Source organism: Arachis ipaensis, chromosome B8, assembly GCF_059453495.1.
Source record: "Arachis ipaensis isolate K30076 ecotype BB chromosome B8, ASM5945349v1, whole genome shotgun sequence".
NCBI classification, from domain to species: Eukaryota; Viridiplantae; Streptophyta; class Magnoliopsida; order Fabales; family Fabaceae; genus Arachis; species Arachis ipaensis.
In genome coordinates this window covers 18,183,843-18,255,931 of record NC_142443.1, presented here as the reverse complement: position 1 = coordinate 18,255,931, position 72,089 = coordinate 18,183,843, and the positions used below count along the sequence as shown (strand labels likewise).

The 72,089-nt window shown below is 37.2% G+C and overlaps 3 protein-coding genes and 1 pseudogene across 3 annotated transcripts; 2 read left to right on the top strand and 2 right to left on the bottom strand.

The window, feature by feature from the left end:
- Positions 1-1,622: 1,622 nt before the first annotated feature.
- LOC148547344 (uncharacterized) lies at positions 1,623-2,716 on the bottom strand. Its single transcript, XM_088495399.1, has 2 exons — positions 1,742-2,716; positions 1,623-1,649 (listed from the first exon to the last, which is right to left on the bottom strand). Exons 1-2 carry the CDS (start codon positions 2,714-2,716, stop codon positions 1,623-1,625), a joined length of 1,002 nt encoding a protein of 333 aa, XP_088351525.1.
- A 1,867-nt stretch (positions 2,717-4,583) lies between these two features.
- LOC110265247 ((-)-germacrene D synthase-like) lies at positions 4,584-9,585 on the bottom strand. Its single transcript, XM_088497350.1, has 7 exons — positions 9,478-9,585; positions 7,451-7,730; positions 6,962-7,337; positions 6,643-6,861; positions 6,333-6,474; positions 5,989-6,237; positions 4,584-4,880 (listed from the first exon to the last, which is right to left on the bottom strand). Exons 1-7 carry the CDS (start codon positions 9,583-9,585, stop codon positions 4,584-4,586), a joined length of 1,671 nt encoding a protein of 556 aa, XP_088353476.1.
- A 25,780-nt stretch (positions 9,586-35,365) lies between these two features.
- On the top strand, positions 35,366-36,637 carry LOC148547343 (uncharacterized; annotated as a pseudogene).
- A 4,889-nt stretch (positions 36,638-41,526) lies between these two features.
- LOC148547342 (uncharacterized) lies at positions 41,527-43,342 on the top strand. The gene is made up of 4 exons (XM_088495398.1): positions 41,527-41,548; positions 42,350-42,400; positions 42,484-42,527; positions 42,617-43,342. The coding sequence occupies exons 1-4, from the start codon at positions 41,527-41,529 to the stop codon at positions 43,340-43,342; spliced, it is 843 nt and encodes a 280-aa protein (XP_088351524.1).
- The last annotated feature ends 28,747 nt before the right edge of the window (positions 43,343-72,089 follow it).

The following is a 72,089-nucleotide window of genomic DNA, read 5'->3' as shown; positions in this document are numbered from 1 at the left end:
ACATAAATTTTAAATAATCAACAATGACATAACAAGTCTCAACAATATCTTAAAAAGCCAACAATAACATAACAATAGAAATAAAATTATAGGTTAATTAAAATAAATAAATAAATAACATTTTGAACATAAAATATTTATTAAATAATAATCATATATGAATAATATAAAAATATATAAAAAATTGAACATGTTATAAGTATAATTGTAAATATAATAATAAAATAATAATATTATAGCACATTGTGCGGTTTGGATTGGATTGAATCGGTTATAAAAATTAGATTCGAAATCCGATCCGATCCAGCGATTTTCAAAAAATATAATCCAATCAAATCTGAATTAGTGCGATTTTAATTAGTTTTCGATTTGTATTGGATTGGATGAACAGTTTAATTTAGATCGGTTTAAATTTGAACACCCTAGTTATGATGTAGATAGAAATTCTTCATGTGAGGATGCTAAGATATAGAACACGATGAGGACTACTCCTGCTGCTCTGTTAACCCAAGAAGAAAAGTTCGAAATGTTGTTTCTGACTTTGGTGGTATGATTGTCAACGTGGCTTAAGTATGAAAGGCTTAGATCGTGTGGATTGGGTCAAAGTAATCGGGCTCTTCTTTAATATTGGAGTATAATTTTTTTTTGTGGCCTAAAAAATTAGTTAAAATTATCTTATATCATCCAAAAATATAAAAAGAATTGAGAATAATACAAAAAAGGGTTAAATTTATTATAATTGATGTAGGTTTATTCAATTAATTTATTCTAATGAGTTGTCTTAGGAATATTTTAATTGAGATTACTGTTACAATAGATTTTTGAAGGATAGGATTTATGGAAGATTAAACGTAGGTTACTGATAAGATAATTAAATTTTTTTTTTAAAATATATATATTTAGTATTTATATATAACGAGAAAGTGATATGGTTATTTTAATTTTACTTATTAGAGCTTTTTTAATTTAATTTTTGAAAGTGAATAATTAAGTTGATAACTCTTTATTAGATGTATATATAATCTAAATATTAATTATCAAACTTAAATAGAATTTGTGTTTATTTTTTAAAATTGTTTAAAACTAGAAATGATATGTTTATTTATTGATATTTCTATTTTTGAAGTTAACTTTTATTTTGACAATCATATATAGTTGAAAAAACTCTTTACTTTGATTTTATAAATTATATGAAAGATAAATTTTATTTTAATGATTATTTATCAGTATATATAGAAAGAGAAAGATTATGCATCTTTAAAAAAAAGAGATTGATAAAATGAAAAAATGGTGCTCTAATCAAATTTAAATTAAAATAGCAAAATTCACATGTTATAAAAATTATAAATATAATAGTGACTGAAATATTATTTTTTCACATTAAAAATTTTTATTTTTTAAAATGAAGAAATTTAATTATATTGACAATAAAAAATTGTTTTATATTTTTTAAATATAAAATAAAAAAGATTTTCAAATAATATTTTATCATTTTAGATTATGTTCTTTAAAATTAATGTATTAGTCAAATAATTTGAAATTTGATTATATTTTATAATAGTAAAAATTTCTATTATAATATGCATATGGTATTTGTCTGTAGTTAAAAATTTTTAAATCTCTCACTGCGTGGTGTGTAAGCCAATATCCTAAACAATTGGGGAAAAATTGGTTAGATGGAGATATTAAGGGGAAAAAAAGGGCAAAAAACTAGGATACGCCAATGCCAGGTCGAAGTTACGCAAATAAGCCAAACAGTTTTCATTTGGGTCTCAGCCTCTCTTCCCTTGCGAACAAACAGTTCCGCAAGTCTTCCATATGTTGCCTTCACCAAGGAGGATATAGGTAGGTTTCGGACATCCTTGAGGATTGAGTTGACACACTCGGAGATATTCGTCGTCATGTGTCCGAATCTCCGCCCCTCATCACGATGCTGAGTCCACAAGGAATAATCAATCCGGTTCGCCCAGTCACACATTGCCGGGTCTTCAGATCGGAGAATATCAAACCAGTAATCAAACTCAACCTCGGTCTTGGCATACGCCGCATTCACAAGAAGCCTCCGTGCGTCTTTGCCCTTGAAGGTAAGTGCGAAATTAGCAGCTACGTGTCGAATGCAGAATGCACGGTATGCAGATGGGGGTAACCAACCTCCGGCAGGAGCCTCAAGGGCAGCCTTGATGCCGTTATGCCTGTCTGATATAACCAACAAACCCGGCTGCGGTGTCACGTGCTGACGAAGGTGGGAGAGAAAGAATGTCCAAGACTCAGTATTCTCACCCTCTACTAGTGCGAATGCAACAGGTAGGATGTTAGAGTTACCGTCCTGTGCAATTGCAATGAGCAAGGTTCCCCCGTACTTGCCATACAGATGGGTGCCATCAATGCTGACTAGCGGCTTGCAATGACGGAATGCCTCGATGCACGGTGGAAACGTCCAGAAAAGTCTATGAAAATAAGCTTGAGACTCGTCTACCTGTCCTCCTACTCGAACGGGGCTCGTCCTTAGGACAGCAACTGTACCAGGCATCGTCAACTGGACTCCCAACACCCACCTGGGCAGCTTGTTGTATGACTCATCCCAGTCACCGTATATGAGTCCAATAGCCTTCTGCTTCGCCAACCAGACCCTCCTGTACGTCGGCCTAAACCCAAAGTGTGCTGCCGTGGCATTCAGGAGCACCTTGATGCTAACGGATGCATCAGCCCTAACCATTGGCATAATGAACGCCGAAATCACATGATAATCCAAACTCCTGTGGTCACTCGAGATAGATGTGGCCAGGCAAGTGTGAGGTCCAGCAGTCCCTTCCGCATCTCTAGCTCCGAATCCAACAGAGTGCCCTAAATCCCCCTCCTGCCTCATGGCATCCAGGTCCAAAGAGAAAAAATGTGGTGGATACTGCTGTGTGCCAGAACTAGAACCACCGACCGCCAATGCAAGCTCAGTCGCTCCAACCTCGTCGCCGCTGTCATCCTCAATCATATCCAGCTCGACGTCGTCCTCCTCTGCATCACCCAACATTCCGTCTCCGACGCCAACCGGTGGAACGCCCTGTAAAGCGTTCGGCAGAATATCAAATGATCCTACCTCGTCGCCTACGCCCTCATTTAGATCAACAGCAAATGACGGGGAGGCGACAGGTTGGACCGCCAGCTCGTACACAGGGACGGAGGAAGAAGCGACGGCAGCCCTAGAACTGGAACCAGCTGCCGTGGTTACAGTGGTGGTATTCCGGTTCGAACCCCCTGAGCTAGATACCACATCAACCAGCTTTGCCAGCAATTCCGGTGTCCTCACCTCCGGAAACTGCCTCCGACAAAGAAACATGACTTGCAGGTCCTCATCACTACCAATCGTGAAACAATCGTACTTCACGGTATCCTGCAGGACCGTGACTGGAATGCGATAGAAAAACTTCTTAACCCGCTTCGCACTTTCCAGACCAAGTTTCATCAGCACAGATCTAACAAGGTCATCATAGCTTGTCGTTGGATTCATGACAATACAGAGAGGATCCTTATCTGTGAACTTCAAACCGGAACGAGTTTTCCTCTTAATGGATCCTCTGTAGTGAACCAAAACAACAAAACTCTCCTCACTAGCCATCTTGCACCCTCTAATGAGAGCAACTCACGTTTACAACCCTATATATAGAGCTCTGTATACCACTAAATCGAATCACACTGGTTCGAATTAGGAGTTGTGTAATTCGAACCAGCTTGGTTCGAATTACTTCATGCAGCATCTCTCCTTATAATTCGAACCAGCTTGGTTCGAATTATATGATGCAGCTTCTCTCTCTGTAATTCGAACCAGCTTGGTTCGATTTACTTGAACCAACTGCTCTCCTTGTAACTCGAACTGGATCGGTTCGAATTACTATAGAATGGAGTTCGAACCATATTGGTTCGAATTATATAAAAATATGGTTTGGCTCATTGCTGAAACGATTTTGGTTTCGACTTATTTGCGTAATTTCGGCCTGGCATTGGCTTATTCTAGTTTTTTGCCCTAAATTTATCACATTATTATATAAGTTTAATTTTTATGCACTGATTATATATATAAAATATTTTATACGGTTGTATAATTACAATTATTTTTTTAGATGACCATTCAAGCAATTCAAGTAAAAGATAGTTATTTTTATTAATATGACATTATGTAATTGTTGATGCACGTATAAAATAATTTTATATTGATAATACATTAAAATTAAATTCTTATTATATATGACCAAATTATAATATGACATATATCACTAAAGATCTATGTCATCAAATTACACCAATAAGCTATTAACAAAAAAACGAATCTGAAACTAAAGTAATACACATTTTTAACAATCTCAAACACATAATTATTGATGTAATTGGGATTTCGAAAATCATTTAGTGTGCACAACAAAAATCATTTTGGAATTTAACTTCATAGAAAAACTAACCGTTGACAAAGAACTTGGTATCCTTACAAGACAATACAAACAAACAATAACAACAGGACGAGAACACCATACATGCATATAATTAAAGATTAATTAAGGCCAAACACTCAAAAGCTTATTAGGACCATAAAACTGCTACACGACCACGGGATCCAAAAGCAGTGGCGCAATGTGGTCTTTACAGAGTGCACAATCTGTAATTTTATCTCCAAAATTTGCATATAGAAACTCACATATGCGTGCCATGTTAACAATGCAATCAAGGACTGGCCTTGGGATATATTCAATTAACTTGAGGTACTCTTCATTCATATCCTTCCAGTAATTATTGATATCCTTTTTGATGAATTCATGGGCCTCCTCTTCTGAAAAGCCATATTGCTTCATGCAACATTCTACGGCCGAAGCAGCATGTTCTCTTTGCTGCTCAAACTACAAATAATTGGTTCAAAATAGGCCTATGATTTAGAAACAGAGATCTAATGATACGTGTACATGCATTTTTTCTAACCAAATTCAGTGAAATTGCTTAATTATTTATTGGTCTAACAAAAATCACTTATAAGACTAGCGTACAAATTAAATAATTGATCAAATCCAAATTAAAAGTTTAATTATACATACATATCATTGTCAAAAAGTCTTAAAATAATCCACTGAAAACTTGTGTGTGTAAATTAATCATGACTTTGTTAAAGTAATATTGATTCAATTATTCAGGGAAAGAAGATAGTATAAGCCCCTGAATTAGAAAATGACACTTAAAACATAAAATAGTAATATCTTAGTAGCAAATGGATTTAATTTATATCTATCAACTTAGATAAAAAATCACATGCAGAATTATCTTTATATAAAGTTGTTAGTTGAAAACTATTAAATAATAATTTAATCAAATATGTCAAATTACATAATAGTTCTCAACTAAAAATTTTATATAAAAACAACTGCATATAAATATTCACTATCAACTTAATTATATTATCATACTATTATGTGAAAGTTAGTAAATAAAAAAAATCAAAATTATTAATTTTTTTTTTACTAAGAGTTGCTTCATGACACCCTTATAAAATTATCAATACTTCAAATAAATTACTGATTATTTACAACCATTAAAATTAAACTCTATTAGCAATATAATTATTTATGAAAGTTATTTTATGATATGATAAAAGACGGTCTTACGTTAAAAAATATTTTAAATATATAATAATTTATATTATTTTACCTAATAGGTTTGAAAATAAATAATTTTATGAGAAGCTTTCTCCTTTGATATGTATGTATGTCAACATTATATATTAATATTTATATATGTCTTGAAATTACTTTTCTAACACGTATTCTTAAATAATAATTTATTTTTGGATTTTACTAGAATTTTTTTATATAACTCTTTTTATTTGTCTTATATTATTAGGATCGAATTCTAGGTTTTTGTCATAAAAATTTTGATATTATATCAATAAATCATTTCTTTTTACAATTTTAATTAAAAAAAGAAGATATATAAATAGTTATATCTCTAACAATATACCTTGTGTGAATCCAAATCATTTGTGAGTCTAGTAACAAGTGATGAAGCTAGTACGATGAGTGGAATATTATTAGAAATCCAATAAAGAGTTTCTTTAGTTGCAAATTCTCCCAAAGCAATAAACATTATTGTAAGCGCTTGATATGTTGTAGTAGCAGATGCAACAACCTTATACTCATCATATGGCGGAATATATCCCTCATGGCACCATCTTGCTTCATCAATGTAACCTTGTGCATAATGAGACAACTGAAGATAAATTAATTGATGAATACTTCATTACAATGATGATTAATGAATATAATAATTAATTTAAAATTAAAAAAGTAAGGAATAAAGCCTACGGCCTGTTTGAGACATTGCAACAAGAAGTCTGATTCTCCACTCCCAGCACTTAATTCTATTATTTCATCAACAAGTTCTACAATTGCATTAAAAATCGCCTTAAAGCACTCTGGAAGAGATGCAATGTAACTAATATCCCATCTGAAACACAAAAGGGTTAAAAATTAATTAAGAAAGAGACATGATCATGGAATTAAATTATTAAGATAATATAATAACCAAAATAAATATAAACTCATTGATCAATATGTATAGATCCTTCTTAATTGAGATATGTAGCATAATAATATAAAATTGGTCAATTCTTACCTTTGGATTGCCTGTGTGAGGAGCTCAAGTTCTTCTATTCTTCCATAGACATCATAAGTGTCATCAACTATAGTCATCCATTGAGTCACTTTGGCCACCACCCTTCTAAAAGTAGTATATTTAGGCTTAGAGTTCATAGCAAATGGCCAGAAGTATAACTCAGCTATCCTCTCTCTTGCATAAGGCACCTTTTTCGAAAATTCTAACTTTTCCCACCACCTGTAATCGTACAAAAAGTTATGTCTAGTTAATTATAGGATCTTTTCTTTTGAAAAAAAATATCTAATAAGAAGTGCTTAGCTAGATTTAAAATACATACTTGGTGACACTACCAACTTCTTTCTGGTACCATTTTTGTAGCATATTGAAATCTAGTTTTGCAAACTTTAGAAGAACTTTATCATGCGTATAACTTTCTTCGTAAAAAGACATATATGACCTTGCCTTCATTCTTGGAATTGCCTTGTGAAAAGATTGTACTAAACTTTGATTGACTTGATCAGCAAGAGATGGACTCAATTGATTGGTGATAGACTTAAGTTTATTGTATGTGAATTCATGTGCTTCCTCTAATATATCTTCTCCATGAAATCTTAACTGTGCAGCCTCATACAAGCTCCACATTCCTTCAACATCTTGAACAACAATTATTTCATCGAATTCTCCTTCTTTATTCTTGAATTTGTTGAAAACATCTGTATGATTCATATTTATACTAACTAGTGTGAGTCCATAATTAATAATTGGTATCTTTTTATATTGTAATTGTATATATAAAAGATAACAAAAATTAGTTTTACGTATATACCTGATGAAATGATATATCCTTTTTGTCGGAACAAACGAAAAAGTAATGCGACAAAATGAAGGTCACGTTCCTCTATAGTAAGATCTTTGTTGGTAAAATCATTGTGAATTTGTACTAATATGCTGTCAATTTCATCTTCAAAATGATAAGATATACTCAAACGTTGAATTGAATCAATTAAACTTAGTCTTTGTAAGATATTATTGTCATTAGAAGACAAATTCATCTTCACTTTTTCTTTATGCATTTGAACTTCTTCTTTCATGATTTCGTTCACTTCCTGCAAATGTTTTCAATTCAATATTTAATTCAAAGGAATGAAAAATTAACAAATAATGAGAGTATGTCATTTTTCTCTACTACATATGATCAATTATTCAATTTGGTCTAAATTTATTATGATATTTTTTTTAGAGATAACAAGAATCGAATTTTAAAATTTTCGATCATAGATATTTTGATATAATATAATGATACTACGATATTTTATCCAAAAATTTAAGTGATAAAAAATATATATTAAATAATTATATTTCTAACAAAATTATTATATAATAATTTGTTGAAGAAATTATACGTTCGATGTAATTCTTAAATAAAATCAGATGCAAATTAAACTGGTATGTACTAGTAATGTTTTATGTTTCAGTTATTATGCATATCATTTCTCAATTTAATTTGGTTGTTAAATAAATTTTTTAAGTTTTTAATTAGTATTAAAAATAGAAATAAAGCGAATATTTACTAAAGTTGCTTTTCAGTTTTCAGTATGAGTTAACTTCAACAAAGTTATATTATATATTTTTGTTGTTATGAAAAAATATAACGTAAAAGATTGAAAATTGTGCCATTTTAATAATAAGTAAAGAAGAGTTTTTATTTGTTTGATAAGAAAAAAAAAAGCAAGTTAAAAAATATAAAAGTCAATATTAAAATGAATCTGATTTATTAATTAACTATATAATTATAGAAATATTTACAAAATGCAGACTAGGCTATTTTAAAACTATGACTACTCTTTAAAAACTAAAAAACAAAAGAAAATTAATGAGATTATATTTTTTTTCTCTTTTCAACTTAATTAGGTTATCTTCATTATATTAATAAAAAAAATAAAAAAAGAAAGAAAGAAAGAAAGTATATTATTAAAAAGACAGTCCAATGCATAAACATGTTAATGCAAGATTTGAAAAAGGACTTCATCTAAAGAGTATATTATACACAATCTAATATAATAATTACTTTTGTAGTTATTTTCACAGTTTGAACTCGATCGTGACCTTGAAATCACATGGAAATAATTCAATCATTACTTTAAAACTCTCTTTTAAAACATATGTATATATAAACTAAGAGTTTAATTTAGATGTATTGGCTGTGTAAAGTATTTTGTACTATTGTATAATCATACTTATTTTTTTAGATAACCATTCACGCGATTAATGTGAAATATGATGTGACATCGCATAACTAAATACACGTAAAAAACTATTTTACACTTACATCAAAATTAAAACATTTTTATACATATATCTAATTACATAACATAATATAATAAAAAAATAATTATTATTTTTATTAACTGTGTAAATAATTATTTAAAAAAATAAATATAATTACACAATTCTACAAAATATTTTACACTTTTGATGCATCAAAATTAAACTTGACAAAATATATGTCCAAAAATATTCAAAAAGTCAAAAAGTTATGGAAATTTTTGGGGTTGCATTTGCATATTAGAAACACAATAATATAGATAACTTCTTTTATACAACTAGGAATCCCATCCATATATATTACCATCATTCTTGTTAAAGCAACTATACTTAAAACTACTTATAATTTATCCAATTTACACACTACAACACTTACCCAAGCATTATTTTGAGTTTCTGGTGTAGAAATGATGAGATATATACTATCCCTATTTTAAATATATGTAATAATTCAAAAATTATCACGATAATATATGTATAAGTTTAACAATATACTGATATTTCATCATACAAAATTAAATAAGATACCAAGAATTTAGAATCAGCATATTTTTGGAAAGTATCGTGCCAAATATTAGGAGCAAAATTTGCAGATCGTCGCTTTGAGTTAGAAGGGACAGGTTGACTCGAAGTCATCACTGGAACTGAAGCTGAAAGAGACTAGTATTGGGTAATGAACTATATTAAGACGTTTTTGTTTTTGTTCATAGATTAAGACGTTAAGAAGCAATAACTATATAGAATATGGTTCACTCATGCAAAGGGAGATGAGTTCATGTCCCTAGCTGGAGCCCATTCTCGAATGTGAAAAATGTATGGCCCAAGTGGACAGCTAAGCTATGTACCAACAAGATTCCTTTTTACTTTGTCTTGTTAAAAAGCGAGTGAACTGTAGCCATTCCTCAATTATTAGAGAATTGCAGATCCTTTATGAGTTGTTCAATTTTGATTGGAGGAATTCGATGCATTATCTTGAATAGTGTTGACTATTTTTAACCTTATAAATTAGTTAATTAAATCAAACCACTAAACTATGATAAATTCTTTTTGCAAATTAAAAAATATTTAAATAAATTTCAATTTGTAATTTTAAACTTTTTTTTCAAACCACTCGATTCATCAATCAAAAGCTGAAATAGAAAAAGTTATTTAATTAGAAAACTGCAAGTATATATATAATAAGAAGTTATTTAATTAATTAAAGTGATTATTAATAAACTAATAATAAGTGTAATTAATAAAAACTTACGGCTTGTGTAACATGTTGCAATACTGAGTTTGAGTTTCCACCGACATCATTCCTGAAAACCTCTATTTCCATTGAACATTCTACAATCGCATTGAAAACAATTTTAAAGCACTCCGGAAAAAATTCAATGTAACGAATATCCTGTCTGAAAAATAAAAATAAAATTTTAAAATGTCTAAAAAATCTCGTGAATATACGTTGTCCAACTCACATAGGAATATGTACAGTACAGCAAGTAACTGCTAGTAACATGTGGGTAGTGAAAGGCTTAAAAGTATTGGCAATCGCACATCCGATCTTTCAATAAGATTTTGTAAGTAGAAATAGTCTCGACCACGTTAAATCCTGAATTATTCCTATCATGTAGTGTCATTATGAAACATTTCGATACCTTTAGATATGTTTTTATTGCTTTCACAAGTGACGGACTAAATTGTTGATCTGTCTCTAATTGTGTCTCAATTTTTTTTCTCTTGCAAATAAAGAGCTCTGCTAATTTTTTATAAGTGAATTTTATCAAGGAACAAATTAAAAGGTTCTTGACACCTTTGAGTACTGAATTAACACACTCAAAAATATTTGTAGTCATAGATTGAATTTATAATTTTTATTTTGGTGCTGAATCCACTTTTCATATTCCATTCCGTTGGTCTGGTTAGTTACACGTTGTCAGGTCTTCAATCCAATAAATGTTAAACCATAATTAAATTCGACTTCATTCTTCGTATACAAAAATTAACATTGACTAAAAATTTAGTATATGAATAACATTTTTATGATATATTTAATATATGCATGTAGCCACCGACTATTGGCGCAAGATAATATAAACGAATGTAGAGTAGATTCTATCATAATATTATTATTTTTTTATTATGTATTTTTTTAAATTATCATAAGAAATAAAATAATAAAATAAATAATAATTTAAAATATATATAAAAAAGAAATGGTATTATCAAATTCAAAAGTGCCGACAATACCGTTCTCCAAATAAATGCTATATAGTCACAAAAACAAAAAAATGCCATATCTATATCTTAAAAATAAGATTTGTTCATTTTTTATTCAATCAAAATCTCAATAATTAAAAAAAGGTGAAGTATTGTTTTTTATTTTATTTCTCACTCAATAATGTTTCTATATTTGTGTTCAGATATACTTACAAAATACTACAGCTTTAATTTGGTGTAATACTTTGTACTTGTGTTAGTCATTAATGAAATGATGGAGAATACCAAACTTTTGTTATCCCCTCTTTAATATATTGAATGCATGAATTTGTTTGTATTCTAATAGATAAAGAATTTGTTTTAACAATTGATGTTCGGACAGAACACATACAATTAGTAAACTAAAGATAAAAGCAAACGGGATTTAAATATCACAAGTATATACTACAGTCCTAAATATTATAAGTATTTAATTGAAATGCAGACTAACTAAAATGTTACAAGTGGGAAAGCTGAACGTAATATATTTTTATCATGAATCCATTCTTTTTAAAATTTTATGTTGATAAAAAAAAAATATACAAATGATTATATCTTTAGTTAGTATATTTTTTTAAGTAAGTATTTTTTTAAAATTGTGTAAATATTTTGTAATTTTTTATTAGTCTTATACTATTTTTTTTTGAAATTAACATATAAAAATTAAATTCTAAACTTTTAAATCATAGAAAATCTGATATTACATTATGAAACTATTTTTTTATAAAAATTTAAAATTAATATAATAGAACACATAAATAATTATATTTCTCATAATTTAAGAAAAAACTATAAAAAATTCCTCTAATTGATCAGCAGAGATGAACCCAATTTGTCGGCGGTGCAACCAAGTTAAGGAATTAACCTTTCATTGCTTCTAGGAGTGCACAGAATCGAAGGATGTTTGGCAAGCAATAAATTTGTCCACACCAGACTAGCAAGAAGAAACCTAGAAATGGTGGATGAGACTGAAAAATGAGTTGAGAAGAAATAAAGCAACTAAAGAAAGAAGAGAAATCGCACAAACATTACTTGGCATATTTGGAAAGTCCGAAATGTTTTCATCTTTGAAGGCCGTCAAATCCCCCATCTGAGGTCTTGGTAGTAGCTCGAAGGGCTATGGAAGAACGTCGAAGAAGATGAAAGCCTCACTTTTCCTTTTCTTTTCTTACATTAAGATATGTATTAGAATATTGGTGGATCTATCCATCTTCTATTCTTGTCTGTAGTCCATTTTAGACCATCCATTTTTATTAATGAAAATCAAATCCTACTATTGAAAAAAAAAAAAAAAAGAGATGGACTCAATTGATTAGTGATGGACTTAAGTTTATTGTATGTGAATTTATGTGCTTCCTCTAATATATTTTTCCATGAACTCTTAACTGTGCAGCCTGTTGAGTTAAGAAATTAACTAAATTAATTTGATCATGACAAACATTATTTTTTTAATGGAATAAATACCCAATCAGTTTTGATTGAATTTGATTAAGTGTTGCAGGGCAAAGAAAGAATGTTGCAGCAGCCCAATAGGAAGGAAATCAAACCAGAATCGAAGTGGACTAACAAAGCACTAAAAGCCCAAAGTTGTTAAGCAAAAGAATCACGTGGGCTGAACTAGAAAAGAGCTAACCCAAGCCCGAATTGATCTCACTCAAAGCTGATCTCTCCAAAGTGCTTCCACCAAAGCCAATGTTCCTTTTTTTTATTTTTGGTCAGAACTCAGAGAAGAGAGAGAAAGTTTCATTCCTAAGCCATTCACCAAAGAAGAAAGAAAGCGAAGGGTTAAGCAAAAAGGTTGAAGTCTAATCATCCAAATCCAACCATATCAAGCTAAGTTAGAAGTTAAAGGTGATTCATTTTCTTTTGCATGCATCTTACTTTCTTCCCTCCTTCTCCAACTCTCTACTACTTCATTTTGAGACATATGGAGAAAGTGATTTCTGAAACACACTGTTGTGAATCAAAGGCAAAGATTGTTTCTTGGAGACAAAGTAGTATCTCAAGAGTTCAGATATGGATTGCCATTGAAAATTTTTCTTCTTTGCTGTTCTGAGGCACTCGGTCAAGAGAAAGAGATCTATTTCAAAATTTTAAATTGGGGATTAATGGAAGAAAGTGAAAGGCTAAGTTGGTAGCACACAACTCAAGGAGTTGATTTGGTAGAGAGCAACTCAGCAACATGCAAGGAGATAAAAATGAAAATTTTTCATCATTTTGAAGCTAAGGAGAGAGAACCAGGGTTTGAAGTTCATGTTCTGAGAAGTTTTCTCTGAGAGAGTTCATCAACTTGGACAGTGCTTTCTATCAAAAGAGCATTCTGCCAGAATGAGGAACGAAATCAAAGTTAAGCAAATCTGGTTCATCGCATAGCAATAGAGGTTGTTGAAGCATTAATTTCCTTCATGTTTTACAATTGTAATTTATTTTTCAATGTATATCTTTCTGTAATTTCTTGAGGGGTAAAAGGCTGAAAGAGAGAGCTTATGAAAAAGTCAAAGAGTGAAAAAGACTGAATGATACACTTGAGTGAAAAGCCTAGAGTGATTTCTGATTTCTTTAGGTTGGTTTTGTGTCTTATATCCTGTACCAGTGAGGTACCCTTTTCTTAGTTGGGTAAACACTAAGAGTGAATAGTTAGATATTAGCATAACCAAGTCAAGTTGAGTTAGAACTTGAGAGTGAAAGGATTGTGTCAATCCTGCGGAATTGGTGTATGTAATACTTTAACTATAGTGGAAATTCCATCACTGTTGTGGTAGAGATTAGATGTAGGTTGCATTGCACAAGGCAACTGAACTAGGATACATGATGGTATCAGCTTCTTTCTTCCCTTCTCTGTTCTATTTTCAGATATTCATGAGACAAAATGAAATTGTCTCATAAATTTTTTGCTGCTGAATTCAAACAGAATCTTAGTGTAAGTTTATAAGTTAAGCCTTATTTCATTAAACTAAAAGAAGGTTATAGATTCAACCCCCATTCTCTAAGCCTTCTACAACCTTCACAGCCTCATACAAACTCCACATTCCAACATCTTGAACAACAATTATTTCATTGAATTCTCCTTTTTTATTCTTGAATTTGTTGAAAACATCTGTATAATTCATATTTATACTAACTAGTGTGAATCCATAATTAATAATTGGTATCTTTTTATATTGTAATTATATATAAAAGATAAAAAAAATTAGTTCTATATGTACTAATATTCTGTCAATCTCATTTTCAAATGATAAGATATACTCAATCGTTGAATTGAATCAATTAAGCTTAGTCTTTGTATGATATTATTGCCACTAGAAGACAAATTCATCTTCACTTTTTCTTTATGCATTTGAACTTCTTGTTTCATGAAACTTCTTGTTTCATGATTTCGTTCACTTTCTGCAAATGTTTTCAATTTAATATTTAATTTAAAGGAATGAAAAATTAACAAATGATGAGAGTAGGTCATTTCTCTCTACATATGATCAACTATTCAATTTAGTCTAAATTTATTATGATATTTTTTTTAGAGATAAGAAGAATCGAACTCTAAAATTTTTTATCATAGATATTCTGATATAATGTAATGATATTATGATATTTTATCTAAAAATTTAAGCAAATAAAAAAAATACATAAATGATTATATTTCTTTATGTGTTTTGTAAGAAATCTTAAATTGTCCATACTAGATAAAAAAGAAATTCAGAATAAGATGCACCGAAAATGAGTTAGAGATCTTAACTTGTAAAGCCTTTAATTAGTTGTGCTGCTATGTCTCTCAACCTCATGATATGCTCACGCTAGTAAACCTCATAGATGACAATTGTGCCATTAGGGTGCTTGCAAGTGTCTTACTAGAAGACTCAAATTGTTCATCAATAGCCTTCATGTAATTCTTGACATTTTTGTAATCAGAAATTAAACCTAGGATACTAGTTGAGATACGAGACTTCATGAATATCATACTTAAACGGTTGGATTTCTCCCATCCTTCGTATAATGCTACATCAGCTCGAGTTGTAAACCCCGTTAAATAAGTAAATAATTAGTCAATAAATTAATTTTTAATAAAGAAAATTAGGAATGTGAATATTATATTAAATTAGGATAGAGCTCATCAAAACGAGAATTTTGACATTAATTTTGAAGAATTCGGCCTAAGATTGGACCGAACGGGCCGAACCGATTGAACTGGGCCCAAATTGGGCCCGTGGGCCCAACCTTTAAATGAGCCAAAGCTCATTTTCTCCTCCAAATGCAACAAAAACAGTGTTCAATGCAGCAATGGAGGAGAAGGGTACGAAACCCTTACGTTAATTTCAAAACGCCGTAACTTTTTAATCCAAACTCCGATCGCCGCACCGTTTGCGGCCACGCGACTACCGCGTCGAGCTTTACGTTTCTACTAGAATAATTTCATAGGTAACTCACTTTATTGTTCTCAGCCACTCCTTCCCCTAATTTTCGAAAATTATGTGGAGGTATTGAATTTCTTAACTTTTTGATGTTTTAGGATCCAATTAGCTTGAGGAAAACGTTCACTCTTGCTTATACGAAGCTTGGATAAAGTGAGGATACCATAAATCCTATTTAATTTACTGAATTTATGCCTTGGGTATTAAATTGGGTATATATGTGTTATGAATGTGCATTAGGTTGTGAATAAATAATTGGAGCATGAAATTATGGATATTGGAATTTGGAGGAAGCTGAACACTAGTATTTTGTTGAAGTTTTTGGGGCTGTGTTTGTTTTAATAAGTTGCCTTGATCGCTATGAGAAAACCGGCCAAGGTATGGTTTAGGTTTCGCGCATTTAATATATAATGTTCTGTGAAAACTTAGGCTAGATGACCATAGGATAAGTTGGAACACAAGAAAATGTACAATGCTTAGTATCCTTCATATTTATCATGTGATTTGGTTATGTGATGGAGATTGTTGTTATATTGATGTTAGTATGGAACATGGTTGAGTTGGTGATTATATGATTACATACATATTGAATGAGAGCATGATGGAGTTGTTGAAATGTGAGATTCTGTAATGTTAATGAATGATGGTTGATAAAGTGGTGTAGAGTTTTGTTGCTGGCATATTGTGTTGATATTGGCAGGTTTGGTGATGAATAGAATGGAGATTTTGAATGAAAATAAGTGATGAGTTTGGAAAACTCTGAATTAACATTTGTGATGACTAAACATTATTAATTTGATTAATTACAAAAATATTAATTCATACATGTTGATTAAATTAATTTTTGCTATGCAGGTTCTCATTGGGCCGAAAAATAAAAGAAAAAGTTGCAAGCCCATATATGAATCTTACCTTCAGCCTTATTATCATTCTATTGAAAAATATGTTGGCTGAAATCATGATAAAGTCATTGGGCCAAATTGAATCATTGTTGCTACAAGTCCAATAACAATCTTTGCTAAATAGACCAAAGCTTGGTCCGAATCCATTAAGCAAAGAAAGCAAAGTTTCAATGCTTCCAACGGATCCCATATCTTATTTTGGGATGGATTTCAAAATTTAATTTGCTAGCATTGGAAACATAAATGAGAGAGAGAAAAGGATTTAATGGCTTTTAATGTAGCTTACACGCTACTACACAAAAGCATAGGGAGTTGATCTTAATTAATTTATTTGTGATAACACTCATTACTCCTAGCTTTTTCTTTTTCTCTCTTCTCTCTCTACTCTCTTTTCTACCTTCGGTCATATCATTACAGAGAAAGCATGGAGGCTATTGCTAGACACCGAAGAGATGAAGATGCAAGTAACAAGACCATCACAATGATGGCAAGAAAAAGCAAACTAAAAGTATGTTGTGGCTAAGATTCTCATTTACTTGTGGTAAGATTTTGTGAAGAGATCTTGTCTTCTCCATACCAAAAATGGATGAAGAAGATTTCGGTTAGAGTAGAAGAATCTTGGAGGGATGGCTTGTCTCTGATTCTGCTCAACCACCACAGGAGGTAGCTACAGTGGCTACGTGATGGAAGAGGCAGAGATTGGAGCAGATGAAGCTATCATCATCATGAAGCATCAAGGGCCAGGAGTTCATCTTGGAGAGCAAGAAAAGATGAAGGGCTTGGATTGATGAAGATTGGTGACCAAGGAAGGACTAGAGGTAATTGCATGTTGGGTTTTGCATGGGTTATCTCTTCTCTCTCTCTGGCCAAACCGGTTCTTACTTGAAGAAGAGGAAGATTAGCTTGGTTTGTTTTGGTTTTAACCTTGGAGGCTTCTTTCTATAAGTAAGGGTGAACAGTCAGGATTTGATTCAAGGAAAGAAAAAGAGTGAGCACAGAGTTTTTATAGCTCCCCAAGCTAACAAATTTTCTTCTCATTCAATGTATTCTGTTTTGTATTTTTCTGTTTAATTTTGTCATATCTTGAGTCTCATGGAAAAAGGCAAACAGTGAGGTTTGTATGAAAAGGCCATAGAGCGGAAAAAGGCAGAGAGTGCAAAATTAAAGGAAAAAGCCATAGATGTCCTTAGAATTCCTTTGTACATCTGTGTTGTGTTTCATGATTCTGTGGGAATTCCCTTGTAAGTTGGGTTAGCACTTTACAGTTGAAAGCTTGGCAGTGACTAAGTCAAGTTCAGTTTGGGATTAGATTCTGGACTTGTCCCAAATAGGAAGGGTAGTTCCTAGGGAGTATTGGTGTCTGTAATCAAGAATGATTATAGTGAAATTCTATCATCTTTGTGATGGAGACTAGATGTAGGCTGCACTGCACTTAGCAGCTGAACCAGGATATATCAGGGTGTAATTTTCTCTCTCTTCTACTCCATTTCTGATTTTTGCTGCACAGGAGATAAAACTGGAAAATATCTCGTGCCGGGTCACGAGATAAAAAAAAAAGTCTTGTGGCTAGGGACGAGACAAAAATCTAAAAGTCTCCAAAAGTTAATTTAAGGACCAGCAAGTGTTACCAAGTCAAAAAGGGGATAAGATTCAACCCCCCTTCTCTTAGCCACTGAAACCATCAATTGGTATCAGAGCTTGGTCTTAAAGAGATCAAGCTTTGTAGCTTGGAGAAAAGATCCAGATGGCAGAGAACAGTGGCTCAACTCTGGTGTCCTACAATCTGACGGAAGGACAGTCAAGCAACAGACCTCCTCTTTTCAATGGGAAAAACTACACCTATTGGAAGGAGAGAATGAAGATCTTTGTACAAGCAATAGATTACAGACTATGGAAGATCATCCTTGAGGATCCTCAGTTTCCTACCACCACAAGTGCTGAAGGAGTAGTATTACTCAAACCAGAAGCCAGCTGGACCGAAGAAGATAGAAAGAAGGTGGAGCTCAATGCCAAGGCTATCAATCTACTCAACTGTACTATAAGTTTCGAGGAGTACCGACGGGTATCATGATGCACAACGGCAAAGGAAATCTGGAACAAACTACAAATCACCCATGAAGGAACCACCATTGTGAAGAAGACCCGGACAGATATGTTGAATAGAGAGTATGAAATGTTTGCAACGAAGGAAGGAGAATCTATTGATGAACTGTTCGAAAGGTTCAACATCATCATTGTTGGCTTGGATGCTATGGGAATTACGTATCCTAATTCTGTGCTTGTGAGGAGAGTATTGAGATGTCTTACAAAAGAGTGAGAAACTAAAGCATTAATTATTTCTGAAAGCAGTAGTTTAGATTCCATGACATGTGATGAATTGAGAGGGAACTTACTTGCTTTTGAAAACACTTATTTAAAAAAAGATAAAAAAAAGGGAATTGATTTTTCTTCTGTGACTAACCCCCTGGATGATGAATCCAGTGATAACTCCTCTGAAAATGAGTTTGTGTTGTTTGCCAAAAAATTCAGGAAAATGATAAAGTTCAGGGAGAAAGGCAAAGGAAGCAGCTCAAGAAAACTGAAGAAAGATCTTAGCAAAGTGACATGTTACAACTGCAAAGAAGCTGAGCATTTCAAATCTGACTGCCCTAAGTTGAAGAAGGAGGAGAAGCTGAAAAGAGGGAAGAAAAAGGGACTGATGGCTTCATGGGAGGACTTGGAAAATGACTTAGACGATGATGAAGAATCCGAAACCAAGTCACAACCATGTCTCATGGCAGATCACATAGATCAGGTAGTCTTTCACAACCCTGACATTGAAGAACTTCATCTTATGATAGACCACCTTTCTGAAAAAATAAGATATTTTTTGCTTGATAACCAAGACCTTGAATAGAAAATTATCATTCTTAAAGCCGAAAACAGTTTTCTCAAAGAAAAGATAAGGGAGGCCGAAACTGCTTGTGATCTTGTTGAAGAAAATAAGCAGCTAAAAGCCCAACTTAGAAGTTGTGAAAGTAATCACTCTGTTGTTGCATATGTAAACTGTTTTAAGGAAAACGAAGAGTTGCTGAAAAGTCTTGAAAATGACTAGCCAAGTTTACTCAAAGTTCTGAAAATTTAAATCAAATCTTGGCTAGTCAAAAACCTCTTTTTGATAAAGCTGGCTTGGGGTTTCACAAAAATTTCAAATCTGATGAGAAACCTTCTTTTGAAAATAGAGCATCATCTTCTAATGATACAAGGTTTTAAGACCCCACCTACTTTAACAAAACAACAACTCCAAGGTTTTGTAGACTATGCAACCGAAATGGACACTTTCCCATTCAATGTTTTTTTTGGTGAAAGAATGATTGGTGACAAAGTTTACAAAGTTGTTTTTGATTACAATGGCTTGGGACATAGGAGATGGTTTAACGTGAAAGGATCCAAGAAGATTTGGATACCTAAGGTCACTTAAGCTTGTTTTGTAGGTGTGCCTAGCATCCAAACGGAAGGAGAATATGTGGTATATGGACAGCAGATGCTCTAGGCATATGACTGGAAAGACAACCTTCTTCATAAAGCTTGATGAATATGATGGAGGATTTGTCACTTTCGGTGATGATGCTAAAGGAAAGATTGTGGATGTTGGGAAAGTTGGTAAAAGCTTTTCATCTTGTATAAATGATGTTCTTCTTGTAAATGGTTTAAAGCATAATTTACTTAGTGTAAGACAATTGTGTGATCTAGGTTTTGAAGTTACTTTTAGAAAGTTTGAATGTTTGGTTTTTTGTGAGAAAACTGTGGATGTTTTATTTGAAGTTAAAAGGTGCAATAATGTGTATGGATTGACTCTTGAAGACTTGAAAGGACAAAATGTAATATGTTTTACTTCTCTTGAATATGAAAAATGGCTATGGCATAGAAAGTTGGGCCATGCTAGCATGTACCAAATTTCTAAGCTAGTCAAGAAAAATTTGGTTAGAGAAATTCTAAATATCAAGTTTGGTAAGGATCTTACTTGTGATGCTTGCCAATTGGGCAAATAAGTAAAATCCTCTTTTAAATCAAAAGATGGAATCATAACCAAAAGGCCATTAGAGATGTTACATATTGATCTTTTTGGTCCAACAAGAACTCAAAGTTTAGGAGGTAAACACTATGGTCTTGTAGTGGTAGATGATTACTCTAGATTTGGTTGGGTACTTTTTCTTGCTCATAAAAATTATGCTTTTCATGCTTTTTTAACCCTTTGCAAGAAAATTCAAAATGAAAAAGATTTAAAAATTGCCCATTTAAGAAGTGATCACAGAAGAGAATTTGAAAACCAAGACTTTGAAAAATTCTGTGATGACTTTGGAATTGCTAATAACTTTTCATGCCCTAGAACCCCTCAACAAAATGGGGTGGTTGAGAGAAGGAATAGAAGCCTTCAAGAGATGACTAGGGCCATGCTTTGTGATAATGAGATTTCTAAATTTCTATGGGCTGAAGCTGTAAATACAGCATGCTACATTTTGAATAGGACAATTATTAGAAAAGGGTTGAAGAAAACACCTTATGAGCTATAGAAAGGAACTCCTCCAAATCTTAAGTATTTTCATATTTTTGGATGCAAATGCTTTGTACTTAACAATAAAGAAAACCTTGGCAAATTTGATCCAAAATCCTATGAAGGGATATTTGTTGGATACTCCACCACTAGCAAGGCCTATATGATTTATCTCAAAGAACATAGGACCATAGAGAAATCCATACATGTTACTTTTTGTGATTCTAATTTAATTTCCAATACTGTGATAGATAATGATTCAGATTGTGAAGAAGCTGAAACAAATAAAGAAAATTCCAAATCTGCTCAAAATGAAAAATCTGCCAGTCCAGTTTTGTCTCGTCAGATTGGAGGAGACATTTCCATTTTGTCTCCTGAGCAGGCACGAGAAACTGGAACAGTGAGACCACCAGAAGCTCATCAAAGCTCAACACCTATCCAGAAGCCTAGAGAATGGAAGTCCATGAGGGGTTATCCTCATGACTTCATCATTGGTGATCCCTCTCAAGGTGTTACAATAAGATCCTCAACCAAAAGGCAATCCGAACCAAGCAACTTTTTCCTCTTGTCACAAATGGAGCCCAACAATGTCAAACAAGCTCTTGAAGATCCATCATGGGTCAAAGCAATGCAAGAAGAGCTCGCTCAATTTGACAAGAATGAGGTTTGGTCACTAGTACCTCACCCGGATGGTAAGAAAGTTACGGGTACTAAGTGGGTCTTTAAAAATAAACTTGGTGAGGATGGATAAGTTGTTCGTAACAAGGCTAGATTAGTGGCCCAAGGTTACGATCAAGAAGAGGGTATAAATTTTGATGAGTCTTTTGCTCTGGTAGTTAGAATGGAAGCAATTAGGTTGCTTCTTGCCTATGCTGCCCATAAAGGTTTCAAAATGTTTCAAATGGATGTTAAATGTGCTTTCCTTAATGGCTTTATTGATAGAGAAGTGTATGTGGCACAATCCCCCGGTTTTGAACACAAAGATTTCCCAAATCATGTTTTCAAACTATCAAAGGCCCTTTATGGCCTTAGGCAAGATCCAAGAGCTTGGTATGAAAGGCTTAGCACCTTCTTGTTGGAAAATCAATTTCAAAGGGGTGCCACCGACACTACTTTATTTATTAAAGTATCTAATGATGATATTCTCCTAGTTCAAGTGTATGTGGATGATATTGTGTTTGGATCAGCCAATGAGTCTTGTGTGAAGAGTTTGGAAAACTCATGACTAGTGAGTTTGAGATGAGTTTAATGGGAGAGCTAACTTTCTTTCTTGGCCTCCAAATTAAACAAACTCCTAGTGGTACCTTTATTCACCAAGGAAAGTATGCAAAGGAACTTATCAAAAAATTTGGCCTAGAAATTTCCAAACCAATGGGAACACCTATGCATCCAAATACAAAACTTGAAAAGGATGATAATGGCAAAGATGTGGATGAAACAAGGTATAGAGGAATGATAGATTCACTTATGTATCTTACCTCCTCTAGACCAGATATTGTTCAAAGTGTGGGTGTATGCTCAAGGTTTCAATCTCATCCAAAGGAATCCCATCTTTCAACCGTTAAGCGCATCATTAGATATATCAAGAGAACAAGTGATTATGGTTTGTGGTATCCTAAATTTGATGACTTTTGTGCAGTAGGATTTTGTGATGCAGATTATGTGGGAGATAAGGTGGATAGACAGAGCACATCCAGCATGTGTTGCCTCGTAGGAAGCTCACTTAATATGTGGTCAAGCAAAAAGCAAGCCACAGCTGAAGCTGAATATATTTCTGCATCTGCATGTTATTCACAATTGATTTGGTTAAAAACGCAGTTGGAAGATTATAAATTAAAGATCAATAGTATACCCTTATTTTGTGATAATATGAGTGCTATAAACATTTCAAAAAATCCTGTTCTGCACTCAAGAACCAAGCACATTGAAATTAAATATCATTTCATAAGAGAACATGTGCAAAAGGGTACTATTGATATTCAATTTGTAAAATCTGAAGATCAACATGCTGATATTTTTACAAAACCCCTCTGTGAAGACAGATTCTGCATCTTGAGAAAAAGTTTGGGAATGTTTGATTTAAGTTCTATTGATAACTTGTGAAATTTCTGATTCTGCTCAGTTTTGTCTTGTAGGAATGGAGGAGATAAAAATTAGAGTGTGTTGAGAGGGCTGTGATCAAGGGGGAGACTGCACAGAATTTAATCATTATGGGCCCCACCAAATTTCCTTGACCCCACTATGTCCGTTTTGTTAGTTACTCTTTGTGTAAATCACAATCTTTTTAGTTGTCTCATCAAATCTTGTTGGAAGTGGTTATTGTCAAATCAAATTTTTCTCTTCATCTAATCCCTTGATTCTAGGAAACCACTTTTCAGTTTCCAATTTCAAATAAAGAGAAACTTCCTTGGGTAATAACCGCTAATAAATGGTCATTAAAACTCCCTCCAATTCTCTCTCCACTCCACATTTGTTGCGCCACTAACCTCCCTCCTCCCTCACTCCATTCGGCCTTCTTCAACCTTCCATATTCCACTTCTCCATTTTCTCTAACATGAAAAAAAAACTGCACCTCAAAAAAGTGAAAGGATTATCTTCTCTCAAAAACCCTCAACGCCCCAAACTCACACCCACATCCGTATTCACTCAACCTCATCATCTTCTCCCTCACCTCCTACTAAGCACACAGACACCATGAGAAGGAAAGTTATAGCCACGAAATCATCCTCAAAAAAGAAGAAGGAGAAGGCACCCGTGGCGGAAAAAGAAGAATCTCACACTTCACCCATCCCTTCACCACCGCACTCACCACCAAAGAGAACCACACCCGGAAGGAGCACTCAAAAGACAAAAGGGTTCGCGTTGCATGACACTAGGGAACTAGCAAATCTGGAGTCAATGGATTTTAAGAACAAGTTCAACAAACCACACTCTCACTATGATCCGGCTAGGTTCATCTCATGTGCTTCATATGAGTTTCACAAAGAGGTTCTGGAAAAGCGTCATCTCTGTGCCACTTATTTAGTCAATCTCGACTCTCTCACCAACAAAGGTATCAATGTTGCTCCTCTATTTGAACTTCTTCAATGGACACCGCTGCTACACATTCAGAAATCGGTCTACCCCGGTTTAGTTCGTGAGTTCTATGCCAACATGCGACTGATTGATGGCACCATCCACTCATATGTGAAGAGAGTTCACATCACCCTTGATACTGGAACCATTGGGATAGCTCTAGGCTATAAAGAGAAAGGGCCGAGAGCATATATGGCTGAGAGGTGGGACTCCCAGGTTGGAGTCACGTACAAAATCGTCCTGCAACATATCTGTGAAAATCTCTCTGACTTGGATGGCACTATTCCTACCCATAAGACACTTGGTCCTACCAACTCTTTGCTTCACAGGATCATCACCCACATTCTGACCCCCCCAAGGTGGATCCCATAATAGAGTAACCCTCTCTGACTCTCTCATAATTTTTGCTCTTGTTACATCTAATCCTATCTCTTTTGGTTACCTTATGATTAGACACATGTGGAAATCAGTTAAGAGTACCAAAAAGGCAAATCTGCCTTATGGCATGTTTTTAACAAGTATTTTTGAATATTTTAAAGTTGATATGTTGAATGAGGCTGTAGAAAATAAGGTATCTATGATCAAAGGAGGAGGAGCTATGAAGAGCTCCAAAGGAAAGAAATTTGTGGCTTCTGATGATGATTTTGAGAGTCGGCCAGAATCCTCCAAGGCAACCGAATCAATCAAAGAAATCCTCACTGAATTCTCAAACATGTCAGAACTAATGATACAATCCCATAAGACGGCCCGCAAGCTAGCCTATGAGAATGAGAGGGCTTGGATGAGGTGCAAGGATAGGGTAAGTCTGATGCTGGAGAGCTTTGCGGAGGAGATGGATGCTGCGAATGGAGAAGAGGCTGAAGAATCTGAGTTTCACCTGTCTGATTAATCTGTTTTTGCTATATTTGATATTGGCATGTCTAGGCTCAATTTGATACTCTATTTTGTTTGTTTAGATACTGTTGGACCCATGACTTGGTGACACACTTTTAACATTTTGGGTATATTGGATATTTTGCTTTGTATGTCATTTTTTGCAGGTGCTCCTTGATGCCAAAAGGGGGAGAAAGGAAAAAGTTGAAAATTGAAAATGCCAAAAATTGAGATTAACAAAACAGGGATGAAATCTTTTTGAAGATTCATGGTCTCCCTTGTTGATGATATGGTTTTGATGCATTTGTGCTATCTTGGTAAACATGATTGCTGCTGATTAATGTTTATGACTTAGTTGTTTTACCTTGGAAAAATATTTGCTGTGTTTGTAATGCATTTGATATATTTCTGTTTCCTTGGTAGAATGATTGCTGTTTTGGATTAAGGGATATTTTTGGCAGTTCTTTTAAGTTGTGATATATGAAGCTTGATAGTTTCTATTGCTTGAGATGATCATGCTTGATTAGAAAAATTTTCCTTGCTATGCTTAATCTGATTTGATTTATTGGAAAATTACTTGAAAGGCAGCTTCAGGAAACATCAATGTTTGGTTGCATCAAATTGTTTTGTAAGTAATTGAGCAGAAAATCAAATTATTGATAACAAATGAGTTTTGATTATCATTCAATTCTGCTCATAAATCAAGCCATTCAACATTACATAATGAATATATTGAATAACATTGTTGCCTTAGGCTTGATAAAATTGTTACAGGTATAAAAGCTTTCCCTGGTAAAATAGCATACATTAAGGGGGAGCCATGTGACAATTAGAAAGGGGGAGAAATTCAAAACTTCAAAGGGAGTATTCTATACTCTAATCTTTAATTTCTTTCCATTTCAATTTTTAATAATGTTTGTCATCAAGGGGGAGATTGATGAGTTTGGAAAACTCTGAATTAACATTTGTGATGACTAAACATTATTAATTTGATTAATTGCAAAAATATTAATTCATACATGTTGATTAAATTAATTTTTGCTATGCAGGTTCTCATTGGGCCAAAAAATAAAAGAAAAAGTTGCAAGCCCATATATGAATCTTACCTTCAGCCTTATTATCATTCTATTGAAAAATATGTTGGCTGAAATCATGATAAAGTCATTGGGCCAAAATGAATCATTGTTGCTACAAGCCCAATAACAATCTTTGCTAAATAGACCAAAGCTTGGTCCGAATCCATTAAGCAAAGAAAGCAAAGTTTCAATGCTTCCAACGGATCCCATATCTTATTTTGGGATGGATTTCAAAATTTAATTTGCTAGCATTGGAAACATAAATGAGAGAGAGAAAATGATTTGATGGCCTTTAATGTAGCTTACACGCTACTACACAAAAGCATAGGGAGTTGATCTTAATTAATTTATTTGTGATAACACTCATTACTCCTAGCTTTTTCTTTTTCTCTCTTCTCTCTCTACTCTCTTTTCTACCTTCGGTCATATCATTACAGAGAAAGCATGGAGGCTATGGCTAGACACCGAAGAGATGAAGATGCAAGTAACAAGACCATCACAATGATGGCAAGAAAAAGCAAACTAAAAGTATGTTGTGTTCTAAAAATTAAAACTTCTAAATTTTGAATACATCTCGGGAACTTAAAATTATTATTTTTATAAAAACAGTTTTGCCAGTTCTTACAGCCCACGTGTACGCGTGTGACAAACCCCATTTTTAGGGTTTATCTCATGCTTAATTTAGTAGATTTTATCCATTATTCTCACACTTATGCATACAAATTGCATGTTTTACATTTTCCTTCCTAATTCTGTACTATGATTGAAAACATGCTTCGTTGGCCTTAAATTTGCTAATTTTAAACCTCTCTTATTACCATTCGATGCCGTGATATGTTTCTGAGTGTTTTCAGGGTTTATAGGGTAGGAATGGCTTAGAGGACGGAAAGGAAGCATGCAAAAGTGGAAGAAACGCAACAAAATGATGTTTTGAGAAGTTGGCAGCGACGCGTACGTGCCCACGCGTACGCGTGACCAGGAATTTGTGCAAACGACGCGTACGAGTGACTGACGCATACGCGTGACAGAGCGTCACGTGCTGCATTACACAGAAGACGCTGGGGCCGATTTCTAGGCTGTTTTTGGCCCCGTTCCAAGCCCGAAAACATAGATTGGAGGCTGCAGAGTGGGGGAATCAATCATTCAACAATTCATTCACACCTCATTATTCACACATTAGGTTTTAGATGTAGTTTTCTAGAGCCTCTCCTCTCTCTAGGTTTTAGGGTTTCTTTTAGTTCTTCTCAATTTCAGATTTCTATCTTAGTTTAATTTAGTTTCTCTTCTACTTTTTATTTGTTCTAGCATTCTAGTTTATTTACTTCCCTTGTTGATTACTTTATTTTTCCCCATTTAGTTTATGAATTCTCATGTTAGATTTGATATCGCTTTTAATGCAATTTGAGGTATTTCATATTTATTGCTCCTTTCTTCTTTGTTATTATTGAATGCTTGCAATTGTTAGTTTTAGGTTTTATTATTCCTTGTTAATTTTCTATGCTTTTATTTTGTGCCCACCAAGTGTTTGATAAAATGCTTGGTTGGATTTTAAGTTAGCTTTTATGTTCTTAGCTTAGATTGAGTAAATTGGAGACTCTTGAATTGTCAAAGTCTCTTGTTGTTTGGTGATTGAAAGTTGCTAGTTGGCTTGAGCTTCACTAACTCTAGTCTTTGATTAGGACTTGTGAACTCAAGTTGATTTGCTCACTTGACTTACCTTCATTTGTTAGAGGTTAACTAAGTGATAGCAAAAGGCAATTACCATCACAAGTGACATTGATAATGAGGATAGGAATTCTGATTCTCAACTCTTGTTAGGACTTTTTTTAGTTGTTAATTATTTTCTTGTTATTTACATTCCTTGCTTATTAAACTAAAAAAAAAAACCCAAAAAGATACAATCTCATAACCAATAATAACACACTTTCATGCAATTCCTTGAGAGACGACCCGAGGTTTAAATATTTTGGTTTATTTTTATTGGGTTTGCTTAAGTGACAAACAAATTAAATTTTGATTGAGGTTTAATTGTCGGTTTAGACTATACTTGCAACGCAAAAATTTTTGTGAAAATCTTTACCGACATTTTTTCTCCGTCAAATTTTGGCGCCGTTGCCGGGGAATTGATGCGTGAGCATCTTTCCTATCTTTTCCTAGTGAATTTGCATCTAATTTGTTGAGTTTAATAAAAATTAATTATCTTTTAGCCAATATAGATGCTACTTTGAGTCTTTTGCAATTTTGTTTATTTTAGGTAGCATTCGGCTGGATTTGATGGAGTTTCTGCAGCACAAGAATCAAAGGAGATGGCAGCGAGGAGCGACGCGTACGCGTAACTGACGCGTGCGCGTGATTTGGAGCTTTCCATGGTGAGGCGTGCGCGTGATTGATGCGTACGCGTGATTTGAAGATTTGCTCAGCGACGCGTACGCGTGAATAACGCGTACGCGTGACACGCGAAGAAGACCATCGACGCGTACGCGTGACTCACTCTCCTTTGAATCAGAAGGATGTCACTGTCATTCGGAATTAGAATCCGGATAATATTATGAACTCTCTGATCTTTTATGACTCAATTTAACCCTTGAACATAACAATTTTTTTTTCTTTGGTGCTTTGCACCTTGAGCCTAGCCGTGGCTTTAAATATTTTGTCTTAAGCTTTACTTGACACAGAAACACCACAAGCACTTAACTGAGGAACTCTCTTTAAGTTCTAAATATTTTTTTTTAGTTACTCCCAGACAGTGGTTCTCAAAGCCTTTGGCGTACTCTGCAATTGATCTCGACTCTAAATGTTTTGTCTCAAGGATTACTTGACACAAGAACACCACAAGCATGTGACTAGGGAAACAACTCTTTGAGCTTTTAATCATGTCTGACCTCCCTAGTCATTGATGCTCAGAGCCTTGGACTTTGCTTTTATTTTTTTCTTTTGCTGTTTCTTTTACTTCAAGGATTAAACTTTTATTAAATTCAGAGAAATCAGAATAATTCTCTAAATTCCCGTTTCTTGTACATCAACATTCTTTGATTCAAATTTCACTATGCACTGTTCATATCATGCATTCAGAATCATAGAAAATATCACCACATCTAAGTAAATAAGACTATTCTTCAATATAAACTCACTTTCTCATGCAATATATCACTTTTGTATTTTTGATTTGCATTCAAGCTCAGTGAGTAATACATGAGACATCTTTTCAGAATTAAAGCAATTAAGAGAAAACTAAACTAGACCCTAGGAATCTAATAAAGAATAATGCAATAAACAAAGCAAAATAGCAGAAAACCGGAATATAACATAGTAAAAGTGGGAAGGAATAAAAAATGAAAGGAACTCAACCACCTTAGTTATTCTAGCGGTCGTTTTATTCTTCAGGTTGTGCTCCTCCGTGAAGATGATTCACCTCCCTTTTGTACCATAAAAATAAATAGAAAACCCATAACCGAAGCGTCAACACCAAACTTAAAGGTTTGCTTGTCCTCAAGCAAAGTATAACTGAAAACAAAAAGAAACAAATATTAAGATGAAAGAAGAATAAAAGGATAAAAAAACAAGAGAGAATTAGGGATTGAGAGAGAGAGAGAAAGAAAATTAAAGCGAAGGCGACGCGTACGCGTATAGCACGCGTCCGCGTGGGTCCCGGATTTTCCTTAATGACGCATGAGCGTCAGGCACGCGTCCGCGTGCCCCTGATTTTGTGAGAATCGTGCGAAGCTAGCCGCGCGCATGCGCAACTCTCTGTTCGTGTGGCTTGGGAACCAATAGTTTCATGCGACGCGTGCGCGTCACGCATGCGCACGCGTGGATGGACATTTTTGCAAATGACGCGCACGCGTCAGGGACGCGTACGCGTGAGTAAATTTGTGCCTCTAGCACGCTTCCAGCCTCAAGGCAACACAACTCTCTGTCCAAACACTCCTTTACGTCGATTTTGCAGGTCACGCATACGCGTGGAGTGCTAAAATCACGAACGACGCACACGCGTGGGGTACGCATACGCGTGGGCTCGTTTGTGTGAAACGCATTGTTCCAGCGCCACTCCTTCTCAACTCTCTATTCACTTTTATTTTTCACGCACACCCATCTGACGCGTACGCGTCAGCGACGCTTGCGCGTCATGTGCCATTTTTTTTTGCAGTAGGCTGAGGTGTTCAGTTCCTGTGATAAAATAGCTGCATGATCAGAAAAATAGTAAGAACTCAATAAAAATCAAATAAATAAGAAAAGTACTACTACAAAAAATAACAAAGGATACGAAAATATCGGGTTGCCTCCTGACAAGCGCTTCTTTAACGTCACTAGCTTGACGGTCAGCTCCTCTAAGGAGGAGGATCATAGGGGTTCAACTCTTCACCCCTTACTTTGAACTTCTTTCCTGTGTCTCCATAAATTAGCTCAATATGCTCCAGAGAGAGAATTCTATTTACTGTATAAATCCATGCTGGATTCTTAGTCAACACCACCTTCATTCCTGGGGAGAAACCTTCAGTGGGGATCTTTTTGTTTCTCCATCCCCTGGGTACTTTCTTCTTTTTGGGGACCTCCTCCTTGGTGGATGATGCAGTTCCAACACCAAACTTAGATTTAATGTCAGGAGGAATTTTTTTGGTTGTCACCACAGGAGGTTTGAGTTGCAAATTCTGCTGTGCATCATTAGGGGGTTGTTGAAGGTTCGGATCAATAAGCTCAGTCTGCATGCACTTCTCTTCTTCACCTGTTGAATGTGTATCTTTGAAGACATGAAAGACCAGTTGCTCATTATGTACTCTAAGCACTAATTCACCCACTTCTACATCAATTAGAGCTCTTCCAGTGGCTAGGAATGATCTTCCTAGAATTATAGAGGCATTCTCATCCTCCCATGTATCAAGAATTACAAAATCTGCTGCGAGGAAGAACTTACCCACTTTGACCAAGATATTCTCCACTAATCTGTATGCAGGCTTCATAGATTTGTCTGCCATCTGTAATGCTATATTTGTGGGTTGTGCCTCTTGGATCTACAACTTCTTCATCATAGACAAGGGCATTAAATTGATGCTTGTTCCCAGATCACATAACGCTTTCTCAAAGGTTGTGCTCCCAATGGTGCATGGAATTTGAAAGCTCCCTGGATCTGGCATCTTCTTTGGTAAGTTATTCTGAATGATGGCACTGCATTCTTTAGTCAGGACCACTGTCTCATCTCCCTTTAAAGGCTTCTTCTTTGACAATAGCTCCTTCATGAACTTGGCATAGAGAGGCATTTGTTCCAAAACCTCTGTAAAAGGAATATTGGTTTGCAACTTTTTGAAGACTTCTAAGAACTTTGAAAACTGTTTGTCCTTGGTCTTCTTTTGAAGTCTCTGAGGATATGGCATTTTTGGCTTATACTCAGGAGCCTTTGGCAAAGTAGGATAAGTGTCAAGAGAATCTGGGAATGGGTTGTCCGTACGCTTTGGAGGGGCGTGCTCTACTTTTCCCTTCTTCTCTTTTGGAGCCAGCTACTTTACCACTTCTCAATTGAATAACCTTGCAATCTTCTCCTGGGTTCACCACTGTATCACCTTGAAATGTACTTGCAGACCTCTCAAGTATTGGCTTGCTCAGTTGGCCCACTAGCACCTCTAAATTTCTAATGGAGGCTCTGGTTTCCTGCATAACTTGTGCTTCCGTACTTTCCACTTGTCCACTTATCAAGGTGATAGCCTTGCATTCCTCTCTTGGATTTGGAATTGTGTTACCAGGAAGGCTATTAGTGTTCCTCTGATCAATTTCAGTGACTTTTGTGGCTAATTGACCCATTTGAATCTCCAGGTTCTTGATGGATGCTCTGGTTTCCTGTCTAAAACCTGTCAATATTGCTTCCAAATCATTGTTCTACTGGAAACCGCCCTGAGAACTATTGTTGAAGTTCTGAGGTCTCTGAGGTTGGTCCCTCCATCCAAAATTTGGGTGATTTCTCCATCCCTGGTTGTATGTCTTAGAATATGGATCATTGTTGGGATTCCTAGGACCACTCCCCATGTAATTCATCTGTTCAGAAGAAGGTTGAGCATAATCATAATTATCATTTTGCACAACGTTACCTGCCATGTCATAAGAGAACTCTTGGGGTGAGTGTTGATAGCTGAGACTTGCATGCCACCCATCTGTTGAGTAAGTAGATTTATTTGCTGAGACATCAGCTTGTTCTGAGCAAGAAGAGCATTAACAGCTTCTACTTCTAACACGCCTCTCTTTTGAGGGGTCTCAGAGTTCACAGGATTCCTATTAGATGAGTATAAATATTGGTTGCTTGCAACCAATTCAATCAGCTCAATAGTCTCCTCTGGTGTCTTCTTCTTGTGTAGTGAACCACCTGCAAAAGTGTCTAGGCTCATCTTGGACATCTCACCCAAACCTTCATAAAAGATATCCAATTGGGTCCATTTGGAGAACATGTTCGGCGGGCATTGCCTAGTCAGTAGCTTGTACCTCTCCCAAGCTTCATAAAGAGTTTCACCCTCCTTCTGCCTGAAGGTCTGAACCTCCAACCTAAGCTTAGTCAGCTTCTTTGGTAGGAAAAATTTAGTGAGGAACTCAGTGACAATCTTTTCCCAAGTATTCAGACTCTCCTTTGGTTGGGAATCTATCCATAGCTTTGCTTTATTCCTCAGAGCAAACGGGAAGAGCATGAGTCTGTACACCTCTGGGTTCACTCCATTTGTCTTCACAGTATCACATATCTGCAGAAAGTCATATATAAATTGAGTTGGGTCTTCGTGAGGAAGACCACGATACTGGCAGTTTTGTTGCACCAGGGTGACCTTGTGGCTTCAACTCAAAGTTGTTTGCAGCTATAGGAGGTACCACAATGCTCTTTCCATAAAGATTTGCAGTAGGAGCAGAATAAGAGCCAAGCACTCTCCTTTGCTCATTCTCATTCGGATTTGCCACATTGGCATCAACAGCATTATTATTATTATCCATAGTGGATTCTGCAGCCTTATAAAGTCTTGCTTGTTGCAAACGTCGCCTGAAAGTTCTTTCAGGTTCAGGATCAAAGTCTAAGAGATATTCTTTGTCCCAGTTCCTGTGCATAAACAAACAGAAGACAAGAAAAGATGGAACTCTCTACGTCAGAGTGCAGAGAATTCCCAGTGAGGTAACCAGAGTAAAGAGATAAAAATATTGAATAAAACAAACAAACACTAAAAATTGAAAATTACTAGTAAAATTAAGACTAAAAATTTTCGAAATTAATAGGCAAATTAAATAAGAAAAATTAAAGTAAGACTAACTAGGAAATACCAAACTTAATTTCAGAAATTAAGAAAAATAATAGTATTAAATTATATTTATTTATTTATTTATTTTTTTGAAAATAACAATGCTTAAAATTTAAATGAGACTAATGAAATAAGAAAAATAAAAATATTAAAAGAAAATAAAGAAGACAAAACAAAATTGAACTAAATTAAAGAAAAGAAAAACGAAGGATGGTAGAAACAATAACTACTGAAGTTAACGAAATAAAAAAATAAAACGAAACAGGGCTTGATGAACGAATAGGAAGAAAAATAAAGGAAAAAAAAATAAAAAATAAAATTAATAATACTAAAATAAAATAAATTAAACAAAAAATTATCTAATCTAAGCAATCAAACAACTAATAGTTGTTAATCACTATCAATCTCTGCCAACGGCGCCAAAAACTTAGTGCAAAATTTATAACCACAAACTATCCGGCAAGTGCACCGGGTCGTACCAAGTAATACCTTACGTGAGTAAGGGTCGATTCCACGAGGATTGATGGATCAAGTAACAATGATTGATTGATTGGCTTAGTTAGACAAATAGAAAAGAGTGTTTGAATATTCAAAGAGCATTAAACAATTGTGCAGAAATTAAAATAGTAAAGTAATTGAGTTGGGAATGAAATATGGAGAAAGCAGTTAAGGTTTCAGAGTTATCTATTTTTCCGGATTAATTTTTCTTACTAACTATTTTAATCATATAGGATTTAATTTATGGCAAACTATATGTGACTAGACCCTAATTCCTTAGACCTTCCTAGTCTCCTCTAAAATTCATTAACTGCCAATTCCTTGGTCAATTAATTCCAATTAGAAGCTGCATGATCAAATTCCAGTTTATATGCCACAAAAACTCTAATTACCCAAAAATAAGAGGATTATATGTCACGTATCCCGTTAAATCAAGATAATTAAAATTTAGGAGAATATGTTTTCAAGCTGTTGTTCAAGTAAAGAGCTTTTCCAAGTTATACAAGAACTCAAATAGAAAGAGGGTCATACTTCCGTTCCACCCAAATTTATAAGATAAAGAGCGAAAACAATTCTTAAATTATAAATCCATACATGAATTAAAATAGAAAAAGCAATAAAATCAATCCATACAAATAGACAGAGCTCCTAACCTTAACAATGGAGGATTAGTTGCTCATGGTTCAGAGTCAAAAACTGTGGAATATGGAATGTAAATTGGAATAGAATGGGATGTCCCTAAGGGAAGGAAAGTTTCTCCCTTTTATATCTAATCCTAATAAATTTAAAATCAAATTTCTAAAATTAAAATAATATCTTTTTCTAAAATAAGATTTGAATTTAAATTCGAATGAATTAATTAACAAGTCTTCAGCTGATGGGATGGGACCACTTGATTTGTCCATTCTGCAGCTTCTAATCTGTGTTTTCTGGGCTGGAAACTGGGTCAAAACAGCCCAGAAATTGCGCCCAGCGTTTTTCTGTGTTTCCTGCACGTGGCGCATGTCACGCGTACGCGTCAGTCACTCGTACGCGTCATTCACGCGTACGCGTCGCTGAGCAAATCTTCAAATCACGCGTACGCGTCAGTCACGCGCACGCGTCGCCATGGAAAGCTCCAAATCACCCGCACGTGTCAGTCACGCGTACGCGTCGCTCCTCGCTGCCATCTCCTTTGATTCTTGTGCTGCAGAAACTCCATCAAATCCAGCCGAGGTGCATATCACTCCAATAGCTATGGTGGATCCCCTTGTAATTACCAACAAGCCCCACCATATGCCTATGAACCTCCTCCTCAACATAGCTTTGAACCACCATACTCACAAGCCCCTACTACCAAACACCCTCATATGATCCTAATCCTTATCCACCATACCAACCACCTTGTGAGTCATATGAACCATATATAGAACCACTCCAATTCCAACACAATTACTCCCAAGAACCACCACCTCCATATACACCTTGTCTATATCCATCAACCCAAGAGTCATATGATCCTAATTATGTTAACCAAGCAGAACGAGAGTCAAAGGATCATCTCAAGGAAGCAATGGATCGACTTCAAGCAACCATCCGTCAAAAGTTTGACCCATGTGAGAATAAGGGATTGAAGTGTATTGTGCAACAAGTGGAAAAGATGGAGAGTGTTGAACTGCCATATCTTTATCATGATGAACCACCCTCTTATCATGAACCTTTCCTCCCAAGCAATGAACCCTCATATCCACCCCAATCTCCAATGGATGATACTCTTGGTGTTGTTCTTCAAGAGCAAAGAGAGATGCAGCAGACGACACAAGAGTTTATAGCTACCTTGACCGAGGTAGTAGATAATTTAGCTTCACTGCACGTCAATACTCAAGGCAATCCCATGGCTACGTGTGGAGAATCTAATGAAGAACTTAGCATGACGGAGAGACTGGGAACTCTGGCAGACAATGAGAAATGTGACTTTGTATTGGAACAAGTGGAGGAAGCCATAATAGTTGAAGAGGAAAAAGTGGTCGAAGACTTAGGAGATGCTGAACCTCCATGGGAATCTAGAGTTGTAGAGTATTCATCCAAGAAGCTCGAAATTGATGTTAAGGAGGCTAGTGCACAACCTCCAAGGCATATTCCCTATGAAGAATTGGATGGAATAGATCAAGAAGCAAGTTTCCTTGGTGATGATGATCATGAATCAAGTCTTCCTAGTGATGAATCCACATCCGCAAATGAACTCATTGAATATGAAAACCCTTCTCTGATTGAGTCTGAGAATGATGTGGAAGTGGAAGTCCTTCGGCAAGTTCGGACGGGAGTTGAATATGCTTTGCCAAGATTGTTGGAGACTTCTCTACCTAGGTTGCCGTCTACTCCGTCATTTGAGTGGGTAAAACTTATCTCTATTCGCTTTACTGTCCCACTTGAGTATAGTATTCTTGAAACAGATGGCCAACTTAGGAGGCTTTGTGGCATCAAGCGTAAGAGGAGAATGTTTAGTGGTTGGAGTTGCAAATCAAGGCTCATCGAGGTTGAGATTTCAAGAGCTAGATGCAAAGGTTGGACTAGTGAACATTTGGTTGGATCTAAGAGAAGAGTTTGGTATTGCATTGAGAATTCGGATTGCTTACCACCCAATTGGAACAATGATGATCCGGTTAAAGACGGGTGTAGAAACAAGATTTAGGATCCGGACCTACAAGAGGATCAACTTTGGGAGCTCAAAGCTTGTGAAGAACTTCATCAAGGCTTAGTGAATTCACTTAGGAATGTTGAAGCTTATTGGAAGTCCAAGCGTTGGTGGAAGTTTCAAGATGAGTTCAAGCACAAGCTACCATGACAAGGAGCTCACCAATTATCCAACTTAAGGACTTAAACTAAAAGTGATAGGTGGGAGACACCCCACCATGGTAAACTCTTCCTATTTTATCTTTTATTTATGTTGGTAATAAGTTGCATTTTTATTCTTAATTAGAATTATTTGGATTATGTTGGTGATTTACTGGTTTAATAAAGTCTGGCTTTACTTTGGTAGCTTGTTAGTTTATTATAAAAAAAAGGGAGCTGTCACGCGTGCGCGTGACCGACGCGTACGCGTCGATGCCCAGACTTGGCTCGTGCTAAAACAGCGCTGAAACGATGTGAGCGCGCGAATTGAACAGAAAGTTGGGCTGCCACTGTGCTGGAAATGCGCGAGTAGTCACGCGTACGCGTGACCGACGCTCACGCGTCAGTGTTCATTTTTGTCCATCTACGCTTACGCGTGGAGGACGCTTACGCGTCGCATGGCTATTTCTGTTTTCACGCGTACGCATGATGCATGCGCATGCGTCGCGTCCTGTTTTTCATTTCTTGTTTCCTCTATCCTTTCTCCTTCTTTCTTCCTCCTTTCTTACTTTTTTCTTCTTCATTTCCTTAACATCTCATCCTCATTCTCTTTCATTCTCTTTTCCTCCTTGCATTTTACATACTTTCATCCATTGCATTTTAACTTTGTGCATGTTTTTATTTTCTTTTCTAAATTCACTATTTTTCCATTGGTGTTATATTTTCTACCACACTGTTGACTATTTCTTCCATTATTCTGATGCTAAATGACTTGTTTTACATTGCTGGGTATTATTATTCGTAGGTCAATGCTAATCTTTTATGATAATTGTATTCTTTTTGCATTCATATGAAGTTATATTGTCTTTCATTACCCACACTCTCTCCCCCATTGTTGTAATTTTCGCACTATTGATATGCCATTTGCTTCTACTGTTTTCTCACTCGCATGTGGTAGCTACCATGTAGTTGAGACCATCATTATTTAGAATTAACCCACCCATCTTTTATTTGTTTTCTTATCTTTGTTTGTGGGCTCTTCTTCTTCCTTTTTCTCTTCTTTCAGGATGGCCACTGAGAAGAAAAAGGAAAAGCTTCTCAATGGGGAAACGACAAGTCCATCTGCACAATCTTTGGAGAAAAGCATCAGTTGTAGCAACCCGTCCACTTACGCATCTTATCATGCACCGAGGACGGTGCAATCTTTAAGTGTGGGGAGGTCGATACAGACTTTCAAGGATTAGTTACTTTCCTGTCTCAACACCAATGTTTAATTTTCTTTGTTAAATTAGTTATTGCATTTGCATGTTTGGTAGCATTTTTGTTTGATTTTGTGTATATTTTACCACTACTTGGTTGGAATGATAAGTTCTTTTTGAAGAAACTATCTTATAGCATTCCACTAATTTAAATTAAAATTTCTTTTAAACCTTGCTTGAAGAAATTTATTTTGGAACATGGTTTAGAGCTCGAACACACAAAATCAGTGAGATTTTGAGCCTATTCGATTGGTTGCATTTTATCAACCAATATTTTAATTTTGGTGTGTGTTGTTCTCTCTAAAATTGTGATCTTTGTCTTGCTTAATTCTATATTTCCATTGTTTGATGTATGCATGCACTTATATGATTGAGGCCTTATTTCACTGAGCTTACATACCCATATGGCCTTAACCTTTTCATTATCCTTTGTAAATCAATGTTGAGCCTTTTAACCCCATTTATTCTTTACTTTAGCTCATCACTAACTCTAAGCGAAAAATAATAATGTCCTTAATTTGAATCCTTGGTTAGCTTAGACTAGTGAGAATGTTCATGATTTAAGTGTGGGGAAGTTGGGTTTGGAAACATTTGGTTTGAGAATTGGGTGTTGTATATTCTTGTGAAAATGTGCAAAATAATAAGTTGAGCATATATTCTTGCATTCAATATCTTAATCGTATGCATTGAGAAAAACAAAAGAAAAGAAAAAAATAAAAAAGAAAAAAAAGGAGAAAAAGAAAAGAAAAAGAGAAAATAATAAAAGGGGACAAAACGCCCCAAAGTAAATGGTGATAGCAATGCATATGTACTGTACTCGAAATTTGGAAGCATGAATATGCAGGAAACATGGTTAATGGATAGTTAGGTTTTGTATTTTGATTACATGGATTGTCCTAAGTTAGGTGGGAAGTTTGGGTTAATTAAGGATTTAGATTTTAGTCCACTTGACCAAATAAAATTCTACCTTGACCCTAACCCCATTACAACCCTTAAAAGACCTCTTGATATGTGTATTTTTGCATCAAATTATTTGTTGATTGGTAGAAGAAGAGCAAGCCTAAGAAAGCAAGTTTAGTAGAGAATTGAGAGAATCGAACCTTAAACACCTGAGTGATTAGAGTGTATACACTTTCGGTGAGGGTTCGATGCTCGATTCTTTGTTCCCGGCTTTCATGAGCTATTTTTTTCTACAAGTCTACTTGTACTTTATTTTGATATTTGAATTAGTGGAATCTAGTTTATATTTATTCTTGGAGAATTTATTTACTTTTAAACCAAGTAGGAAAGAGAATTTTGCATTTAGTTGCATTCATTTAGATAGGTTACATTTCATAAGTTTTACCATTCCTCTTCACTCCTTTATAGCTTCTCTTGAGCTTAGCAAGAGGACATGCTAATGTTTAAGTGTGGGGAGATTGATAAACCCCATTTTTAGGGTTTATCTCGTGCTTAATTTAGTAGATTTTATCCATTATTCTCACACTTATGCATACAAATTGCGTGTTTTATATTTTCCTTCCTAATTTTGTACTATGATTAAAAATGTGCTTCTTTGGCCTTAAATTTGCTCATTTCAATCCCCTCTTATTACTATTCGATGCCGTGATATGTTTGTTGGGTGTTTTCAGGGTTTATGATGGGCAGGAATGCTTTAGAGGACGGAAAGGAAGCATGCAAAAGTGGAAGAAACGCAAGAAGATGATGTTTTGAGAAGATGGCAGCGACGCGTACGCGTGGGCGACGCGTACGCGTGACCAGTGCAGCAGACAAGCGACGCGTACGCGTGACAGAGCGTCACGTGCTGCATTACACAGAAGACGCTGGGGACAATTTCTGGGCTGTTTTGGGCCTAGTTCCAAGCCCGAAAACACAGATTGGAAGCTGCAAAGTGGGGGAATCAATCATTCAACAATTCATTCACACCTCATTATTCACACATTAGGTTTTAGATGTAGTTTTCTAGAGAGAGAGGCTCTCTCCTCTCTCTCTAGGTTTTAAGGTTTCTTTTAGTTCTTCTCAATTTCAAATTTCTATCTTAGTTTAATTTAATTTCTCTTCTACTTTTTATTTGTTCTAGCATTCTAGTTTATTTACTTCCCTTGTTGATTACTTTATTTTCCCCCATTTAGTTTATGAATTCTCATGTTAGATTTGATATCCCTTTTAATGCAATTTGAGGTATTTCATATTTATTGCTCCTTTCTTCGTTTGTTATTATTAAATGCTTGCAATTGTTAGTTTTAGGTTTTATTATTCCTTGTTAATTTTCTATGCTTTTATTTTGTGCCCACCAAGTGTTTGATAAAATGCTTGGTTAGATTTTAAGTTAGCTTTTATGTTCTTAGCTTAGATTGAGTAAATTGGAGACTCTTGAATTGTCAAAGTCTCTTGTTGTTTGGTGATTGAAAGTTGCTAGTTGGCTTGAGCTTCACTAACTCTAGTCTTTGATTAGGACTTGTGAACTCAAGTTGATTTGCTCACTTGACTTACCTTCATTTGTTAGAGGTTAACTAAGTGATAGCAAAAGACAGTTACCATCACAAGTGACATTGATAATGAGAATAGGAATTTTGATTCTTAACTCTTGCTAGGACTTTTCTTAGTTGTTAATTATTTTCTTGTTATTTACATTCCTTGCTTATTAAACTAAAAAAAAATCCCAAAAATATACAATCTCATAACCAATAATAACACACTTTCCTACAATTCCTTGAGAGACGACCCGATGTTTAAATACTTCGGTTTATTTTTATTGGGTTTGCTTAAGTGACAAACAAATTAAATTTTGATTGAGGTTTAATTATCAGTTTAGACTATACTTGCAACGCGAAAATTTTTGTGAAAATCTTTACCGATATTTTTCCTCTGTCAATGTGGCATGGAATTTTTAACTGTGCGTACGCGAGTAGCCCTATGCGTACGCGTAATGGACCAGCATGCATGTCCACGCGTACGCGTGAGCTACGCGTATGCATCGCCTCTATTTCAGCAAACATGGTTTTTCTGAGTTTTAAACCTTATTTCAAACTTCTAAACCTCTATTTTCATTCTTCTAGCCATAAATAACAGTATTAGGTTTGATAATCAAGTGAAGTTAGGAAATTGGGATAATTTGGAGGTGAAGTAAAGTTGAAATGGTGATGAATTGACTATGAAATGTTATGAATGATTATGTATGATATTTGGCTTGAATAATCAAATGATCTGAGATATGAGATTCACTGGGTAAAGTACTGTGGCTTGCCACCACGTGTACTAGGTCGAAAACTCGATACTCTGTTGACCCTACGACGTAAGGGTGATCGGGCACTTATAAATTCCCGGGAATGTTACCCCCATTGAGCAATATTTATTATTTGAGAAAAAGCTATGCATAGACTCTTGGGGATGCACGTCGAGGGACATTCCAAAGGTTTAGCAAACCGGACTTGTCGGGTTGGCTTGATAACCGACATATGAGACTCATCAGCCATAGGACAGGCATGCATCATGTGCATATTACTTGAATTACTTGTTTGTGCATTAAATGGGTGTGCCTAATTGCATTTGCTATGTTAAATGTATATTTGCTACCTGCAGTACTTGTAACCTTCTTGTGTTTGCCTTTATCTGTTTATTTGTCTGTGATATGTTGTCGGAGATGGAGGTACGGAGGAAAGGCGGTAAGACTAAATTCAAGATTAAGTTAAGTTAGGCTTAGATACTCTTAGAAAATCACCTTTTATGGCTTCTGTTTAATACTTTAAGCTTTGTAATATGAGTGTCGGTGTTCCAGGATTGCTTCTGGCTTTCCCAGGACCTTATATCTTATATGTGTGGCACCTTTACCATGCTGAGAACCTCTGGTTCTCACCTCATACTATGTTGTTGTTTTTCAGATGCAGGTCGAAAGGCACTTCGTTAGGTGTCTGGACTTCTGAAGCGAAGTGGTTATCGGGTTATTTTGTTGTATAGTTATGTATATATACGTACTTAGTTTCCTTTCCGCATGACTTGATCCTTTTGACCCTCTAAAGGCTTATGGAGAGACAGGATTTTGTTTATGTAAATTTGGGTTTTGGATATGTATATATATGTGTATATATTCTCCGGCCAGCCTTGACTTTGCGGGCTGAGTTAAGAGCTTGTTATTTTGTATCTTTGGCCTTCTATTCTTACTTTTGTTTTCTTATAGCTGATAGCTATAGTTTTCTTAGTACGCAAGTTAACTCGTTTTCTGAGTGTTGCATTTTTATTTCGCGATTTTTATTTCTTCTGTTCTTCAAGACTCCTAGTTTATTATATTCTTTCTGCTATTATATGTACACTTTTTATTTTAGAGGTTGTAATACCACATCACCTCTATTTTATGGCTTAAGCATAAAGCTTTGTGTGGTAGGGTGTTACATTATGGTATCAGAGCAGTTCGTTCCTATAGAGCCTAAAAGACGGACTGATTATGCTTCTGTGCATTCTCTATATAGGTGTTTATGTGCAATTAGGGTATCTGACTGATATGTATGGCATAAACGTTTGTGAGCATGCATTTGGAACTTAAAGCATTAGACCTGCAATATTGAAATTGATCAACTTAATATCACTTGTTTGGTGTGTATAGGGATCAGATGTCGACTCGCGGATGCGGTCGCGAGCGAGGTAGAGGTAGGATATGCACTGTTAATCCTAGCCTGGCAAGGAATGACCTAATAGACTTTATGGCTTCCCTGAAAAATATGGCTGCAGCTATGTAGACGACAGGCGAGGCACTGGGTAATCAAATAAACCAGGGTAATCACGGGAACAATAATGACGAAGAAGGCCCTATGACACTTGCAACATTTCTAAAAGTTCACCCTCCGACCTTTGGGGAAACCTCAAGTCCCACTGATGCAGACAATTGGATTCAAGCTATGGAACGGGTACTGCAGGCTCAACAGGTTCCTGAAGAGCAATGGGTTGAGTTTAGAACTTATCAGCTGCAAGGCGAGGCTCAGTATTGGTGGCAGGGAACACGACGTATCCTGCAGCCAGATGGCGCTGCGATTCCTTGGGAGGTCTTTCGAACAGAGTTCTATAAGAAATACTTTCCTAATTCAGTCAGAAACTCCAAAGAGCTTGAACTGATGCAATTAAAGCAAGGCCAAATGACTGTTACTGGGTATACCAGTAAGTTTGAGGAGTTATGTCACTTTTCTCGTATCTGTCAAAGTGCGCCTGAGGTTTTTGCTGAGTGGAAATGTATTAAGTATGAGGGAGGTCTTCGGAGCGATATTCTGAGCTTCGTTGCCCTACTGGAGATCAGAGTGTTCTCTGAATTGGTGAATAAGAGTAGGGTGGCTGAGGAATGTGTCAGGAAGGCAGCAGCAGAGAAAGGAAGTTTGAGGGTGCCTTTTGAGAGGACTTCAGGGAGGAACTTTGCTCCGAGAGGTAGGAATTTCAAGCGTGGAGGCTTTGTTCCGCTGCAGAATCAAGGCTAAGGCAATTATAGAAGGCCGAATACTAATGTTAATCAAGGAAGAATGACTTAGGGTATGTTATTTTTGTGGACAGCCCGGGCACTTGGCCAGTAATTGTCTGGAGAAGAAGAAGTATGAGACTGATAGAGCACAGCAGCCAAGAAGAGTGTACACAACTTCTGCAGCAGGTGCTGAGGATCTGAGACATTGATTAGAGGTAATTGTGAAATGGCTGGTAAAATCTTAAATGTTTTATTTGATTCAGGAGCAACTCATTCATTTATTGCATTTGAAAAGGCTAATGAATTAGGATTGAGGATGGTGGTTTTATGTTATGATTTGAAAGTGCATAATGCTACTCATGAAGCTGTGGTGACTAGGTTAGGATGTCCACAAGTTCCACTTCGAGTACAACAACGTGAATTTGTGCATGATTTGATTTGTTTGTCAATGACTGGTCTTGATCTGATCTCATCTTGGGATTAGATTGGTTATCCAAGAATAATGTTTTGCTTGATTGTTTTGAGAAGTCAGTACAGTTTATGCTGGAAGGGTCGGAAGCGCCGATTGTAGTGAATAGTTACTATTTGAACTCTATGATAGTAAATTGTTCCAGGACTGAGTGTCAGAGTATTATGTTATTAACTGCGGGAGTATCAGATGATGATCAGAGTTTAGAGCAGATTTCGGTTGTATGTGAATTTCTAGACGTATTTCCGGAGGATATTAATGAATTTTCACCTAACCGGGAGGTTGAATTCGCAATTGAATTAGTGCCTGGAGCCAGTCTGATTTCGATTACTCCTTACAGGGATGTCACCTTTAGAAATGGTTGAACTGAAGGCACAACTGGAAGATCTGTTGGGTAAGCACTTCATTCGACCAAGTGTTTCTCCGTGGGGGAGCGCCAGTGTTACTGGTAAAGAAGAAGGCCGAAAGTATGCGCTTGTGTGTCAATTATCGTCAATTGAATAAGATTACTGTGAAGAATAAATATCCGCTACCTAGAATCGATGACTTAATTGACCAGTTGCAGGGTGCCGGCGTGTTCTCTAAGATTGATTTACGATCCGGGTATCATTAGATAAGGGGTTAGAGATGAAGATATTTCGAAAACTGCTTTTAGAACATGATATGGTCATTATGAATATACAGTGATGTCTTTCAGGTTAACCAATGCTCCGGCAATATTCATGGATTATATGAACAGGATTTTCTGGCATACCTGGACAAGTTTGTTATTATCTTCATTGATGATATCCTTGTTTACTCTAAGACTGAAGAAGAGCATGCTGATCACTTGCGAACTGTGCTGCAAATTCTGAAAGACAGGAAGTTATATGCTAAGTTATCTAAATGCGAGTTCTGGAAGAGTGAGGTGAAGTTTCTCGGTCATGTAGTAAGCAAGCAAGGAATAGCTGTGGATCCTGCTAAGGTAGAAACAGTAATGAATTGGAAGCGACCAACTTCAGTGACAGAGATTAGGAGTTTCCTAGGTTTGGTGGGGTATTATCGGAGGTTCATTAAGGATTTTCACAGCTCGCCTTACTTTTAACTAAGTTGACTAGAAAGGATACGTCTTTTGTTTGGACTTCGGAGTGTGAGGAGAGTTTTCAAGCATTGAAGCAAAAGTTGACTACTGCACCCGTGTTGGTATTTTCTGAGCCAAGTGAACCGTTTGAAGTGTACTATGATGCATCATTAAAGGGTTTGGGGTGCGTTCTGATGCATCACCGAAATGTTGTAGCATATGCCTCATGATAATTAAGGCCGCATGAAATGAACTATCCACTTAGAACTTGCTGTCGTTGTATTTACTCTGAAGATCTGGAGGCATTATCTCTATGGCGTTAAGTTTCACGTTTTCTCAGACCATAAGAGTCTGAAGTATCTATTTGAGCAGAAAGAGTTGAATATGAATCAGAGGAGGTGGATGGAGTTTCTGAAAGACTATGATTTCGAATTGAATTACCATCCAGGAAAAGTGAATGTTGTGGCGGATGCCTTGAGTCGGAAATCTTTATATGCAGCTTGGATGATGCTACGAGAAGAAGAGTAACTAAAAGCATTTCAGGGTTTGAAATTGGGAGTTCGGGAAGAATCCGGAATTCTGTATTTAAGTCATTTACAAATTTCAAGTGATTTTAAATCAGAATTTCTGAAGGCCCATCAAGATGGTGAAGCGTTATGTAAGGTATTGCGAGCAATTGAGCAAGGAAAATAGTGGACAGTGTCAGAAGATAAGAATGGTTTATGGAGGTTTAAGAACCAGATTATTGTGCCAGATGTCGGAGACCTGCGGTAAGGTATCTTAAAGGAAGCTCATAAGAGCGGGTTTTCAATCCATCCAGGAAGCACCAAAATGTATCAAGATCTGAAATCAATGTTCTGGTGGCCAAGAATGAAGAATGATGTGGCATTGCATGTATCTAAATGTTTAACATGTTAGAAGATTAAAATCAAACATCAGAGACCATCAGGAACCCTTCAGCCTTTAGAGATTCCATAATGGAAATGGGAGAGTATCGCAATAGATTTTGTGACAGGTTTGCCTAAGACTAGGACTGGTTATGATACTATTTGGGTGGTTGTGGACCGACTAACAAAATTAGCTCACTTTCTCCCCATCCGGATAAGTTGCACAATGGAAAAATTGGCTCAAATTTACATCAAAGAGATTGTCAGATTGCACGGCGTGCCTTCTACCATTATATCTGACAGAGATCCTCGTTTCACATCAAGGTTCTGAGGAGCCTTTTAGCGTGCTTTTGGGAGTCAGTTGAGTTTGAGTACTGCATATCACCCTCAAACAGATAGTCAATCAGAGAGAACTATCCAGACCTTGGAGGATATGCTAAGAGCTTGTGTTTTAGACCAGCCGGCGAGTTGGGACCGGTATATGCCACTAGCGAAATTTGCTTATAACAATAGCTACCATGCGAGCATCAGAATGGCTCCATATGGCAGGAAATGTCAATCCTCGCTATGTTGGTAAGAAACTGGAGAAAGAAACTTATTGGGGCCTGAGATGATAGCTGAAACTACTGAGTAGATAAAGAAGATTATAACTGAATGCTTATAGCCCAAAGTCGTCAGAAGAGCTATGCTGATCAAAGGCGAAAGCCTTTGGAGTTTGAAGAAGGAGATCATGTTTATCTGAAGGTTACACCAACCACTAGAGTGGGAAGAGCCATTAAGACTAAGAAACTGAATCCCCGTTATATTGGACCGTTTGAGATCCTGAAAAGAATTGGGCTACCACCATATCTTTCGAACTTGCACGACGTATTTCATGTGTCACAGCTTTGGAAGTATACTCCTGACGCAAGTTATGTTCTGGAACCGGAACCGATTCAAGTGAGAGAAGATCTAACACTTCCAGTGATCCCGGTGAGAATTGATGACACTAACGTCAAGAGATTATGCGAGAAATAAGTATCACTGGTAAAAGTAGTTTGGAGTCGAGCTGGTATGAGGAACATACTTGGAAACTCGAATCGGATATGCGGAAAGACTACCCACATCTCTTTTCACGTAACTAAATTTGAATGTTGAGGGCAAAATTCTTTGTTAGGTGGGTAGGATGTAAACCCTGTTAAATTAGTAAATAATTAGTCAATAAATTAATTTTAATAAAGAAAATTAGAAATGTGAATATTATATTAAATTAAGATAGAGCTCGTCAAAACGAGAATTTTGACACTAATTTCGAAGAATTCGGCCCAAGATTGGATCGAACGGGCCGAACCAGTTGAACTGGGCCCAAACCGGGTCCGTGGGCCCAACCGGACCAACCTTTAAATGAGCCAAAGCTCATTTTCTCCACCAAATGCAACAGAAACAGCGTTCAATGCAGCAATGGAGGAGAAGGGTATGAAACCCTTACGTTAATTTCAAAACGCCGTAACTTTCCAATCCGAGCTCCGATCGCTACACCATTTTCAGCCACGCGACCACCGCGTCGAGCTCTACGTTTCTACCAGAACAATTTTATAGATAACTCACTTTATTGTTCTTTATAAACCCTACTAAAATTAGTAAATAATTAGGTAATAAATCAAATTTTAACTAGGAAAATTAAAAATGTAAATATAATATTAAAATAGGATAGAGCTCTTCAAAACGAGAATTTTGACACTAATTTCAAAGAATTTGGCTCAAGATTGGGCCGGACGGGCCGAACTGGTTGAACTGGGCCCAAAATGGGCCCAAGGCCCAACTGAACCCAACCCATTAAAGAAGACACAACTTCTTATTTCCCTTCTTCTTCATCATTTACGCTGGGAAACATTTCATGCAGGGAGAAGAACAAAAGCAAAACCTAACCATCATTCATATACTCAAACCACTATAACTTCCTCATCCGAGCTTCGATCGCCGCACCGTTTGCGGCTACGCGTCCAGCGCGTCAAGCTCTACAATTCCATTGGAATTTATTTGGTAAGTCACTTTAGCATTCCAGCCTCTCCTTCCTCTCAATTTTTGAAAATCATGTGTGCCCAAGTTGAGAATTTGTTAATTTTGATTCTCTAGGTTCAAATTAGCTTGTGGAGCTTGTTGGTTTTAGCTCTCTTGTCCGGTGCACGGTGAGGTTTCTTGCCTTGGTCAAATTCTTGGTTTTGAATATGTGAAATCTGAATTTTGAATCATATATGGATAATAGGTGTGAACTAGGTTTGTGTATACAAGTTTTGGGATTGAGTTGTGGACATTTAGAGGCTTGGTGGTTCTTGTGAGTTGTGGGGCTGTGTGTATGGCTTAAGTTTCGCCTTGGACCAACGCGGGAATCGGCCAAGGTATGGTTTAGATTTCGCGTATTTAATATGTAATGCTATGTGAAAACTTAGGCTAGATGACCCTAGGATAAGTTGAAATGTGTGTTTATATTAATGTTTAGTAACTTTGATGGATTTATTAACTGATATTGAGAATGAGTAGTGATTGATGATTTTGTTGAAAGTGTGGTGTTGGTGTTTGATGATGAATTCAATTGAGTTTGATGGAAGTTGACTTAGTGTATTTGATATAAATTAGCAATTCTTGATGTAGATGTTGAGCCATTCATGAGAGTGGTGTGGAGTACTTATTGTTGGTAATTGTTGAATAAAAGGGTTAAATGTATATGTTGGTATGTGTGACAAGGGAACTATGTATATACATGAGTATAATTGTCATTGATTTGGATTTGGAATTGTGAAGATGCATGTGTATATGTAGGGAGTTATTGAATGAATGAGATTTGAGAATATTGGATGTGGTGTGTTGTGAAATGAATGGAAGGTATGGAGTTGAGTATTGGTATGCTTTGGTTGTAAAATTTTCTGGTATGCAATGAGATTTTGGTAAAAATAGGGGTTTGGTAAATTTTAGAAAAACTAATTTTTAATGAACTTCGGTAGTCCATAACATGAATCTCAAATTTTGGATGGAAATGAGATTTGTTTCAAATTAAAGAGGGTTTTATAAGCTTGAGAACAATATAAATTTTGCGAAAAAGCGAAGTCTGTAGAGGAAGTTATGGACGCCGAAAATCTAGTGCGAAAAACGGGAAATTCTTAAAATGCAGCAGAACCAGAATTTCTGGTGTGTGCCTACGCACACTGATGTGCGCACGCACCCAGTGTAAGACCCATAACTTTTGAAAAAGGGCCATCATGAGCTGATTTCAAATTCAGTATTTCTGTAGCTTTAATTTCAGAAATTTCTTTATTAAAGAAAATTAAAGCAAGTGTCGATTAATTGAATTTGAAATAAATTAAGATTATTATCCAATTTTACAATTATTGAATTATTTTCTATATTCAAATTATAAAGTTGGTGGTTGTGAGATCATAAGAATTTTATATGAATTGGACTGAATAATTAATATTTTAAAATATTGATACTGCTCTTTTGGGAAGATAAAGGATTTAATTATATTATTTCTAATTATTTGATTTGGACATTTTATTGAAAATAATTTGTAAAATTGATGAGCAAATAGTATTTTCTATATACAATTAGTGTTGGATTTAATTTGGGTTTTAATTATTATATTATTTCCAATTTTATTTAAAATTACCAAACTACCCCTAACCCTAATTTTTGAAAATGAAACCCTAACCCTGAAAACCCTAACCCGACCCGTTCCCCCCAAGACCCAGCCATAGCACCCACAATGTTTCCCTCACCTAGCAGCAGTAGCACGGGCAGCTTTCACTTCTTCTTGCACGAAAGAAATGAAACAGGAAGGGGGAGAAGAGGGAGGCGGCGCGGTGGGTGTCACTGCCACCGTTGCTGCTGTTGCTATCAGAGGAGAAAGGAAAGTCCGGGAGAGAGAAGAAGGAAGGGCGTGCGCGCATGGGAGGAAGGAGCCGTCCATTCCCTGTCGCGTCGCACAGCCGCTACAGCCATGCCGTCTTCGTCGTCGCCAGGAGAAGCCACCGCTGTGCATCCTTGTTGCCGTCGCTAGAAATCTGGCTGTCGTCGCCGATCATCCTTGCGCCGCATCAAAAACAGAACCGTGACCTGAAGAGAGTGCGAGCCATAGCCACAGACAGAGAAGGAGGAGCGTGCGCGGAGAAGGTGAAGCCGCCGCTGTCGCCGGCACCTCCAGCCCGCGTCGCCGCCGAACGCGCCGTGACCTCCAGCCACGCTGCCGCCAGTCTGGTTTGCTTTGCCGCCGTGTCGTTGAGAAGAAGGTCATCTAATCACACCAAACAGAAGAGACAAAGAGATCCGAGGCTGAGCTGGGGTTCAACCACCGTGCCCAGCCGTGCTTGCATCGTCGGCGCCGCCTCCGTCGGAACTACCGCCGTCACAAAGGGGTTCAGGCCGCCGTAGGTGTCGCTGCGGGAGAAGGGAGCTGCGTCTCTGTGTTTTTGACTGCCGGGAGTGGTTATATGATTTCCGGGACTACCGCCGGAGCTTCGGCTGAGCTTCTACCGCTTGAGACCCTACTGCCGTCGCCGAAAAATTTTACCGGTAAGGGTTTTAATTGGGGTTTCTATCATTTTGGGTTTCGAGAAGGTTTTGATGCTGTGTGGTTATTATAGTTGATCCACCGAAGCTTTTGGCTGCTAACTGATCTTTTGCCTGGTCGATTCAAAATCCCAGCTGCTTCGTTTTGTTATTTTGGTAAGTAAGTATGTTTCGAAAAGCCTCATGTTAGTATTCTGTTGTGTTTGGTTAATGAATATGAGTTTCGGTAACGTGGGGTCGAGTCCTGATTGTTATATGTTGCGAGTAAAGTTGTTGTGGTTGCTGTGAAAACGGTTTGGTGCTGAGGTTGCGGCTGCCGCAGTTGCGGGCCAAGAGGAAACAAGTTGTGATGAGTCTTAGAGTTTTCGGGTTTCGACAATTGAGGTAGGGGCTATTTTCCGAAAGCTATGTTTTATATATTGGAATTATTACATATGGATACTGATGTGAGACATGGTATATTTGGTGATTGTATCAGTCTTATGTATTTTTTGGTTGACTTGAATGACTATGAATGTTGTTTGACTGGATTGTTGTGCGGCTTTGTGAAACAGAATGTTTTTGAAGTTGATTCTTTTAAAGATTTGAGATCGAGTTTAATCCGTTGGGAATTGATTTGAGTTGAGTCAATTTTCTTGAAAATGTGAAAAATAGAATACACTTTTGTGTTCAGCCTGGTTTGCTTTAATTGGTTCAGTTTTGATAAACAAATTGTTGTTGAACGGTTTCCTTAAAGTTTGGAAATGAGTTGATCGGTTGATAATGATTTGATTTTGAAAGGGTTCCTTGAAATATGAAAATGAGTTGAATGTTGGATTCAGTTGTTTTTGGACTGATTTTGGGTTTTGAATCGTTGATAAAGATTGTGGATTGGTTTGGATGGGACCCGGAAAGGGTGGCAGAGTCCAAGTTTTAGGGGAAGTGCTGCCGAAATTTTGGTAGAATCCGGGACTTTACTAAAACATTATTCGTAAACTTATGAGTTAAAGAATTCTATTATTTTATCTGAATTATTAAGAAAGGGATGACTTATGCTTTTGAAATGAATTATTAAAAAGGAACTTGTGATTTAGTCTTGTTTCTTAAGAAAAGTATTATATTTCCCTTGTGAACAAGTTATTTAGATGAAACTTATGCTTTAAGGCTGTTTTAAATGTGAAAAGGGTTTATGCCTTCGAATTTGACTTGAGGGTTTCAATTAGAGAAGTTTCAGTGACTTTGAAAGAACCTGAGCGTCTATTGACAGGTTTCATTCTAAAATGTTTTGGGAAACGTTTTAAGTACTCTTTGAGTTCTGAATTTTTGCAAGACTAAAACAATTTTTGAGCAGTTTGAAACGCTTTAGAATTTCTCATGGGGTTGAAGCTGGTTTTTGTTTAAGTAAAAGAAATGGCTTTGAAAGGAGTAATTGATTACATGACTTGGTTTGGCTTAGATCCTATTTTATTACTCAAATCAGGAAGCCAAGGTTTTAATGATTTTAAGTGAATTTGAGGAAACGAGTTGAGTTAGTCTCCCCTAAAGACTTGAGACTCTGCCGAGGAACTTTTGTTATAAAATCCCGTTGTTGGATGGATGATTTTGAATATTTTAAAATAAATCTTTAACTTGTCATGGTTATGGAAGTTTTAGAAAGAGGATGCCGAGAGTGGCATTGTTTTAAAAGGGGAACTTACTTTGAGTAAAAGTGCCTTATGAGCCTGAGATGATTTAAGAAATGACATCTTTAAAGCCAAGGCTGAAAAGAGCTGAAATTTGATTTTAGAGTAAATTGAATTGAGAAAAAGTGATTTATGGCTTTGAATAATGATTTTATGAATTTGATGATGTTGGATGGTGGAAGTGCTGTTTTGTTATGAGCCAGAATGGTTGTGTATGATTATGAATTTTGGCTGGTTCTGGATTCAACTATAAACCGAATGGTTGACTATGAGTCATGAATTTAAGCCGGATGGCTGAAATGAATGTTGATTTATGGCTGAGAATAAATGCATATATGCTGAAATATTGATAATTGTGATTTTGCACTTCCACTATCTAAGACACGAGTTTCCCTGGGTGAAAGCAGTGGCTAGCCACCACGTGCTCCAGGTGGAGACTCGAGACTCTGCTGACCCTATGTCGTAAGTATGGCCGGGCACTGTAAAAGTCTCGGATGAGCTCGCCCCCGTGAATATACACCAGTGAGGGTGTTGGATATGGATTATGATTATGATCATGATGATGATCGAGAAATAACTCGAGTTGGGGATGCACGACAGAGGGACAGTCCAATGGTTAGCTACCAAGACTTGTCGGGTTGGCTTTATAACCGACAGATGATATCATCAGCCACTAGGACAAGCATGCATCATATGCATCTATGTGACATGGTTTGGGTGTGCATATTGTACTTGATTTGCCTTTGTGATTATTTGTGATTATCTGATAATTGTTCTACTTGCAATAACTGTTTGTTTGTGCTTGAACCTTCCTATTTATGTTTGCGACTGAGACTCTGTTGGACTGTGGTGATTGGTTGTTAGTTGGATTGTTTGGACCTAGGGCCGTGGTTGAAATGAGATGGACCAATGATTGGTTTCGGTTTTGTGTTTCTGATTTGGAAAAGTATGAAAGGCTAATTTGGTTCAGCTTAGATAAACCTTTTGAAAGGCTTTTGAGTTTCTAAGAATTGAACAGTTTCTCTCTCAGAAAAGATTTTAGATTTCTCTTTTATAATAAATTGTTGTTTTTGAAAAGATACATAAGGCGGTTATCAATAACTGTAACGATTTTATCTCTCGTATCCTATTATAGTAATTCTGCAACCCTACGGTGAGAACCCTTTCGAGGATGATGTTCTCACCCCCTACAATTTTCCCTTTCAGGATATGGGCGTAGAAGTCATGAAGAGCTTATTTTAGTTATCATTGAGATGCTCTGTATTGCTTTAGTTATTATATATTGTTCCCTCGCCCTTATCTATATGTATTCTGTAAGAGGGAGTAGGAATTGTATTGGTTAAAGCTTGTAATATTATATATATATATATATATATATATATATATATATATATATATATATATATATATATATGTATGTATGTATGTACTCTTTGAGAGTCTTGTAAGTTGTATTGTATGTATGGATGTATGTACATAATAAAAGTACTTTGAAGCGATGTTGCGGTTTTAAGTTTTAAACAGGCTCATATTTTAGTATTAAATAGTATAAAGTCGTCGTAATGTCCGAGCTATCAGAGTAGCGCAGCCGGAAGCGTGAGCTTTGGTAGTTAGGGTGTTACATTATGGTATCAGAGCGGTCTTTCCTGTAGAGCCTGAGGAATGGACCGACTATGCTTCAATTGCATACTCTGAGCATTTGTCATGTATTAGGTCTTGTCGAATGACGAGAATTAGAACTTTGTACACATGACGGTCTATTGATTAACGCTATTAGTCTTGCATTGCATAATTCCTGATATTAAGTTTGGCCAGCTTAATACTAGTGAATTATGTATATGAAAGCATTGATGGGTTATCATAGATGATATACGAGTTTTGAGCAAAGTGAATCGCGGGTTTTGGGAAACGTTAGAAACTATTTCTCTAGGCTAATCAGTGGTGTGTCTTGAATTCTGTTCGAGTCGACCTATTCTTTCATATCCTAACTTGAAGTTCTTGTTTGCTAATCCTTTTGAAGGGTAGTTTGATTTTTCAACTCTATTCCTCTATTCACATGCATTCTTGTTTGATCTTAGTTGCATATGCTTGTTTGTAGTCCTTGTTACATCTATCTTTCTCTGTTTGAGTCCTTCTTGATTCACGTATTCTTTGATATAGCTTTGAACTTGTCTTAATGTGTTGTGCCTTTTAACTCCGGACTCCGAGTCCATTCTTAGAGAAATTGTTGATTCAGTTTTTTTCTTAATTGACAGTGATTACATCCAATTTTGAGATTTTTATAAAAATTGCTGTTGATTAGATATATACTTATCTATATATGAAACTTTGAAGATTTCTTGTACAGTTTAACAACTATTTATTCCTGATACCTCGCCTGTACTTTTACTGGTTTATGGAACTGCACTTACCTTAAATACAATCTGACTTTCTAATAATTTTACTACAGATCCAATGCATATCTTTATTTGATTATGTATTTTGGTATTTCTCAAAATTCTGGAAAGAAAAGATGTTTCGCTTTCATTCTAGTTGATTTTCGTTGGATAAACTTCACTTAATTTATTTTGATTTGAGTTTGGCTTAGCACACTACATTATTTATGCCAGTGTTATACATTTGAAAATGTTGGACTCATAGCCTTCTTCTTATGAACGGACTTGTTCCTTCTTAACCTTTTCATCTCCATGAATGTCATACGTGATTCTATTTTTAATTATTCTCCTACCTCTTGAGAGCACTACCGTCAACCTCAGTTTCCATTCTCTTGTGAATCTCATGCCTAGTGGATCTTGTTTGAACTCCCTTGATTTAAGATCTTTTTCTTGTATGGCTTAACTCCTTTTAAGTACATCCTAATTTTCTTGAATATCCTTCTGAGATGGTGATTTCAAGTATACTTTTGGAGTCTTGTTTCGAACTTTTAAAGAAGTTTTGAATTCTCCTTGAAGAAGTTCTAAACTAAATCTATTTTTCTGTTGCCTGATTGTAATTGAAATCATTGTTCAATTTTGACAAAGATGATTTAAAGTTGACATGCGCTATTTTAAATGGAGTTTTGAAAAGCTTCCTTGTTTAGTGGAAACTGGTTCGTTGGTAACGCATCACTTGTTTCTTTTACCAATTTAAAAGCAAACTTTTACCTTGGATTTTCTTTTCTAAATAGAGCTTAACTTTCCCTTTCGTCCTTGCTAAATCTTTTATACATGCTTGTTTGAATATGGACTTTGGGAATTTTTGAACAAGCATTTGATTTCTCTTCCGAGTTTTATGATTGCTTTTGGTTAGGTTGTTCACCTAACTATCCTTCTAAAATATTTAAGGAAATATTTTGGCTCTTAGCTAAACTTGTGTGCATTTTGTTTTTAAAACTCTACATAATCTACTTCAACATGAAATTGTATTAAAGTAAAGCCACGTTTATGCGTTTGCTACTCCCTTGGAGAATGTTTGTTGCTCAACTTTTCTTCTAGAATGCGAAGTGATTTTTTCGCAAATTCTCAATTCTTTTATGAACAATGTATTCGGAAGTATTTTTAATCGTGCTCTTGAGTTCTGTGAGCTTTGTCTTGGGTTTGAGATATTCTTTTCTGTAAACCTTATACTTCTTCGACTCAGCTTGAATTTGTTCAAACTAATGCGCTGGTTTTCTTCTTATTGATCCTATTGAAATTCTTTGATCCAAGGGTTATCTTTGAAGTTGTCAATTGATTTATTTCTAGCAAACTTCATTCCTTGAGTATCTTTGTTTACCTGGAATTGGATACATTCTTTCAAATCTATGAGTATTGTCCTTGACAATTGTCTCTCCGTTCTAAATCTTGTATCCTTCTGAGTAGACTCGAGAATTGTTTGATATCATGTGCGACCTGTAGACGTAGTAACACGATGCGTTAGTTCTTTAAGATGTGATATGTGTATATGGAAGTTGAAACAGTAGGTGTGCAACGTTATGAGTTGTGGGAGTTTTGTTCCTTGCGAACGGGTTTGTGGGTGTCAGGCTTATGATCGGATATGGGGATTGTAAAGTGCTTGATGGAATTGGAAATTTGAAGCCTTGAGGATGATATGAGATTAGTGTGCGGATGTTAAGCACGTCGTTTTAACCCCATCTTGTTTTGACCCATATAATCTTTTACATTGAGCCTACCTTGTAATGTTTGCTTTACAATCACACCCCTACCTTTGTATCCTTATGCATACGACAACCCCAAGTATTTGAAAACCGTATATATGTTTATATGTTGAAATGTTTTTGCTTCTTCCTCAAATGTGTTCAAGAGTGAACTGTTGTGAAATTTCTTTCATTTTGTATCAATTTTCGAGGACGAAAATTTTTATAAGGTGGGTAGAATGTAAGACCCAGAACTTTTGAAAAAGGACCATCATGAGCTCATTTCAAATTCAGTATTTCTGTAGCTTTAATTTCAGAAATTTCTTTATTAAAGAAAATTAAAGCAAGTTTCGATTAATTGAATTTGAAATAAATTAAGATTATTATCCAATTTTGTAATTATTGAATTATTTTCTATATTCAAATTATAAAGTTGTTAGTTGTGAGATAATAAGGATTTTATATGACTTGGACTAAATAATTAATATTTTAAAATATTGATACTGCTGTTTTGGGAAGATAAAGGATTTAATTATATTATTTCTAATTATTTGATTTGGACATTTTATTGAAAATAATTTGTAAAACTGATGAGCAAATAGTATTTTCTATATACAATTAGTTTTGGATTTAATTTGAATTTCAATCATTATATTATTCCCAATTTTATTTGAAATTACCAAACTACCCTAACCCTAATTTTTGAAAATGAAACCCTAACCCTAAAAACCATAACCCGACCCGTTTCCCCCCAAGACCCAGCCATAGCACCCACAATGTTTCCCTCACCTAGCAGCAGTAGCACGGGCAGCTTTCACTTCTTCTTGCACGAAAGAAATGAAACAGGAAGGTGGAGAAGAGGGAGGCGGTGCGGTGGGTGTCACTACCACCGTCGCCGCTGTTGCTATCAGAGGAGAAAGGAGAGTCTGGGAGAGAGAAGAAGGAAGGGCGTGCGCGCATGGGAGGAAGGAGCCGTCCAGTCCCTATCGCGTCGCACAGCCGCTACAGCCATGCCGTCTTCGTCGTCGCCAGGAGAAGCCACCGCCGTGCATCCTTGTTGCCGTTGCTGGAAATCTGGTCGTCATCGCCGATAGTCCTTGCACCGCGTCAGAAACAGAACCGCGACCTGAAGAGAGTGCGAGCCATAGCCACAGACGAAAAAGGAGGAGCGCGCGCGGAAAAGGTGAAGCCGCCGCTGTCGCCGGCACCTCCAGCCCGCGTCGCCGCCGAATGCGCCGTCGCCAGTCTAGTTTGCTCTGCCGCCGTGCCGTTGAGAAGAAGGCCGTCCAGTCACAACGAACAGAAGAGACAGAGAGATCCGAGGCTAAGCTGGGGTTCAACCACCGTGCCCAGCCATGCTTGCGTCGCCGGCGCCGCCTCTGTCGAAACTGCCGCCGTCAAAAAGGGGTTCAGGTCGCCGCAGGTGTCGCTGCGGGAGAAGGGAGTTGCGTCTCTGTGTTTCTCACTGTCGAGAGTGGTTATGTGACTTCCGGGACCACCGCCGGAGCTCCGGGCTGAGCTTCTGCCGCTTGAGACCCTACTGCCGTCGCCGAAAAATTTTGCCAGTAAGGGTTTTAATTGAGGTTTCTGTCATTTTGGGTTTCGAGAAGGTTTTGATACTGTGTGGTTATTATAGTTGATCCACCAAAGCTTTTGGCCGCTAACATATCTTTTGCCTGGTCGATTCGAAATCGCAGCTGCTTCGTTTTGTTATTTTGGTAAGTATGTTTCGAAAAGCTTCGCGTTAGTATTCTGTTGTGTTTGGTTAATGAATATGAGTTTCGGTAACGTGGGGTCGAGTCCTGATTGTTATATGTTGCGAGTAGAGTTGTTGTGGTTGCTGAAAAAACGGTTTGGTGGATTAGGAGGTACAAGAGCGGGCGGAGAAGTACATCAATATGGAAGAGGACTCTCGATTAGGAGAAACTTCAAAATCCGGATTCTCCTACCCATCCCGGGATAAGGATAAAGAATCCAGGAAAAAAGAAGACCAACCTACGGAGAAACCTAGAAAGTACCACAACTACACCCCTCTTTGGGTGTCCCTTGTAGACGTTTATCGAGAGATATGCAATACTGAGAAGATCCCACCACCTCGCTCGATTAAACATAAAAGAGAAGGAAGTCGGACAGAGTATTGCGAATACCACCGAATCTACGGGCATCCTACCAACGCGTGCTTCGACCTAAAAAATGTTATAGAAAAATTGGCACGAGAAGGGCGACTAGATCGGTTCTTAGCCAATAAGAGAAGAAGGGATGAAGAGGTTGGACGAGTTTAACGTCCACCTCACACCCCTGAGAGACACGTCCATATGATAATTGGAGGATTCGAAGGAGGAGGGGTCTCTAAGTCGTCCCGCAAGAGACACCTTAAAGAGGTGTATCATGTCCGAGAAGGGGACGAGTCACCCGACCTCCCCACTATTACCTTCACCCGAGAAGACGCCACAGGTATCATCCCGGGGCATGATGACCCCGTGGTCATTACCATCATACTCGCCAATGCTAATCTCCATCGAACGTTGGTAGACCAAGGGAGCTCCACAGATATCCTATTCAAATTCGCTTTCGACAAGCTCGGCCTACAAGAGAAAGAGCTTAGAGCTTATCCAAATAGCTTGTTCAGACTCGGAGACGCCCCAATCCAGCCGCTTGGGTATATCCCACTGCACACAACATTCGAAAAAGGAACACGGTCTAGAACGATGAGCATAGACCACATCGTAGTCGACGTGAACTCCGGATACAACGCTCTTATAGGTCGGACAACGTTAAATCAGCTCGCCACAGTGGTCTCCACTCCACACTTATGCATGAAGTTCCCAATCCCAGAGGGGATCGCCACCATAAAGGAGACGAAAACCTTGCGCGACGCTGTTACAACGAAAGTCTGAACCTTAAAGGTAACCCCGGAGGAAAAGAAGCTAACACTATTGAACTCGGGGGAGCCCGAGCTCGCGAAGAGCTTCGTCCTCAACCAGAAGGGGAGATCGAAGAAGTTCGGATTGGGGATACTCAGGACAAAATAACAAGTATAGGAGCAACCTTAAAAGGAAACTTCAAGGAGCTGCTGATACAGTTCTTAAAAGATAATTCCGACCTCCTTGCATGGATGGCCGCAGACATGCCCAGCATAGATCCCGGACTAATGTGCCACAAATTGGTAGTATATCCTGGATCCCGGCCAGTGCAACAGAAGCGTAGGAAGCTTGGCCCAGAAAGGTCCCAAGCTATGGAAGAACATGTACAAGCCTTACTCGAGGCAGGGTTCATAAGGGAGGTTAAGTACCCATTATGGCTAGCAAACGTCATCTTGGTAAAGAAGTCAAATGGAAAGTGGCGGATGTGTACTGACTACACAGACCTCAATAAGGCCTGCCCAAAAGATCCATACCCACTCCCAAATATAGACACTCTAGTGGATGCCTCTTCCGGATACAAATACCTTTCCTTCATGGACGCCTATTCAGGATACAACCAAATCCCAATGTATCCGCCCGACCAAGAAAAGACCTCGTTCCTAACCCCTAAAGCGAACTACTGCTACATAATTATGCCTTTTGGACTCAAAAATGGAGGGGCTACATACCAAAGATTGATGAACAAAGTTTTTGCCGATCATATCGAAAAGCTAATGGAGGTATATGTAGACGACATGCTGGTAAAAACACAAAAGGAGGAATCATTGCTATTAGACCTCACTAAAGTGTTCGACACCATAAGAAAGCATGTGATACGACTTAACCCCGCAAAGTGCACCTTCGCGGTAGAAGCTGGCAAATTTTTGGGATTCATGCTCACTCAGAGAGGAATTGAAGCTAACCCAGATAAGTGTCAGGCCATACTAAACATGAAAAGCCCGACCTGCGTCAAAGAGGTACAACAGCTTAACGAAAGACTAGCACCCCTATCCAGATTTCTAGCTGGATCAGCCTTAAGATCTCTCCCCTTCTATGCAACATTAAAGAAGGGAAAGAGGTTTGAGTGGACCTCAGAATGTGAACAAGCCTTCCAAGATTTCAAGAAATTTTTGGGGCAACCACCCATCCTTACTCGACCTCGGGAAGGCGAAGAACTCATACTATACCTCGCCGTAGGAAGTCAGGCAATAGCTTCAGCACTAGTCAGAGAAGACGAAGGTGGGAAACAACCCATCTACTTCATCTGTAAGGCTCTACAAGGGGCTGAACTAAATTATCAAAAGATAGAAAAGTTCGCCTACGCCCTTATATTCACTTCTCGACGACTCCGCCCTTACTTCCAAGCTCACACCATCAGAGTACAGACTAACCAGCCCATAAAATGTATTTTACAGAAAATAGATTTAGCTAGAAGAATCCTACAATGGGCAGTCGAGTTATCAAAATTTGACCTCAAATATGAAACTCGGACAGTTATTAAGTCACAGTATCTGGTCGACTTCATCGCAGAATACACTGACTCCCCGGGTATCCCCGTAGAATGGAATCTCTACGTGGACGGCTCCTCAAATAAAACCGGGAGTGGCGTAGGCGTAATTATAGAGAGTGATCAGGGAACCCAAATCGAGCTATCATTAAAATTCTAGTTCCCTGCCTTAAATAACCAAGCTGAATACGAGGCACTACTGGCTGGTCTGAGGCTGGCTAAGGAGGTAGGAGTTCAAAAACTTACCGTCTTCAGTGACTCACAGGTAATCACCTCGCAAATAGAGAATGGCCCTTCCGACTAGAGAATGGCCCTTCCAACTTGCTTATGGAATGGAGGCAATGATTCCCGTGGAGATAGACGAAGGATCCCCAGAACGATCCTCTACAATGAAGATGCCAACCCCCAAATTCAAAGAGAGGAGCTCGACCTACTTCCAGAAGTCCGAGAAAGAACTCGGATAAGAGAGGAAGCACTAAAGTGCCGAATGGCCTCAAGGTATAATCGGAAGGTAGTCCAGAGAAGCTTCTCCACCAACGATCTCATTTTAATCCGAAACGATATCAGAATGGGTCGGTCGGGAGAAGGGAAGCTAGCAGCTAACTGGAAAGAACCTTACCGAGATACAGAAGTACTGGGAAAGGGCTACTATAATGTGTCCGACCTTGAAGGACGGGAGCTACCAAGGTCATGGCATGCCTGTAACCTGAGAAGGTACTATAGCTAGAAAATAGTAAAGATCTTAGGTCAAGACGCACTCTTTTTCCTAAAAAAAAAGGTATTTTAATGAGGCGCCAGCCCGAGATCTAAAAAACTTCCCGACCTAGAAGGGTAAGCACTCACATGTACATACTTTTACTTGTGTTTTTACTTATGTTCTTATTTGAATAAAAATCATCAATTTCCTAAAAAGTTTCCTACCAAGACGCATTAATCTAAGCTCATAAAACGCGAAATTCATTGCACGATCAAAAGAAGTCGGCAAGGTAAAGTGATAGAAGCAAGATAATGCAAGAAGCTATAAAAAGTAACCCATATAAAGCGACCTGACGAGGTCTGACTAGAAATGGGATTACTAAAAATAACTTAAGAAGGCCCGACAGAGAAGTCGGACCAATAAAAAGGATCACTAATAAGGGACAAAAACACCTCACAAAGGCCAAAGAAAGGTTAAAAAACCAAGGCCGGAAGTGCTTCGGTGAAAGGTACAAGTCTTGCAAAAAAGACACTACTTAAAAAGCAAAAGCACAAGTTGAAACGACGCTAAAAGGTCATCTAAACAAACTATAAAGAAAAGGTTCCTCATCGGAATACTACCTAAAAAGTTGTTGGAATATGACTAAAAAGCTCAGGCCAACGTCAGCTAAGAAGAAGGCGCAACCCAAAGAAAAAAGCACGACTGAAGAACGAAACTCTCGCGCGATCTAGAATTTTCACAAATAAATTTTCGTTGTAAGTATAGCTTCTAGACCGATAATAATTCCTTTCTTACAAAAGTTTTGGTTGTCACAAGTAACAAACCCTGGATAAAATTGATAACCGAAGTATTTAAACCTCGGGTCGTCTTCTCAAGGAATTGCAGGGAGGTGTTCTTATTATTGGTTATGCAAAGGTACATTTTGGGGTTTTTAAAGGTTTGAACAAGTAATTTAAATGGCAAGGAAAATAAATTAATAATTAATAAAACTCTTGGCAAGGTATGAGAATTAGAATTCCTATCCTAGTTATCCTTATCAATGGTGATGAGAATTATATTTTTGCTCCCACTAAGTTAAGTGGTTAAATTAAATTATCACCTAAAGTCCTAATCAACTCCTAAGGAAATACTAGAGTTATAGGAATCTAAATCAATCAGCAAAGATATCAATTATCAATCACAATGAGTTTGACAACTCAAGAGTTACCAATTAATCAACCAAAGCCAAGAATGTAGAAAACTAAATAAAAATCATAAATCTAAAATACCTCAAATTGCATTAATAAAGATATCAAATGTAACATGGAAAAGTTCATAAATTAAATTGGAAAAATAAATAAAAGGAACATTGAACCTGGAAATTGATAAGAAATAATCCTAAAACTATGTATGAATTATGAAAAACGTCTTGAGTCTCTGCATGTTTCCTGACTTTAAACTGTGTTTCTGGGTCAAAAATTGGGTCAAAATGTGGCCCGAAATCGCCCCCAGCGTTTTCTGAATTTTCTGCAGATTGCGCATGCCACGCGTACACGTCGTCCACGCGTGCGCGTCACTGGCCGAATTCTCTTGCCACGCGTACGCGTCGTCCACGCGTTCGCGTTATTCGTGCAGCTTCCAATCCATGCGTTCGCGTCAGGCACGCGAACGCGTCACTGCGCTTTCTCCATTTTGCACGGTCGCGTGAGCCATGCGTCCGCGTCGCTTCTCGCTGGTCATCTCCTTTATTTCTTGTGTTCCTTCCATTTTTGCGAGCTTCCTCTCCATTCTCTAAGCCATTTATGCCTTATAAAGTCTGAAACACTTAACACACGGATCACGGCATCAAATGGTATAGAGGAGAATTAAAATACACAATTTTAAAGCTCTAGGAAGCAAGTTTTCAATCATAGAATAAATCCAGGAAGGAATTGTAAAACCATGCAAATCATATGAATAAGTGGGTGAAAAGCTGATAAAAACCACTCGAATTAGCACAAGATAAACCATAAAATAGTGGTTTATCAACCTCCCCACACCTAAATATTAGCATGTCCTCATGCTAAGCTCAAGGAGACAGAGAATAAATAAGGGACAGTAGGACTCATGCAATGCAACCTAAATGTGAATGCAACTATATGCTAAAATGATTCTGCCTACTTGGTTAAAAGCAAACAAGTTCTCCAAGACAAACATAAGTTAGATTCCACTAATTTAAATCATACAATAAAAGACAAGTAAACTTGCAAGAAGATAGCTCATGAAAGCAGGAAACATAAAATCAAGCACTGAACCCTCACTGATGGTGTATATGCACTCTAGTCACTCTAGTGTATAGGGTAATCACTCTACTCTTCTTCTCTAGTCATGCTTTTTAAACTTTGTTCTTCATCTAACCAATCAACAAATATTTAGTATACCAATTCAAACATCATGAGGTCTTTTCAAGGTTGTAATGGGTCTGAGGTAAAGGTAAGGATATATATAAGGCTAAGTGAGCTAACAAAGTGAATCCTTGATTAGTCTAAGATCTCACCTAACATATACATACTTTATATAATTTAAAATGTTTTACCTAGCTACCCAAATTTTTCCACTTTTGTATTACATGCTCATGTATCAAATTTATTTTTGAATTTTGTCCCATGTGCATTGATTCTTTTTATTTTGCATTTGGGGTAATATTTATTTTTGGTATCCCTTTATTTAATTACTTAAATTTTTTTTGTTTTTTTTTATCAATGCACATGGTAATTTAATTATTTTGATTTCACATGAGCATGCTTCCCAAATTTTCAAATAACTTATTCAATTTAATTCCCTACTTTTTTCTATCATCCCATGTTCCCATAAAATTCCCCACACTTAAATTATACATAATATTTATCTTAAACTAACCAAGGATTCAACTTGGAATTTTTATTTTGTTTTTCTGCTTAAGGCTAGCAATGTGGTATGAAATAGAAGGGAATTAAAAAGCTCAAGGTGGCTAACAAGGGTGACATAAAAGGGTAGCCTTATTTGGGATAAGTGAGTTAAAACAAGTAATGGCCTCAATCATATGCAAGCATGTAAATACACTAAATAATGGACATATAGAATAAAACAAAGTAAAGATTGCAATTATAGAGAAGAAAACACACAAGAATAAAATTCATGGTTTAAATAGTGTAACCATGTAAATAAGCTCAAAATCTTACGGGTTGTGTGTTCTTAGCTTTTTAAACTATGTTCCAAATACAACTTCAAACAAATTTAACACAAAAAATTTTTAATTTTTAATTTAAATTAGTGAAAATTTTCAAAAATAGGGTCCTAGAAAGAAACTTATTATTTTTCAACCAAGTAGTACATAAATGCAAACAATCAACTACACATGCAATCTATTATGCAATACAACAATGAACAAACAAAGAAAATAGAATATTGGTATTGAGAAGAGAATAACTAACCCGTGGAGATCGGTATCGACCTCCCCACATTTAAAGATTGCACCGTCCTCGGTGCATGCTAAGATGTACAAGTGGACGGGCTGCTCCAACTGATGCCTTTCTCTATAGATTGTGTAGATTGACTTGCCTGTCTCCCCATTAAGAAGCTTTTTCTCTCTCTTCGTGGTGGCCATCCTGAAAGAAGAGAAAAAAGAAGGAAAGTAACCCAAAAATAAAGATAAGAACATAAATAAAATATGGGTGTTAATGCCAAATAATAAAGGTCTCAATTACATGGTAGCTACAATATGCAAGTGAGAAAATAGTGGAAGCAAATGGCATATCAATAGTGCAAAAGTTGCAACAATGGAGAAGAGAGTGTGGGTAATGCAAGATAGTGTAAGTGCATATCAATGCAAAAGGAATATCAGTATTATAAAAATTAGCATTGACTTATGAATAATACCCAATCAAATTAAAACAAGTCATGAAGCACCAGAATAATAAAAGAAAAGATGCAATAGTTGAAGAAGAGAATTTTAACACCAATGAAAGAGAAAAAGAAAGTAAGAAAGGAGAAAGAAAAAAATAAGAAGGAAAGAAAAGATTTAGATATGGGGAAGAAAAAGATAAGATATTTGGCTGATCTGGATAAGCTGTGCGGCGCAGGCGAGGCGAGCGCGTAAGTCACGCGTTCGCGCGGTTAGCGCTTCTATGAAGTGACGCGGACGCGTGGGTCACGTGTTCGCGTGAAGTGATTTGTGCTATTGGCGCGAGGTCAGCCTTGCGTTCGCGCAACTCTCTGTTTGAAACTCATATTGCCAAATTTTAGGATGACGCGGTCGCGTGGGGGACACGATCGCGTGGTTGGCCTTGTTTTGAAAAACGGCGCGGACGTGTGGGGCACGCGTTTGCGTGGTAGGGCTTGTGCTTCTAGCACGGTTCCAGCCCCACTCCATCACAACTTGCTGCCATACACCCTTTTTACGTCGATTTTTAGGGCACGCGTTCGCGTGGGTGACGCAGACGCGTGGGAGGTATTTTTCCCACATGACGCGAACACGCCAACGACGCGGTCGCGTGGATTAATTTGTACCAAAGGCACACCTCCAGCCACGCTCTCGTGCGACTCTCTGTAAAATATCTTTTCTTCCTTGAGGCACATATGACGCAGACGCGTCGCGTGCCCCCCTCCCCCTTTTTTTGCAATATGCAAATGCAGATGCAAACTATATGCACTAATATTAAGAAGAGTTATTAAAAAGGGAAACTAAGGGGAGGGAAAAGAACAATCATACCATGGTGGGTTGTCTCTCACCCAGCACTTTTAGTTAAAGTTCTTAAGTTGGACATTTGGTGAGCTCCCTGTTATGGTGGCTTGTGCTTGAACTCGTCTTGAAACTTCCACCAATGCTTGGACTTCCAATAAGCTCTATCAATACCAAGTAAATTCCTCAAGCTTTGATGGAGTTCTTCACAAGCTTTGAGCTCCCAAAATTGAGCCTCATATATTCCCGGATCCTAAATCTTGTTTCTACACCCGTCTTCAAGTTGATCATCATTGTTCCAGCCGGGTGGCAAGCAATTTGAATTCTCACTGAAGCGGCCAAACAACATCCTAGACCCATTCAATTGAGCTCTGCACCAACACTTGTACTCCAGTGCGGAATGCGGAACCTTAATGAACCTTGCCTGATAACTCTTACCACTAACCATCTTCCTCTTACTATTAATGCCACAAAGAGCTCTAAGCTGACCATCTGTTTCAAGTAAAGCATATTCAAGTGAGCTAATTAAGCTTAGAGATGAAAGATGTACCCACTTGAATGAAGGAATGAATGGCGATGGCTTTGGGGGAGAGGTCTCCAACAACTTTGGCAAGGTGATTTCCAGCTCCATTCCCTTGAGCTCTTCCTTGACAACTTCCACCTCTTTGCAAGCTTCTTCAATTTCAACCCCTTCCTCTTGGTAGCTTTCTTCCAATTCAATCTCTTCTTCATTTCTTACCAAGGGCATGGGAGTTTGTGCTTCTTCTTTTTTAATCTCCATGTCAAGTCCAATGGGAGAGGATTCAAATGTAGATAAGAATTCATTCATGATTGAATCCATCTCTTGATCATCCCCTTCAAAGTCTTCAACCATGATATGCCTTAGAGGTTGTACACCCTCCTCAACATCAAATTCAAACGTCTTGGAAGGAGGCTCTGTGACTTGAGTTTCCCATGGAGGTTCCACATCTCCTAAGTCTTCAACCACTTCTTCCTCTTCGATTACAGCTTCCTCTAATTGTTCCAATACAAAGTCATGCTGCTCACTATCCACCGGAGTTTCTAGCTTCTCCTTCATGCTGCGTTCTTTATTAGATTGTCCACATGAAGCCATCGAGGTTCCTTGAGTGTCCGAACGTCGGGAAGGTAATCAATTGATCGCTTGATTCAGTTGGTGAAGGATTGCATGAAATTTTTCCACTGTTTCCTTAAGACGATCCTTTGATTCTTGTTGCGCTTGGCTATCATAAGTAGGATCATAGTGCTCTTGGATTGATGGATATGGACATGGTGTATATGGAGGTGGTAGTTCTAAATATGGCTCATAAGGTGGTCGATATGGTGAATATGTGTTAGGGTCATATGGAAGTGTTTGGTGGTAAGGTGCTTGTGAGTATGGTGATTCAAAGGTATGTTGGGGAGGTGGTTCATAAGCATATGGTGGGCCTTGTTGGTAACTACAAGGGGGTCCACTATATTTATCTTGGTACGCACCTCGGAATGGCTCTTGACCATAGTAATTTGGTGGAGGTGGTTTGTCACGGAGGGGTCCACCATAACTATTGTCTTGGCATGCATTGTAGGATGGTCGTTGTCCATGGTATCTTGGAAGGTGTTGTTGCCGAAAGGGTTGATCAGATTCTCGTGGCTCCTTCCATCTGTGATTGTTTCGACCTTGATGCATGTTCCTATTATAGCTTCCATTCCTTACAACAGCATTAGAACCAAACTCAAAGTGATGGGGGTGAGAACTCATAGTAACTAATAAAAATTAAAAACAAAAATAAAAACAAATAAACAAGCAAAAGAAAAATATTTACAATAACCAATAATAAGGCACACGTTTGCAATACCCCGGCAACGGCGCCATTTTGAAGAACAAAACTCTCGCACGATCTAGAATTTTCACAAATAAATTTCCGTTGTAAGTATAGCTTCTAGACCGACAAGAATTCCTTTCTTACAAAAGTTTTGGTTGTCACAAGTAACAAACCCCTGATAAAATTGATAACCGAAGTATTTAAACCTCGGGTCATCTTCTCAAGGAATTGCGGGGAGGTGTTCTTATTATTAGTTATGCAAAGGTACATTTTGGGGTTTTTAAAGGTTTGAACAAGTAATTTAAATGGCAAGGAAAATAAATTAATAATTAATAAAACTCTTGGCAAGGTATGAGAATTAGAATTCCTATCCTAGTTATCCTTATCAATGGTGATGAGAATTATATTTTTGCTCCCACTAAGTCAAGTGGTTAAATTAAATTAACACCTAAAGTCCTAGTCAACTCCTAAGGAAAGACTAGAGTTATAGGAATCTAAATCAATTAGCAAAGATATCAATTATCAATCACACTGAGTTTGACAACTCAAGAGTTACCAATTAATCAACCAAAGCCAAGAATGTAGAAAACTAAATAAAAATCATAGATCTAAAATACCTCAAATTGCATTAATAAAGATATCAAATGTAACATGGAAAAGTTCATAAATTAAATTGGGAAAATAAATAAAAGGAACATTGAACCTGGAAATTGATAAGAAATAATCCTAAAACTATGTATGAATTATGAAAAACATCTTGAGTCTCTGCATGTTTCCTGACTTTAATCTGTGTTTCTGGGTCGAAAACTGGGTTAAAACGTGGCTCGAAGTCGCCCCCAGCGTTTTCTGAATTTTTTGCAGATTGCGCATGCCACGCGTACACGTCATCCATGCGTGTGCGTCACTGGCCGAATTCTCTTGCCACGCGTACGCGTCGTCCACGCGTTCGCATTATTCGTGCAGCTTCCAATCCACGCGTTCGCGTCAGGCACGCGAACGCGTCACTGCGCTTTCTCCATTTGGCGCGGTCGCGTGAGCCATGCATCCGCGTTGCTTCTCGCTTATCATCTCCTTTATTTCTTGTGTTCCTTCCATTTTTGCGAGCTTCCTCTCCATTCTCTAAGCCATTTATGCCCTATAATGCCTAAAACACTTAACACACGGATCACGGCATCGAATGGTATAGAGGAGAATTAAAATACACAATTTTAAAGCTCTAGGAAGCAAATTTTCAATCATAGAATAAATCCAGGAAGGAATTATAAAACCATGCAAATCATATGAATAAGTGGGTGAAAAGCTGATAAAAACCACTCGAGTTAGCACAAGATAAACCATAAAATAGTGGTTTATCAACGACCTCGAGAAAATAATAAGTCAAAAGCCAAAAAGGTTGAAAACAACGTAAGGCTCAAAAGTGCTAAGCTAAAAAGGGAACACCTCCGCTTAAAGAAGGCACGATCTCAAAACAGGGCTACAAAAGTCGTTCGAAACTAAAAAGGTTCTTTGTAAAGAACACTATAAGTTATCAGACAAGTTACTAAAAGCCCGGGCCCCAAGCCGCAAGGATAACTTTGCCAAAGCAAAAGGTTGATAACACAAGCTCAAAGCAAGGCATGATCCAAAAGGTGAGGATAGAAAAACCCACATTACCACTCAAAGGAGGTCGGACCGGGAAGTACCAAACCTCTATAAAATCCGCAAGGATCGCAAAGGTAAAACATTAAAGGCATGATTGACGTATCGGCAAAATGCATTCAAACATCAAAGGCATCATTATGCATATAAAACATTAAAAGACTCAAAGGCTGCCTAAACGGCAGCCTAAGAGTCTAAAAGTGTTGTTTTCAAAAGAAAGTTGCTAGGAAGAAACCAAATGTCAGAAGTCGCCCACAAAATCTTACATCAATAAAAAAGTTCAACAAAACGTCCACAAACCGGACTATATCATTACAAAGATATTAAAAGGAGAATATCACAAAAGGGTTAAGTCTGCCCCAGTAGCAGCATTCTTGGGAGAAGGAGGCTTGGTCGAGATCGGGGTGGCATTGACAACTCCATCTGGACCGTTTAAAATCTCCACGTCAGGCTCGGGCTCAGGGGGGACCACCTCGGCATAAGGATTTGAAGAGGCTGAAGCTGCAGAAGCCTTGGCCGGTGGCACAAGGGGAGGACCCTCATCATCATCATCTGGGAGAGATCGGCTTCGGGAGCAAGAACTCGGACCTGAGTCTTCAGAATCTCGTACATATTGGTCATACTACTCACCATGTGTCCCTGAAGCTCGGCATAATCATCTTGGGCAGATTGAAGCCTCTCCTTAGTTTCTAGCAACTCGCCGTAGGTCCGAGTATAACTCTCCTTATACTTTTTTGCAGTCTCCTCGGCCAAGTTAGCAGCTGCCTCCGCCACAATAGCACGCTCCTTCTCTTTCTACACATCAATCTCCAACTTGGCAACCCTGGCATCGAGTTCATCCTTCAGACCTTTAATTCTATCATACTCAGATTTGGCATCCTCCACAAAAGCCCTAGTGGCATGAACTGGAGACTCCCTGATAACCCGAGACAAGGCCGTGCCAACATTGGCTATCCGAATAATGTTACTTGCAATAGAATCGAGGTGATGGAGAATAGACACATCATCCAAGGGTATCCTACCATGAGGAGCAATCAGCTCCGTGGCAAAAGCCACACCATCAAACTCCTCGTTGTTCAGATCATAAGTTTCGACGGTCTTTTGCTTCTTAGGAGGAGGACCAGTAAAGGTAGGGGAACAGGTAGCACCAGAAGTATCTACAGGCAGGTCAGAAGAAACTATCTGAACTCTAGGGGTCGGGATGATTTTTCTCGGGCCCTGAGAGTCAGAAGTCGGCTTCTTCGGCGGCACCTGAGAAGACCCTTCCCCTAATGTCTTCGCCGTCAAGTTTTGGGCAGCCGTCACCTTCTTGGCCTTCCGGAAGGCCTTCATGGAGTCTGAAGATTTCACCATCTCTGAAATGGAAGCCAGGAAAACAAGTTACAATAATAGGAAGGGATAAATTCACAAACAATAGAAAACTATCTGAAAAAACTCGGACGCTACCTAGTTCGGCACGGAGGAGGGAAGGATCACCTAGAAACTTCTTTGTATCCAAGTAAGGAGGCTCCCCCCAATGCTCCTCTAAAACACCTACAAAAGCTTGTTCTACTTCACTCAGACTCTCCCAAGAATATTTTACCACTACTACATCTTTTTGCCACCATAAAGAGAAGGTGGGCTCATCATTCTCGTCCAAAAAGAAAGGGTGAGCATCGTCAACATCTCGGACCTTGAAGTAGTAGTTCTTAAAATCCCGAAAGGATTCATCAAACATTGAAAATACTTTCTTCCCCTGGGTAGCTCGGAAGGAAATCCAAGATGCTTTCTTCTTGGCCACCCCAGGTTTTTTCAACACAAAAAGAAAGAAAAAGGGATATGGTAGGTCAGACACCTAGTTCTTGACACAACAGCTAAAAAATCTTAATGAAGGCCCAAGAGTTCGGATGAAGCTAGGAAGGGGCCACATTACAAGTCCATAAGAGGTCGGTCTCAAAAGTAGTAAAAGGGATGGAGATATCCAGCTGGCTAAAGAAATAGTCATAAGCATAGAAGAAGGGACGTTCTCCCTAAGTTAAGGGAGGAAAACTAACCCTCTCCTCAGGGTCGGGCGACAACAGTTCGTAATTATTTTCATCATCCCTATTGCTACAGATCCTATGGAACCTCTTAAGCCTCTCACAGTACTCCAGATCGGCCACAGTAACACACATCAAGACTATAGAGTCTAGCCAGTCGGCCATGCCAGCAGGGATTTTGGTGGACATCTCGACAATATTCTTACAGAAAGACATACAGCAACTACACCTACAGTAAGAAGAAAGAAAAGGGGTCACTACCAAACAACTCGGACAGAATCGGAAAGAGAAAGAACAACCAACAAATAAGAGGTATGGCAACAAAAAGGGCACCCCAGGATCTACGAAAATAAGGTATTATCAGCAAAAGCCCAGGGTCATCCTTTGGAGGCAGCAGAACGAAATACGGAAAATATTGCAAAAAAAATACAACCCTAGACCTCTCGAACAAGAGTAAAACCTAAGCACCTACAATTCCGAAGCAAAATAGAAAGCAAAGAGCGCAACCACGAGGAAACAAAGGCATGCAATAATCACCAAGAAATATTCAACCTTTTTTACTTTATCAAAGCTCGGCAAGATCAAAGCTTTATGCAAAGGGAGCACGCGACAGTAAAATACAGAAAGGTACGACAATCAAAATGCATAAAATAAAGAGGCGTGAAATGAAGGAACCAACCCGAGGAAGAAGGTAAAACAAGCAATAAGCCATGAACAATCTTCACCAGCAAAGCTTCAAAAATTCAAGAAAGGAACAACCTTGAGGAAAAGA

Excerpts from the sequence above, each read along its gene's own strand:
- LOC148547344 (XM_088495399.1), bottom strand. The coding sequence starts at position 2,716 with ATGGTTAGGGCTGATGCATCCGTTAGCATCAAGGTGCTCCTGAATGCC. Across the intron at positions 1,650-1,741 it reads AAACTGTTTGGCTTATTTGC|GATATTGGCTTACACACCAC; the intron begins GTAACTTCGACC and ends CCAATTGTTTAG.
- LOC110265247 (XM_088497350.1), bottom strand. The coding sequence starts at position 9,585 with ATGACTTCGAGTCAACCTGTCCCTTCTAACTCAAAGCGACGATCTGCA. Across the intron at positions 7,338-7,450 it reads AGGATATATCATTTCATCAG|ATGTTTTCAACAAATTCAAG; the intron begins GTATATACGTAA and ends TGAATCATACAG. Across the intron at positions 6,238-6,332 it reads TGCAATGTCTCAAACAGGCC|TTGTCTCATTATGCACAAGG; the intron begins GTAGGCTTTATT and ends ATTTATCTTCAG.
- LOC148547342 (XM_088495398.1), top strand. The coding sequence starts at position 41,527 with ATGGAGGTACGGAGGAAAGGCG. Across the intron at positions 41,549-42,349 it reads GGAGGTACGGAGGAAAGGCG|GTGTTTATGTGCAATTAGGG; the intron begins GTAAGACTAAAT and ends TTCTCTATATAG. Across the intron at positions 42,528-42,616 it reads CGGTCGCGAGCGAGGTAGAG|ACGACAGGCGAGGCACTGGG; the intron begins GTAGGATATGCA and ends GCAGCTATGTAG.